Source organism: Vigna umbellata, chromosome 3 (genome assembly GCF_029865625.1).
Source record: "Vigna umbellata cultivar VRB3 chromosome 3, Vumbellata_1.0, whole genome shotgun sequence".
Classification (NCBI taxonomy): Eukaryota; Viridiplantae; Streptophyta; class Magnoliopsida; order Fabales; family Fabaceae; genus Vigna; species Vigna umbellata.
Window position 1 is genome coordinate 41,173,583 of NC_142167.1, and position 72,089 is coordinate 41,245,671.

The 72,089-nt window shown below is 33.5% G+C and overlaps 4 protein-coding genes and 1 non-coding gene across 6 annotated transcripts; 1 reads left to right on the plus strand and 4 right to left on the minus strand.

Annotated features, from left to right (window-relative positions):
- Window positions 1-11,773: 11,773 nt before the first annotated feature.
- LOC124827733 (Cyclophilin-like peptidyl-prolyl cis-trans isomerase family protein) lies at window positions 11,774-20,237 on the minus strand. Its single transcript, XM_047300855.2, has 12 exons — window positions 20,072-20,237; window positions 19,723-19,974; window positions 17,203-17,292; window positions 14,891-14,986; window positions 14,290-14,397; window positions 14,098-14,150; window positions 13,774-13,873; window positions 13,524-13,577; window positions 12,625-12,783; window positions 12,424-12,546; window positions 12,174-12,223; window positions 11,774-12,091 (listed from the first exon to the last, which is right to left on the minus strand). Exons 1-12 carry the CDS (start codon window positions 20,165-20,167, stop codon window positions 11,980-11,982), a joined length of 1,293 nt encoding a protein of 430 aa, XP_047156811.1. The 5' UTR covers window positions 20,168-20,237; the 3' UTR covers window positions 11,774-11,979.
- Window positions 20,238-20,281: 44 nt separating this feature from the next.
- On the minus strand, window positions 20,282-20,353 carry TRNAQ-CUG (transfer RNA glutamine (anticodon CUG)). The gene has a single exon. It is a non-coding gene; the product is annotated as a tRNA-Gln (tRNA).
- A 603-nt stretch (window positions 20,354-20,956) lies between these two features.
- On the plus strand, window positions 20,957-22,432 carry LOC124827732 (uncharacterized). The gene is made up of 2 exons (XM_047300854.2): window positions 20,957-21,246; window positions 21,346-22,432. Exon 2 carries the CDS (start codon window positions 21,355-21,357, stop codon window positions 22,237-22,239), a length of 885 nt encoding a protein of 294 aa, XP_047156810.1. The 5' UTR covers window positions 20,957-21,246; window positions 21,346-21,354; the 3' UTR covers window positions 22,240-22,432.
- Window positions 22,433-30,109: 7,677 nt separating this feature from the next.
- Window positions 30,110-42,776, minus strand: HL (HAL2-like protein). Of its 2 annotated transcripts, none has more exons than XM_088110258.1 (3): window positions 42,355-42,772; window positions 33,125-33,812; window positions 30,110-30,775 (listed from the first exon to the last, which is right to left on the minus strand). In XM_088110258.1, exons 1-3 carry the CDS (start codon window positions 42,506-42,508, stop codon window positions 30,472-30,474), a joined length of 1,146 nt encoding a protein of 381 aa, XP_087966384.1. In that variant the 5' UTR covers window positions 42,509-42,772; the 3' UTR covers window positions 30,110-30,471. The 2 variants fall into 2 exon arrangements, with proteins under 2 accessions (XP_087966384.1, XP_047156812.1); XM_047300856.2 differs by lacking the exon at window positions 30,110-30,775 and adding an exon at window positions 31,276-32,270 and having other exon boundaries at window positions 42,355-42,776.
- Window positions 42,777-64,848: 22,072 nt separating this feature from the next.
- Window positions 64,849-65,472, minus strand: LOC124827730 (uncharacterized). Its single transcript, XM_047300852.2, has one exon. It carries the CDS (start codon window positions 65,306-65,308, stop codon window positions 65,102-65,104), a length of 207 nt encoding a protein of 68 aa, XP_047156808.1. The 5' UTR covers window positions 65,309-65,472; the 3' UTR covers window positions 64,849-65,101.
- Between the last annotated feature and the right edge of the window lie 6,617 nt (window positions 65,473-72,089).

Sequence of the window (72,089 nt, forward strand, 5' to 3'; positions counted from 1 at the left end):
TTCATCGATCTTTATATTTAAATATTTCTTAAGTTAATTTACCTTGAATTAATTGAATTTTCTCAAGTGCAATTTATTCTGAGATAATTATGCCTTATGATATATGTATTTTGAATTAACATTTCTTTGACTTAAGTATTTCAAGGTCAACTATTTCGTTTTGATTTCTCAAGTTCCCTGATTTATTCCACACTTGCTATCTGTTTCTAATAAATATGTGATATATATACACAGATGAATTTCATTTAAATTCAATTGAAAACATGAGAATGTAACAGGAAAAGCGTAGCATAGCAGCTGCAACTGAAACTGATAGTTTCAGTGTTTATTGAGAGAAGATGATGATGGTGTAATGTTTGAGTCTCAGTTGTTACAGTAATATGTGCAGTAACAAGCTAAAACCCAGCAGGATCCTCCCTCGGCGTTCTCTTGCTCTTTGCACTGATTGTTGCATATGCTAGAGATTATACAAGGCCCTCTCCATGTTCCACTTGGCCTCCCACAGATTGCTGCACCAATACTAACCTCTGCAATACAAACCAAACATAATAAAACATAACTTGATTGAGAAAATCGTATGATAAAAAATATTTTTATATTGTTTTGATAAAAATTATCATATATAATAAATTTAAATTTTTAAATAACCATTTTAAAGGTTATATCTATGTACTATAAGTTTTTATCTGTTGACAGTATAAAATTTTACATTGAGACTGCAGAAAAATTAAACTGGTTTGATTTTTGTGTTGACAAGTCTAACTAAGAGGGAAGAATCTAACCTGGAACAGAAAAGAGAATAGCAAACCAAAAGAAGGCAAGGATAGTGAACCCACGAATGCAAATAGCCATGTCAATTAACTTGCTCATGTAAAGCATAGATTTCTCTTAGAAGTTAGAAATAGAGAGAAGAATATATCTAATATATATATATATATATATATATATATATATATATATATATATATATATATATATATATATATATATATATAGACAATAAGGGTGCTACGAACTAGAAAAAAATAAAATGAAGAACTGGCTGTAATCGCAAGGTTCGGATTTTTCAAGTGTTGTTCAATTTCTTTTTGTTTCTGGTTCTTGTTTTATTCGAGCAACGTCTACAATTGTAAATCAAACAAACGGCAAAAGAATTCTAAATTTGAAGTTAGTGCGTCTTTATGCAACGTACATATGGCAACTTTTCAAAACTTTTCGAAGCCATTCTATTAGTGAAGAAAAAAATTGACCATTGAAATACAAATTTATAATAAGTTTTCAGCTACTCGAATCAACATGTTAAGTCAAACTAATCAACAGATATGTTAAGTAAAACAGTCGAACAAGACTCGTTCAGTTCAGTTTTATTAACCTAAAGTGGTTAGAGCTTATTTTGAGATTTATACTTTTGTATAAATGTTCATATATTAACGACCAAATATTGGTAGTTAGTTTATATTGTAACATTCTTTAATATCATATATTTACAAAATATTTGATAAATTCGATAAGGTGTCACATTATTATTATTTCGTTAATTATCATGTACATGGTAAGTTATTATATTTTTTTATATTTGATGGAAGCTTCTCCAAACATTTAAAGGTTGACCAGAGCAAAGGATTTGGAAAGAATTATGTAACATATCATTAAGCTTAAAAGTGAGAAAATACAATGGTTGGGCTCTCCTATTTATAGGTGAAGAAGAGCTTCTATTCTGATCTATTTTTCCTCCAAAGATCAAATAAGAACCCGCTAGAAAGGCCAATTATAAAGAGTCACACATTACATGCTGAAACACATGAAAAATGCTTCAAAAATGTGCAACAAGTAGCTCCATTGGCGCTTGAGCGCCCTCTGGTTAGCCTCTAGGCACGACTGGACATAAAAGGCTATATGATGCATGGGGTTCGCCAGCGCTGAGTGTGTTAGCAAAAATCAAAGATGAAGTTTTGATGATGAACAGATTTGCACAAGTCAAGATCCACAAAGACAAATTGAAGATCTCTGTATTTTATAAAGCTTTTATAATAATCAAAGTTGATGTAATAGTGCTCAAATATGTATTAGGGTTGATTCTTGTAATTTATATTTGATTTATTTAGTTAATCGATTATTCTTGAGAATAATCAATTAACACTAGCCGTTGGGGGTTTCAGATTTGAAAAACTAGCCGTTGGGGGTTTCAGATTTGAAAAACTAGCCGTTGTACTCATTATTAATCGATTAATATTTATGTTAATCGATTAAATGCGTTAGATGGCCCGTTTTCGAAGAATGGAAGGGTATTAGGCTGAATCTATAAAATGGCTCACTCTTTATCTCAAAAATAACTCTTCCCTTGTGCTCCAGTACTCAGAAATCATTGAGACTTGTGTGCTCTTGCTCAGCTAAGGAAACTCTGTCTGTAGAGTTGGTGAAATACTGCTACGGTGATAGAGGAATAGCTGGTTCATCCTTGGTGTGTCTAAGGAGGTGTTCGGAAGAGAATCATCCTTCGTGAAGTATTCGGAGGAGGTGTTCATCCTTCGTGAAGTATTCGGAGGAGGTGTTCATCCTTTGTGAAGATTCAAAGGAGGTGTAAGTTCGTCTCTTGTGGTTTCAAGAGAGGTGGTAATTTCTAAACTGTTACAAATTGTTTTTCTGTGTGACTAATATTTGTAACTGTTTTGTGATAGTGAAAAAGGTTTATCTTGTTTGAGATAAGCGACTGGACGTAGGATCCTAGTGATCTGAACCAGGATAAAATCATCTGTGCAAATTTCTCTCAACCTTACTCTCCTTATTTGTCTTTATTATTTGCTTGGTAAGTTTAATTGAGTAGAAATTAAAAGGCACACGTTCGTATTAAAAACCCTCTTGGTTTGTTATTCCACGCTAACAATTCCGCTGCAGCGATTCTAACAATTGGCATCAGAGCTTGCTTTGATAGTCATTCAAATGGCAGGATCACATCAAACCTTTGCAGAGGGTGCTTCAATCAATAGACCCCCACTATTCACAGGTGAGAACTATGCATTCTGGAAGGTAAGAATGCAAATATTTATTGAATCTATTGATTGTGAAATTTGGGATGTTATTGCGTCTGGTTCTTCTGTTCCTACTAACAATATACAGGAACCAAAGCCCCGTGGTCAATGGACCATTGAAGAAATGAAAAGATTTCAGAATGACGTTAAAGCTCGGAATATTATTGCATCAGCATTGACTGTTGATGAGTTCTACAGGGTTTCTGTCTGCAAAACTGCTCAAGAAATGTGGGATGTGCTCAGAGTGACACATGAAGGAACAGATGACGTAAAGAGGGCAAGAAAGAATTCCCTGATTCAAGAGTATGAAATGTTCCGGATGAAGCAAGGAGAAACAATTTCCGACGTTCAAAAACGCTTCACCAACATTGTCAATCATCTCATTGGACTAGGTAAGTCATTTGATACTGATGAATTAAACATTAAAATCTTGAAGTCTTTAGACAGGTCGTGGCAACCTAAGGTGACTGCAATCTCGGAGTCACAAAATCTCAACACAATGACTATGGCGGCATTATTTGGAAAGTTAGAGAGCATGAACTTGACCTCGGAAGACTAGATGAAGAAGAAGCAAAAGCAAAAACTAAGAAAAAGAGTCTAGCCTTGAAATCTGAGGTGGAAAGGAGCAAGAGCAAAATGGAAGATGAAGATTCAGAAGATGAAGAAAATTTGAGACTCATGATAAAAAGGCTCAACAGGTTCATGAAATCAAAACAAAGGAAGATTAAAATTCGAAAAGAAAGAAAATCAAGGATCTTCCTCACACTATAAATGTTATGGTTGCGGAGAAATGGGGCACTTAAAAGCAGACTGCCCAAATCAAAAGAAGAATGAAGAAATAAAGGAAAAGAAAAACTTCAAGAAAAAGAAAGCCTACATCGCATGGGACGATGACAACGAAACAATTTCCGATTTGAGCGAATCTGATGAAGAAGCAAACATCTGTTTAGTGGTGAACGACGACGCTGGAAGCCAAGTAAGTACATCTAGCGATTCTGATAATTATAGTCAAATTAGTGAAGATGAATTGCATGAAACTTATGCTGCTTTAATAGTAGAATCTGAAAAATTAGATAAAGCTCATAAGAAATTGAAAAAGGATTTCAAAAATTTAAAATTAAATTTTGAAAATATTTCTGAAGAAAATAAAAATTTAAAATTAAATTTTGAAAATATTTGTGAAGAAAATAAAGATTTGAAAAATAAAGTTTTATTTTTTGAAAAGGGTAAATTTACAAGTAGTGATGAATGTGCTTCTTGTGAAAATTTTAAGAAACTACTAGAACACAAACAACCTTAGGAGAATGTAGCAAAAATAATGAAAATAAGGTTGTTAAAAATGAAGTATGTTCCTAAAATTAAAAAAACAAATAAAAAACCCGTAGAATTTGGGTAGAAAAAGGAACAACTCATAGGAACACAAACGTTGCATCATGCTTTTATTGTATGAAAAAGGGTCATACTTCAAATAAATGTAAAATTAAGCATTATGGTGTTCCAAGTGGTAGATATGTTTGGGTTGTAAAATGATTTCTTTTTTCTAAATCTAACCCAAAGAACCCATACAAGTAGTTGGGTACCTATTGTTTAATATTTAGAATTTCTTTAAAACAAAATTTAAGAAAATTTATTCCAAGGCCGATGAAACTATTTTTTTTTGGATATCTTCTAATATACAAGCATATATAGTTTCAATCAGAAAACATTTGAAATAGAAGAATGTGTGCATGTTGTCTTTGATGAAAATTGTAGACCTTGAGGCCAAAACTCTTGAGTCAGTTGAATTAGATGCAGGCAATGATGAAGATTTGTAGAAGACAACAAATGAAGCGAAGAAATGATGACAATCCTCAAGATGAAGATCTAAACAAAATGTGGAAACAACCTAGAGGATTATCATACGAAGTTGGAGGCATATCTAAAGGGGTAAAACATTAGAAGAGATCTAAGAATCTTTAGAAATATCTTAGGATTGAATTTTTAAATGCGTTCCAGTTTGCAATTTTGAAAAACTAGCCATATTTTGTATGCTTTAAAATTCCTATCTTATATAGTTTCATGTAGTTTAAACAATTTTATAAGTTCCTCATCCTAAAATTATTGCTTTAAATATCCTATTGTGTATGTTTGAATATCTTTAAATTTGAAAATTTTTAGCTCATATGCATACATGCTTTTATTAGAGGGAGTTTATCTTAGGGGGAGAACATCAAACACACCTTTTAATTATGATCAAAAAGGGGGAGAAAATGTTTAAAGCTTATTTAAGCTTATTTGCTTATTTGTTTATTCACTAATGCACTTTTCCATAAGTTGTGGTTTTATCCAGATTATTACTAAAAGCTTTAAATCAAAGTAGTTTTTGATCATCATCAAAAAGGGGGAGAATGTTAGCAAAAATCAAGATGAAGTTTTGATGATGAAACAGATTTGCACAAGTCAAGATCCACAAAGACAAATTGAAGATCTCTGTATTTATAAAGCTTTTATAATAATCAAAGTTGATGTAATAGTGCTCAAATATGTATTAGGGTTGATTCTTGTAATTTATATTTGATTTATTTAGTTAATCGATTATTCTTGAGAATAATCAATTAACACTAAGCCGGTTGGGGGTTTCAGATTGAAAAACTAGCCGTTGGGGGTTTCAAGATTTGAAAAACTAGCCGTTGTACTCATTATTAATCGATTAATATTTATGTTAATCGATTAAATGCGTTAGATGGCCCGTTTTCGAAGAATGGAAGGGTATTAGGCTGAATCTATAAAATGGCTCACTCTTTATCTCAAAAATAACTCTTCCCTTGTGCTCTAGTACTCAGAAATCATTGAGACTTGTGTGCTCTTGCTCAGCTAAGGAAACTCTGTCTGTAGAGTTGGTGAAATACTGCTACGGTGATAGAGGAATAGCTGGTTCATCCTTGGTGTGTCTAAGGAGGTGTTCGGAAGAGAATCATCCTTCGTGAAGTATTCGGAGGAGGTGTTCATCCTTCGTGAAGTATTCGGAGGAGGTGTTCATCCTTTGTGAAGATTCAAAGGAGGTGTAAGTTCGTCTCTTGTGGTTTCAAGAGAGGTGGTAATTTCTAAACTGTTACAAATTGTTTTTCTGTGTGACTAATATTTGTAACTGTTTTGTGATAGTGAAAAAGGTTTATCTTGTTTGAGATAAGCGACTGGACATAGGATCCTAGTGATCTGAACCAGGATAAAATCACCTGTGCAATTTTTCTCTTTCCCTTACTCTGTCATTTATATTTAATCATTCGCCCAGTAAGAAAAATTAAGAGAAAAATATTAAAAAGGCATAATAAAAGAATATAACAAATTCACCCCCCCTCTTGGTTTGTTACCACGCTAACAATTCCGCTGCAGCGATTCTAACAGAGTGCCCCTTGACTGGTGCTGAGCGCCCCTGACACTACCAAACTTGAAAATGCTCCAAAATTCTGGTTGGTTGGTCCAATAGTCCAAGGTCCTATTTGAATAGTCCTATTGCTTTGAATCCTACAAAATAAAGAAAGAAGAATTAGTAATTAATCTTCCATAGAAGCAGTGTTCTTTGTAATCCTTCTTCCTCTTGAATTCTTTTGGACAAAGCTCTTGTTAAAGGTCCTATATGAGTCCTAGATGGCCCTCTATTAGATCCTCCCTCTTGAAAAGGATATGTATTCAAATCTTCTTCATCTTATTGATCATCTCCTGCAAAAGGAATTTAAGTCGCATACGTTAAAAGTAGGACTGACACCATAATCATCAGGAAGGTCTAACCTATATGCTTTGTCATTTATTTTCTTGACCACCTTGAAAGGACCATCTCATCTTGGCCTAAGTTTGGACTTTCTATGAGATGGAAACCTTTCCTTTCTCAAGTGAATTCAAACTAAGTCTCCTTCTTTAAACACTATTTTTTTTCCCCTTGTTGTATTCAGAATATTTTTGAGTTTGCTTTTCAATTTGGTTTTTAACCTTTTCATGCAACTTCTTGATAAAATCTACTTTAGATACACCTTTCTTATATGTAAAAGAAGATGAATCTGGAAGAGGTAGTAAATCAAGAGGTGTCATAGAATTAAAACCATAAACAACCCGAAAGGAGAAAGGTTAGTAGTCTTGTGGACTACTCTATTATAAGAAAATTCGATGTAAAGAAGATGATCATCCCAATTCTTTTTATTTCCTCTAAGTATTACTCGTAATAAAGTAGATAGAGACCTATTTACCACCTCAGTTTGCCTATTAATTTGAGGGTGAAATGTGGTAGAAAACATTAGTTTAGTTCCTAGCTTTTCCTATAGAGTTTTCCAAAAATGGGTAAGGAACTTAACACCTTTATCAAACACTATAGTTTTGGGTAAGCCATGAAATCTAACTATCTCTTTAAAGAAGAGTCTTGAAATGTAGCTAGCATCATCTACTTTGTGGCAAGGTACCATTTTACTAAAACAATCCATCACCACAAATATAGAATCATACCCCTTTTAAGTCCTTGGTAATCTGACAAAATCCACACTTATGTCCTTCCATGAGGTACCAGCTATTGGAATAAGTGTATAGAGTCCATGAGGCATTACTTTTGACTTAGCTTGTAACAAGCTAGGCATATAGAATAATGCCTTTGAACTTCTATTCTCATGTGTGGGGTCAATAAAATTTTGTTTTCAAAATATTAAGAATTTTATCAACTCCATGATGGCCCATGAGTCCTCCTCCATGACTATCTTTTATAAGAAGCTTTCTAATGGATCATTGAGGTATACAAAGTCTTTATTAAAAAGATAACCATTAAAAAGATAGAATTTATCAAAAAGATTTTTTAGACATGATGCATAAGTGGATGCAAATGTTTCATCATTTTCATATAGCTCCTTTATATCATCAAATCCTAAAATTTGAGACCCTAGGGTTACTAATAATGCATGTCTCCTAGATAAAACATCTACAACAACATTAGTATTTCTCTTCTTGTGTTTGATGACATATGGAAATTGCTCTAGGTACTCCACCCACTTTGTATGCCTTTTATTCAATTTTCCTTACCCTTTCAAATACTTGACAGACTCATGGTCAATATGTATGATAAATTCCCGAGTCACCAAGTAATGCTCCCAAGTTTTTATAGCTCAAATAAGGATATATAATTTTTTGTCATAGGTAGGGTAGTTCAAAGTAGGTCCTATAAATTTTTCACAAAAGTAGGTTACTAGATTATCTCCTTCAATTAACACAGCTTATATCCCTACCTTAGATGCATCATATTCTAGTTCAAAAGCTTTGGAAAAATTACGTAGAACTAGAATAGATGCATGAGTTAATTTATTTTTCAAGGTCTCAAAAGACAAGGCTTGTTTTTCACCCCATACAAAAGGTACATCTTTCTTTACAAGCTCATTTAAAGGAACAACAATGGTGGAGAAGTTCTTTACAAATCTTCTATAGAAACTAGCCAAACCATGAAAACTCCTCACTTCTCCTATTGTCTTAGGGGTTGGCCACTCTTGTATTGCCTTGATCTTCTTAGGACCAACATGTACACCCTCTTTTCCAACTTTGAATCCAAGGAAGATGACATTTTCTTGACAAAAGGTGCATTTGTCAAAGTTGGCAAAAAGATTATTCTATCTAAGAAGAAGCAAGACTTGCATAATGTGGCTCAGATGCTCTTGAAGACCTTTATTATAAATTATTATATCATCAAAGTAGACTACTACAAACCTACCTATGCATTCCTTAAAGACATGGTTCATCAACCTCATAAAGGTTCTAGAAACATTGGTCAAGCCAAATGGCATGACTAACCATTCATACAGGCCAAACTTCGTCTTGAAAACAATTTTCCATTCATCTCCTTCTTTGATTCTTATTTGATGGTAACCACTTTTAAGGTCAATTTTGGTGAAGATGTTTGCTCCATGCAACTCATCTAGCATGTCATCCAATCTAGGAATAGGGTGTCTATATTTAATAGTTATGTTATTGATGGTCCTACAATCAATACACATTCTCCAAGATCCATCTTTCTTAGGGACCAACAACATTGGCACAATATAGGGACTTAGGCTCTTTTGTATCCATCCTTTATTCAATAAATCATTAACTTTCCTCTCTATCTCTTTTGTTTCATTGGGGTTGATCATATAGGTTGGCTTATTGGAAGACTTTCCCAAGCATTAAATTAATTTGATGTTCTATTCCCTTCAAAGGTGGAAAACCACTTAACACCTCTTTAGGAAATAAATCATCAAATTCCTTTAATAGTTTTTGCAACCCTTTGGGTAGAGAACCAAGTTTATAATTTACATAAACGAGTGCCTCTTTGAAATAGAGAAGGAAATGAGGTTGTCCAAGCAAAAGGTTTTTAGAATTGTTCAAGGCTTGTGGTTGAACAACTTCTTTGGTTGAGGCATTACCCACCAAACTCATAGTTTTCTATTTTTTCACTTTTCTATCCTTTTTTTCTCCATCCAACTTCTTTTTTAAAATTATATGGTCCTCTCTCACTTGTTGAGGTGTAAGAGGACACAAAACAATTTTCTTTCCCTTGTGTTGGATGGTTATTTTGTTAGCGACACCATCATGGAGAGCCTTCTTATCAAATTGCCAAGGTGTGCCAAGTAATATGTGTCAAGTTTCCATTGGTGCTACGTCACAAAAAATTTCATCATCATAATTACCAATGGAAATGGGTACACTCACTTGTTCTTTTACTATTATACCTTCATCCTCTTTGATCCGTTGAAATTTGTAAGGTTTGGATGAGGTGTAGCAGTTAGGCCTAGTTTTTCTACCATCCTTAAGCTGCAACAATTACATCAAGAGCCACGATCCACAATCATTGAACAAGTCTTTTCTAAACCTTTGCATCTTGTGTGGAATAGTTTTTCTCTTTGTGATTGTTCAAGTTCAGCGTGTTGACTCTCTAGAAGTCTCCTAACCATGAGTAAATCTCCCTCACAAGGTAAAGCTTCTTCTTCCTCGGAAGTGGATGCATTAGACCTAGTATAAGATGAACCCTCACTATCACTCTTATGTTCAAGGATATAAGTTGACCTTTTGTTTCGACACTCAGAAACATAGTGTCCTTTCTCCCAACAAAACTAAAGGGAAGAAAGGTATAGTCATTATGAAGAAGATCATTTGAGCCAGAAGTGAAGGGAAAAAATTAGAGGTAATGTACATATTTTATTTTTTGGTATATTAAATATGTTACTTTCCTAATTATTGTTCAATATGTACTTATTCATATTATTAGGTTTCATGGAATGCAAAAGGTCAACACATTGCAAAAGGTCAACCCATTGAACCCGGTGGCACAAACTTCACCAGTTATCTTGGATCCATTGTTCGATCAAATGTGCCTATAACTTGTGATAATTGGAAAGATTCAAGTTTGGATGCCTATAAAGAGATCATTTGGAATGATATACAAGTAATGTTTACTACTTAAATCTACTTATTTTAAAGTATGTGTTATGATTTCTAAACTTTTTTTTACTAATTTTATTTTGGACAACTAACTTTCAATGTAGATACATGTCGCAATACGTATGTATTAAGGGAGGCAGGGTTATTGCTTAGGAGTTTTAGAACTTCCTTGACCCATAAATATCTAATGGATGACAATGGAGATTATTTAGAGAATCTTCCTAATCAACCTCCTGCAAAGTATGCATCCATGATTAGTGAGGATATTTGGAGATAGTTTATTGCAAAACGTATGGATAAAAGTTTCAAGCTAATGTACACTATCTAAATACAATAATATTTATCCTTTAATTCTTGTGCATATGATTTGTTTATTATCTTTCTTTTTAATAAAAAAACATACAAAATAAGGAAAGAACATCAAACACCAGCATCAAGCTCCAATTACCCTTATAGGGGCTCACGTAAGGAGTATGCCCGCTTAGAACAAAATATGATAAGTCAGTTGGTCATTTTAGATTACATATTTGTTGTTTATACATTATGACTCATTTTGATTGTGTTGTTCTGTGGTTGTAAGTGATATTCTTGATTTTGTGATTCATAGCATAATTGATAATAATTGAATGATTGTATAAATGGAATTACTCAGATGAATATATGTGTATAGGTGTTATTAATTTTGTTTGGATTATGGTTAGTACTATATAATGATTTGAAAAAGGAAGTTGATGATATATGCTCTGTTTTAGGAATGAAATAATAGAATGTAGGTTAAACAACATTATGTGGGTGAATCTGCTATTGAATTAGATTATTAACAATGTTTTTGAAGGATCGGTAATGTCCATGCTTGTTTAATGTGTGTCCTGAGCATAATGCTAAACTTTAGATGTTTATATGCTCTGAATACTTGTTTGATATATATTACAATTTGGAATATACGAGTATGTAAACACTTGTTTAATTTTTATTGTGTTGAATATATACATAAATACTCTATTTATAATAAAAATATATATACTAAGTTCAAAATACATATCATAAATAATTACAAATAAATTAACTAAAGGTAAAATATAAAGATAATATATCTAATACACATTAGATACTAAATAATATTTGTCTCTATAAAAGTTTTTCAAACATGTTCAAGTATATTAGAATTTAGATCGTTATTCTATGCCTAAAATTCCTAATAGTTATTAAATGTTGAGCAGATCCATTAAACCGACTGGACTGCACACATAATATATAATTCTTTTAGTAAGAGGTCGATATAGAACCATAGATGATATGCTCCTTTACAAGAAACTAAAGGATAATAGTTAACCGAAAGGGATTCCTTTTCTGGAGAATGTATTTCACTGTTCCATGGGATTTTTATTAAATAGAAATTTCAACTCATTTTCTACATAATTTAGAACCCAACCTACACCAAGAAAATCAGGCTGATGCCATATGCCATCCACATATTAAAAAAGAATGAATATTTTTCCTACTTGGGTAACACCGCCGCCAAATATACTCAACTTTCCTTCGGTAATACAAGACGGTCTTGGCCTTCAATTAGTTTTGCAGAACGAATAATATCACCAGTTTTTATCTGGGGAAGAATATCTCTCCCGGTGGTTGTGTATCTGCATGGTTTAACGTCATAAAAAACATTGGAGAAAAAGTTGAAATTCAAAATTGATTAAGTGACAGGCTAAGATAACATACCCAAAAACTGAAAATTGTCCTTCATCAAATGATATTCCTCCCAAACCAGCCTACAAAAGAGGAAACGAATACCACTAGAGGTTACATCAATAGGAGGAAAAATGAATGGCTTAATCAACATGCAAGAGGAAGTTACTCCCAAGAATGAAAAGTTCTGCTTCCATGTTTCACTCATTTTGTTTAGCGAAATTCAGGCAAATCCTGTGAGCAGATAAAAATGCGACGGAGATAAGTGATAAATTGCACTTACACTTCGTTTATCGTAGAGATAGAAGAAGAACTGGTAAGGTGATGAATATTCTTCAGAGGCTTCGTTATGAGCCATAGCAACTGCCCCATAAACAGATAGAGGAAGAACTGGCAGTTCTCCATCCTTCCTCAACACAAAACATATATGAGAACAGTATCATAAATTCTGGTAATGCCTGCTGCCAATTTTTTATAAACATACCTGCACACTTAATGTTGTTTTGTAAAGGGGCTCAAATTGTCCAGAGGGCATTATTTCCAAGGGAACACTGTAACCACTGTTTTTATCACCTCCATTATCTGAGAGAATAGCTTGGTTGATAGAGTTGAGTTTTGCGCCATTATAGGCTCCATCCATCACCTGGAGGGTGGGAGTGTGTGAGGGTTGTTTCCACTAGGTCAGACAATCTAAAAATCTTGATGTTTAAAGAACCAACACTTAAAAACAGGAATTAAACTGCATAATACAAGTTCTCATGGACATGTACAATTGAAACTAACTATTCTAAGAATGGAAATATTCCAATATATCAACCAGTTCAGTCCATGAGAAATTCAATAACATTTGCATTCTTCCGCAGCTGAAACCCTTGAAGTTCTTAGTTTTCTTTTCCCTTTAGTAGTTTCAACACGTTTGTTCAAAGGCAGAGTTGTCTATTAGGCTATTACCATAGTTCTCAGGCTGTTTTAATTGCTGACTCTTTGACATCCTAAACAACTTTCTCAGTTTAGTGATGGATCCATTGCCGCATGCATTACAGCCTCAACAGATGTTTAAGTTTTCGGAAGCGAATCTTTCTTCTCTTTTCAAACTATCAAACCAAGAGGCAAAAATAAAGTTCTCAAAGAACTTAGTTTTTCACAAGAATACTAATTGACCTAATTATTTCCTGCGATAGTAATAGTATGAGAAGTTCAAGCAAATAGGACTTAGTAACTGAGATTAACCATTCAAATGGTGCTTTGGTTCACTCAAAAAACTTAGGAAATCTGAACGAAAGTGATTGAACCCTCAGAAGGAATTAAAATCAAGGATGGCCATTGGCAAAGAATAACCATATGGAAAATTCACAAGTCTGAAGTAACGTTCCACTACCTTACCAGTTTTGCAAAATTTCCTGCAGTTAATGGAGCAGAGTATCCGTCAATAACAACCTGAAAACAAAGGTCTAATAGTTAATCTTTAATAGTATAACTTATTAACAGTTTGTTTTATTCACGCTCCATCAATTTTTATTTAGTCTTTAAATTTAACCTGCTCTCAATGCTTATGGATCCTTAAGAGACGTGAACCCACCAAATCAATAACCAATGGCAAATTACAAAGGAAAACTTACGGGGTTAATTATACCTGAATAGTGGCTGTATTTTTCTGCTCTCCACCAACTGGGGAAAATGTTGAACCATCTCCTTTCTCAATGGTGAACTCGACAGTTCCTCTCCCAGAAAGCCTAAAAGCAATGGGAATATATTGATTTTCCCCAATGTTCTGAGTGTTTACTTTTCCTAAGGAATTGAGCTATGAATAATTTCAGTGAATATCTTTTATTATGTTAGACTCATGTCAAATGGCCACGGTATGTCCAACATTTAGAAAACTCAAATATCCATTACACGGATCTATGTAATTACATCAAGGTAGAGATTGACATGACTTTTAATTTGAGTCACTGACCGTGGATATTGTTGTGCATATTGCTCGGGCAACAAAAAAGATAATCCTGGCGCCTGTTGCAACAAAATTAAGTTCAGATTCTGGATATGATTATAATATTTTTGTTGGATAGATTCATTCAAGACTTTTTGGAGAATTGAAAATAACTACATTCATTTCAAGATTCTATCATATTATCTAGTTTACAGCTACCTGTAACAACTCTAGCTCTGCTACAGTGTCCAGTGTAGATGCAAGGTTCACAGATACTTTATCTGCATCCTGTTCCTTTATAGACTGAAGAAGAGTTTGCAAGCCCCCCTGCAAAATATTGACATCACTGATGTGACTTCTATAATGAACCATTACTACCAATTTCCATAATTCGTCAATTATAACTTTTAAGATATTCTAGTATATTCCATCCTACAGAAGACAGAACATAAAGATCAGAATATAAGCAAAACATGCCAAAATCCATATTCTGGTTTCTACATTTGAAACTTCTTTTCTTGCATTAAGTATTCCTTTGGAAACAGGTACCCGGTATATTAGTTTCATATCAGAAACATTGACAATAGAAAAATGTATTCATTTTGCAATGTAAGAACTATAATCATAAGTATAACCTCAGATATATTAACTGAGATCTTCGTACAAATAATCAATTGAAATGAAATGCAAATGACTACTCTTTTTTCCAAATAGAGGAGGGAGTTAGATCATGACTGCCAGCATGTATTATGACAATAATTATATCAGGATATACAAACTAAAGTTCATATATTCCAGAAGATACAGTTTTTGAGCAAACCTTTCCCTCTATCAGGGATGCATGTACCAAAGAGCCCTTTATCTTCAGTTCTGCTGGTATACTGGCCAATATAGAATCCTTTTCATCAACTGCTAACTGATATAAAGAAGAAAATTACAAGAATTAAATGTCCTCAAATGAACAGTACAACAAGTCCATATCAACAGACCAAACACGATGTTAAAGATGTAAGAAGATATTACTAAGGTGCAACAAATACTACAGTACTCTAAAGGAAAAATAAGTTCTAGAGTAGTTTCTTAGTTATATGCCTCAATTTTTTAATCAACAAAAAAGATATAGCAAGGTTTGTCAAAACCAAAGTAGGTTACTACAAAATTAAAATAAGACTTCAATTAATTCTTAAATACTTTCCAGGATTGCATGAATCTTTACAATATTCTAAATTACATCTAAATATTTTACATTAATTGCAAATTGATCATTAATTTTTTTTATTTGCAACATTCCAAGGTTTGGGCCCAGACCCAACCTACCCAAGCTCAAATCGACACAACTTGAGTTGAGCTCGACTCAGCTTGCCTGACCTTACATACCTTTCCTAACTTGGACCCAACTTAACCTTGGCCCAACACAACCAAGCCTAACTTGAGCTTGGTTCGACTCAACCAAGCTTAACTTGAGCTCAAGTAGTCTAGCTCATCCTGCATTAGGCTATGCTTGACCCAACCAAACACAGGCTTACTAGGCCCAACCCAAATTGACCAGGGCTCAACCCAGTTCAATCCCATCTTGACTCGGACTCTACCCACCAAAGTTGAACCTGACCTATTCCAAACCAACCAAGCCTAATTTGGACCCAACCTAACTTAGGTTGGGCCTGACCAAATCTTACATGATGTAAACCCAACATAACCTAATCTTTCTGGATTAGGGCCCTATCTAACATTGAACTAACCTAAATTAGTCTAACATGGGCCCGACCTGATCTAGATCCAACCAGACATTGCTCGACATGGGTTCAATCTCAAATGAGCTCGTCTTAGCCCAACCTATCATGGCTCGATTTGGACCCAAACAAACCTAGGTCTAACTCAACTTGGCCTGACTCAACTCAACAAGACATGTCCCAACTTTGCCTGACCTAGACCCAACCTAACTCAGCCTAACCTAGACCCAACCTAAATTGGCCTAACCTAGACCTGGCCAGACAAACTTAGCATGGTCTTGACCCAGCCTATTTTAACCTCGACCATACCCAACTTGGCTAGACATCAGTCTAACCTGACTTTGTGTGATCTAGATCCAACCTGACATTGCTCGACATGGGTTCAATCTCAAATGAGCTCGCATTAGCCCAATCCAACATGGCTCGTCTTAGCCCAATCCAACATGGCTCGATTTGGACCCAAACAAACATAGGTCCAACTCAACTTGGCCTGACTTGACTCAACACGACATGGACTCTCAACTCTGCCTGACCTAGACCCAACCTAACTCAGCCAAACCTAGACCCAACTTGAATTGGCCTAACCTAGACCGAGCTAGACAAACTTAACATGGTCCTGACCCAGCCTATTTTGACCTCGGCCACACACGAGTTGGCCTGACATCAAACCGAAGTCGAGCCCATCTTAACCTGACCAAACTTGGTTTGAACTAGACTCAGGCCTACCTAGACTCAGCATATCTTGGGCCGAACCAAACTCACCCTAACCCAGGTCCAACCTGAGTCAACACAACTTGGACTTGGCCTAACTTAGCTTGAGTTAGACATGACTCACCTCTACCTAACCCAGACCCGACCCAACTCAACCTAACCTAGGCCCAACTTTATATGGTCTTGGCCTAGCCTAACTTGATTTAAGCCTTAATGGAGCCTACCCTTGGCGACTTAAATTTGGATTTACATTGAGTAAATGTTTTTCTTGTCTATAAAGATATTTAAGTAATTGTTTTTCTTCATTTTCATAATAAATAAGATTTTGTAATTCAAAAGATGGTCCATAGATTCACCTTGAACCATAAAACTTGTAGTGGGCATATTGGTCCTTTAGGTATTTTTTGGTCTTATGTGGGGTTTTGGTCCTAAGGACCATTTTGGCCCTAGTCCACATAAGTCAAGGCCAAGCCCGGTTGGTTGGCCCAAATTGATAGGTCTAAAGCTCATACATGTTGTCATGTACGAAATTCAAAACATTGACCTATTTGTCAATCCATAGAATGAAAGGCAAATATTTCATGGATGCAACATCATTACATAACCTAATAATCAATATTTTGTTTCTCAAACAAATACAGCTAAGAACAAACGATGAAAGAAACAGGAAACAAAATAAATTATTGAATACCTTCAAAGCTTTCTTCACATTCCCCTCCATTGTTCCATAAGGTTTTCTCTGTGGAATCCTCAAAAGGTACGTAATATCTTCAAGAGTGTCCTGAAAAATACATTAAAAGAACATAATTCTGATCATTAAAAGGTTCAAAGAGCAAAAAAAAATCTAAAACACAATTCTCCTATTTCACAGTCAGAATGGATATATTATTTGGAAGAGATCTACAAATGGGCAGCTCCTGCCTTATATAAAAATTACTAATCAATGTAACATTCTAATCAACCAAATGAAAACGTATCATTTCCCAAAATCATCTCTAGAAAACTATAATAAATTATACAGCAAAATATTTACTTTCCAAATTCCAATATCTGTCAGTATCATCTATAACTAATTACAACATCTATCTACTTTCAGTACTCCTCCTCCTCCACTCTCTGAAGTCGGTGCATGAGGATCAACAAATGCCCAAAATGACCAGTGGAAATTGAAATTATTAAGTGAGAGCCTGGTTGAATATGTCTATCTGGTGGAACTAGAACTGATGGCATATGTCATCATCACAATATTTCCAACCTGGCATTGCTCCCTTGCACAGTAACAATTTATCTCGATATGGAAAACATGATTTTCTGCTATGATTATAGAATACTGATATCACAATACAACCTCATCATAGGTCATTTGAGACCTGTCCCCAAGGATGGTTTGACTTCAGGCAAATTAGCTCACTACTGGCTGCTTCAATCATGATTCTCTGCTTTTCTTAAAAAAATAGGATATAGTGCCCTAAGTTTTCGTCTTCCAATACACAGGTGATTCCCAAAATTGACAAAGTATCCATCACTGATCTCAGTGTGCCCGTAATAGATGTACTATCTCAAATCATTGTTGGTCGGTAATATCTCTTCTCAAGGGTTGACTTTGAGGTAAGGCACTACCAGCATTGCAATCTTTAAGTGGTCTTTTTGATGTGCTTGTGCAAAGTAGGACAACACATGCAGCGAAATAAAACAACTCGGGGTCAGTAATCATCATGTAAATACTCTGCCAACTAGATGTTGATAAACTGAGTAATACTTCATTTCCCAATGTCCTGCTAGCCCCAATTTTTGTCCCTCTTTCATGGAAGACTCAGCAGGTCTACGTGCACATGGTGATATTATGTTCAATGCATTTTTTTTTTGCGCAAAGTTTCACTGTTGTTACCTTGTTACCTCTATATTCCTCAGAAATACTTGAGCACCGCCAAATCCTTGATATGAAAATATTTTTCCAAATAACTCTTGAATTCCAAACAAGCCTCTAAACCATTTTCTGCTAGTAAGATGTAATCCACATATACTAACAACCCAATGAAGATTTTGCCTTTCAGATATGAAAATAGCAATTATTCAGCAAGGGACCCCAAAACTTCAACATAAGTGAACCCGTTTGCAACAAAGCTTGGACGTACAGCGCTCGACCATTAAAAAAGAATTGTACTTCTATCCTGTACACCCATTGCCGCTAGGCTCTCGATCTTCCAAGTGTCCTTACAGCTTCTAAGACTGCAATATCTTGTAACATTGTATCTTGCCATTGTGCATGTTCTGCTTCAGTCAGTATAGCTTCGAGGTCTACTGTCCATGTCTAGATTGCATCCATTTATATTAACTTTCCAACAGCTCTTCTAAACTTACTTCAAGGTTGACGGTGAGCTCTATCAAAATATGTATTTTGTTATGTTATTCTATTAAGCTTACATAAGCAAATAAACTGTTAATAGATAAGTAACAAAGAACAGGAAAAAACAAGCAGGGATAATGTGATTACATTGTGATCATATTACAATATGTCAAATATCTTAAGTTTGTGTGCTTTTATAATAACTATTATTTAAGTACATTCCTAATGAACTCTTAAATTAATTGGGGGTCCAATTTTGCTCTTACTGAAATATGTCTAGATTACAATAACGCGTACATTTCCTCTGAATTTAAATATATAAAAAAAATTCCACAATAAGTATCTTCAGTGTGTAAGCATTGAACTCTATCTATCCCATTTTACCCTTAATGAAATGCTTGCTTATATTAACAAACGACTCTTTTATTCTTTTAATAAATTAAAAAAATTAGTCCAGTTTGGTAAACTAATTTTTTTTTTAACCTATAGCTTAAGTAGTAATGACTAATCTCTCAGATATCTTGAACGACACAATTTGGCAACACCAGGATTATAAGGGACACAAGTCACTACCTTTTGGTGAATTAAAATATATGTAAATTCCAACTAACATAACCCCCTTTAATGTTCTTATTCCAAAAATACATTCAAATATGGAATGTTAAGGATTGTTTATTAAGAAACGTAGTGATTTTTTATATTATATGGAAAATTAAGATAAACATAAGTAGCATCTTAGTTAATAAATGTAAAATTTGGTGTTTTCATATTAATTTAAGAAAATAAAATAAAGCTATTACTGCTTCCTTTACAAAAAAAAAACGACAACAACATCAACCAAACACGCTTGCAAACCAAGCAGACCTGTATAGACTTCATATTAGCATTGGCAGGGATGGCTCTTCTGAGAGCAACCTCCCCGGTTCTCGGAACCTTCGTATCAGGCGAATACAAAACTGCTTCGGCAGCACCGGTTGACGCCGCGTAATCAATCAACGGCACCAAAGCGCTAATCTGAACGGACGCAATCACCATTGGAACCACACTCCTCAACCGTTTCATTATCCTCTCCACAACACTCGCAGACATGGCACGCGTCACGTCTCCTACCGCTTCCTGCACCATTCCCAAAACAGGTTCAGTAAAAACCCCGTCGTGACAGAAATGCTAAACGTGTCATTGCAGCGTAATGCGCGTGGTTGTGATGGAACACCTTTGCGATGACTTGGCGGCGGTGCTCCTTGGAGAAGCAGGTGATTCGGTTACGAGTTAGGGAAAGGTTAAAGGAGGGAGAGAGAGTGAACGCCATTGAAGCAGGGAAGAAAGGACACCTTGTGAGTGGGTGCCTTCCTAATCTGTTGTTGTGTGGGAGTGAATGGGTGAAGCAATTTTGTCCTCCAGCTGAAGCAAAAATTAATACAAAAGGTCCCACCGAGATTTGAACTCGGGTTACTGGATTCAGAGTCCAATGTCCTAACCACTAGACCATGGGACCACTTTGTTTTAACAAATAACTATAGACTTTATATTTATAATATTTGATTGCTGTAAACGAAATATTATTGACATGCTATAAGATTCATATATATTCTAGAAATCATATTAAGATTTTATATAAGTTGTCTACTTAATATTTGTAGAATATAAACTATGAAATTTATCCTTTCAATATTCATGGTTGTTTTTTAATAGTTTTTTTCTTAGAGTTTTAATAGTTTTCAGAAAGATTGTATCACAGGTTCACTTTACTATTTACAAATTATTGACTTGAGCAAAGACTGACACTTAAAGAAAAAACTCAAACAAAGAAGTCTGTTAACCAAACATCAACGAACAAAAACAAACAGAACAACAATAAAAAAACAAGTTTTTCACTCTCAAATCGCGCCTGGGAAGTAACCCTAACAATTACCCGCAACTAAGATACAACTGGTCGCTGGAAGGAATTTTTTGTAACCAATCTTCATGACCTAAGCTTTGCGAAAGAAGAATGAAAGTCGAAGCTTTCAAAACAGCACACGTACCTTCGATATATAAATTTTCATTTCCTCGTTAACACACAAAAAATTCAAAAATATTAAAAAATGAATCAATAAGTAAGTGACACCATGTCAAAATATCGTCAAATAAATGTGTACACGTATCGTTTTTTCCATATATATAATCAATGGTCTACTTAAAAGAAAAAAAAAAAAAACGTTTTTCTCTCTATAGTTCTCTCCCTCATTTCCACGCTTCCTTGTCTCTCTCACGTTGAAAACGGAAAACGAGGAATTGTTGTTTGTTTCAATCAAAATGACATCACACTATTTGATGCACCATCGCCATTAACGTCAAATAAACCTTCGAAGATCCAAACCTTCCACTTTGTACTACCAAACTGTAACTGTAAGCCACACACTCCTAGACTCCTGTCTCCTTCTTTTGGGTCAATTAAGGATATTTTATTTTCAATTTAATTTTCTAGGCATTTTCTGTGAATTGCAGAATCAAAGAATGGGAAAAACATCAAGCAAAGAATGGACGCGGATCTACCTCATCTACGGAATGGATCAGTGGCAAACCTTCGTCTTCCTTCTCTGTCAAGCCGTTCTCTTCTCGATTCTCTCAGTACTCTACCTTCACTACTTCAACCAAATCTCCACCCTTTTTGAGACCCTTCTCTCCATCGCCGCTGTACACCGCGGCGCCGCCCGCTTCGTGGCAGGGTTCACCGGCTCCGTCACGGCGCTCTCTGCCCTCTGCCTCTTCTACGCCGCGGCGAACTTTTTCTACTCCGCAGTGCCTCTTCATTCTGAGATGGCGCAGCGCATGGTGGACACCGTCGACGAGTGGTCCACGGTGCGCTTAGCGCTTGACCTTGGCTGCTGCGGACGCGGCATTTTGCTGAATGCATTAGCCGCCCGCCTTAAAAAGGAAGGAGGTTCGGGTCGGGTGATTGGATTCAGCGGTCCGAATAAGGCCAGGTTAGCGGCGACGCTTCGGGCCGCTAAGGTAGAGGGAGTGGAGGAGTATGTGACATGCCGCACAGGCGACCCGACCAAACTGCCGTTCTTGGACGGCAGCTTCCACGTTGTGGTGTCCGGGACGTTTTTGCACACGGCGGGAAGGGGGCACAGGGCGGAGGTGGCTGCTGCGGAGAGGGGAAGGGCGATGGCGGAGGTGGTGAGGGTGTTGAAGGAGGGTGGCGTTGGGGTGGTGTGGGACCTTGTGCACGTGCCGGAGTACGTGCGGCGGTTGCAAGACATGAAAATGGAAGACATAAGAGTGAGCGAGCGCGTGACTGCGTTCATGGTTAGCAGCCACGTCGTGTCGTTCAGAAAGCCCACTCAACACGTGGATGGCCCACCTGAGGTTAGGTTGGATTGGAGATTCTGCTGACGTGGATTTTCTCACATACACACTACTGTCTATGGAGAGTGATGTCCTATATACAAACAGAACAAAACCATTTTGTATTTTTGTCTCAGTTTTTCATTTTTTTTTCACTATAATTCTATGAAGGGGAAGAAAAATTTATATTATAGTTTATATACACTCAAACTTTAGTTTGTTGAGTGCAAACTAAATTTAGTTCACGAATAATAAGTTTCATATAATATTGGGTTAAATATGTTTTTAGTCCCTAAACTATTGACCGTTTCTGGTTTTCGTCCCTCTTCCAAAGTAAGGTACAATTTAATCCTCAATCTTTAAAAAACGTTCGTTTTAGTCGAAAAAACAAACGTTTTGAGGACTAAAACGAGGACTAAAAACAAAATTTTGAGGACTAAAACGAACGTTTTTTCTAAAGAATGAGGACCAAATTGTACCTTACTTTAGAAGAGGGACGAAAACCAGAAACGGCCAATAGTTTAGGGACTAAAAACATATTTAACCCTAGAATATTATATACTTAGATGTGTTTAAATTTAATTTTGAGTTTCAATTTCAGATTGTAACTTGAGAAGGAAAAAGAAAAAAAATCTGTTGGCATTAAACTGTGATTTAATTGCAAGTAAATGCATTATATACGTTTCCCATTTACTTTATAAAAATAATATCCCTTGAAAATCATATTTCTTGGAATGGTTTTATCAACTATTGTTTGTATATAAATATTCTCATGCAGATGTGAACAATCTAACTTTCACTAATTAAAATATAAAATTATAGAAAATGTCATATTATTCTTATTAAATCAATTATTGTAGTAAAAAGTAAAATTTTTAATAAAATATTACATTTATTTTTTAGAAATCTTTATGTAAGTAAGTATCTTTTACCAATAAAAAAAATCTTTAGTCATTCATACATAGGAATCGTAATTTACAAGAACATTAGAAAACATATTATAATATTTGCAAGAAATTAGAAGGAAAGGGATGACGTAGTGTTCTGTCCATGTGAGCTTGAAGTTATGATAAAGTTGAAAGGTAGTGCTAAGAATTGATGAAAAAGTAAAACAGTGGCATGTGTTTTGAAGACTCTGCTACGTGCAATTCAACTTTGTGGCAAGCTGCCCCTGAAGTGTTATTTATGATCACAGATTCAGGTTCGGGATTAATTGGTTAGGAGTTTACATCAAAGGTTGCTATCAAAATAGTTACAGGTTATGAAATTAACTAACTGTAATAAATCATTTTAAAACATTACGATTAAAGTTAATAATTAATGATAAGACTGATACATTTTTTAAATCAAAATATTCTTACTCTATCTTTTCTAATTATAACATTTCACATTCAAACATTCGTTCAAAACAAATGAATTACATCATTAACTTAGAACTATGAAAGGTGAAAAGTCTTGATCTTGTTCTTAAAAGTCCCAAATTTAACTTAATTGTGAAAATGCAATTTCAAAATTAACTATTTATATTGAAATTTAAAAATATAAAACTAATTCATTCATCAATATTTTTTATGCACACATTTTTCTTTTCTTTTTAAATTTAGATAACTTGTATACTTAATTGATCTGAAAACTTGTATAATTAATTTATCTTGAGTGTAAGATCCTACATACTCTCATTTTAAAATATTCATTTTAATTGTATACACATACATACATTTCGCACAAGTCCAAACAATGCAATACCGAACACTACAACATACCAAAACCGAATACAAACAAGCATATGCAAACCGAACACTATATTAAAGTTGAGTACTAAAACTAGGTTAAATATCAAGGCTAAACAAATACTAATGTAATACCGAGCGCTAACAGTAGCATAACTGCTAATGTAAGACCGAGCGCTAACACTAGTATAACATAAGACCGAACACTTGACCAAGACCGAACGACCAAAGGTGCACACTCTGCTTTCTGCATAATTCTGTAAAATTCTGCATAATTACGAAGAACACTAGAATTTACCCAAAACTAAATATTTTTCTTCTAATCCTCCAAACCTGATACTAATAGGTCACAATTCACTTATTCAAACTCCTCTCACTGCCCAAAAATCACTCCCAACCTCTTACTCTCATTTTCACCCTCTCACTTCCACAATTTGACACTAGCCGAACACTTTTTCTGCATAAAACTCCCAAGTCCAGTTCACAGAGTTCAGTCCTCACATTCAATCGAAAACAGAAATTCAACATGCATTTCAATCAATCATACAATCCAATACAAACATATAACATACAAGTTAAATTATTTAGCTTCCCTTGCCTTAGAAAATCTGAACAACTAAACCCCAAAATTTCCAACTTGAAGCTTGCACCGAAAGAAACTCTATGAACACCTATAGATCACCGTTTGGTGAGAAAAGACCAAACATAGGACCAAAATTGAAGTCAGAAACAAGAAAAGAAAGCTGATGAACACATGCAACTCAATACTTGGCTTGCATGTAACAACAACCAGAATTTTTGAGAAAAAAATTAACTTACCAACTCAAAGATTGCTTTTGATCGGTGAAGAATGAAGCTTTTGACACCAGAAAAGCTCAGGCACAGCCTGATTGATGATCAGATGAAGAAAAAGTGAGAATTTCTAGAGAGCATTTGTAAAGAAAAGGAGGAGAAAGGAAAAACTCAGAAGTTTGGAGAGAAGAAGTGCATGGAGAGAATGACACGAAATTTTGAAAAGTTCTTTTATATACTACCATCAAAACCGATCGATGCAGTAAGCAACATACACTTGTCTTCCAGTTTATCTGAATTTCTAAATCCTTACATATAGCACATCCACCAACAATGTACCCAACATGTAAAGAAAGCATGAACAATAGATAGGGCATATAGGGAATGGAATCAACAATCGAATAAGTGATGACTTGACTGATCTTGATGTACTCTTTTTCCAGCCTTAGCCTTGCTAGCACGCCCAAACACAGACCAAGACCGGTCAAAGTCTACCTTCACATGTCTACCCAGGGCATATAGGGGCGGGGTTTACTTAGAAATAGGAGAAGACTAAATAAGATGGAATTATTTATTTTATTAAATTATCATTTTTAAGCAACAAAATTTAATTCAATAAGTTTTAAGCATGTTAACAAATTAAGTTATTATTCAAATTAATTCAGTATATACAAAAAGAAGTATAATACAATTTATTTATGGTGACTTTCAGATCATTTAAACTAAATTTATGTAAAAGTGAGTTAATTTGAATTAAATCAAATTTAACTCAATTATAAATAAAATTTAATATAATCTACTTAGTCCGAGCTACAACATCAATAGTCCGAGCTAATGAACACTCTCTTATTAAACAATATATACAACCTTGGTAGTCAGATTTTATTTCTCCAACAAAAGAGAAAAAGGAAAACTATTGTATAGATCTCATGATCAAATTATTAATCTCCGCTAATTATGGAGACATGAGGTTAGAAAATTCAAAGTCATCGGATACATTAGCCCTTTGGAGTTGGGAGATGGAGATTAAACTACTAATCTTGTATCAATTGCACAATCTTTTTATTAAACTACTAAATCATTTAAGCTGAGATTTTATTTTCAACCTAATTTAACATCGGAATGTGTTGTTATTATATATTATCACAATTCATGTATTTCCTTCTTCAACAATTCTCAGCCTTCAACTTTTTAGTTTTGGAGTGTCTGTATGATTGATCTCGTCCTAGATAATAGCCTCTATTGCCATGAATGAATTACATTACTCCTTTCAGTTCGTAAGAGAATATATTTGTTGAATAAACTTAAATTTTAAGATATTTATTAGTAATCGTGTTTAAGTTTTATTTTCTGCCGTTGTGTAATTTTATTAATTTCTGTTTACAATGTTGTGTTTGTTTTTATTTATTAGTAAGCCGGTTCTGATTTTATAACAATATGGAAATAATTGGTTAAGTATTATTTCGTTTTTGATAAGATTGAGGCCAACCAAATATTAGGTCGGTCATTTTTTTATTTTATGCTGCACATCTTTCTGTTTAGATGTACCCAGCTAGTTCTTATTTCGTGGTAGTTGTTATTTTTCGTTTCATATACTCGGCCCAAGGTCCACTTGTACGACTATTTAAAGTCATCACAATTGCATGAAACTAACACACAATGAATTATTACAGACATCATTTTTGTGTGCAACGGTTTTAATAACCTTTTCGAAAAAGAATAAAAAAAGAGTGAAAGAGTAAGTGTGTTTCAGTGTTTAGAACAAAGATAACGAGAGAGATGACAAGATGTTAATAGAATGATTGTGTCACAATTCACAAAGAAAATCAATTATAATAAATTGTGTCTATAGATGAAGGTGCTACTAAGATCCCAAGATGTTTGGGATATGTTGGAAGATGAATACAATGAACCCAAGGAAGGCAAACACCTGGCAGCAGCATAGGTCAACAATGTGTTGAAAAAAACACAAATGAAAGATGGGTCAATGGTGTACTTTCTATATAGTATAATGGATGAGTTGGAGTTCGGAAAAATAGTGAATGCGACGTTAACAAAGGAAGCTTGAGAGATTCTGGAGGTTGCATATAAAGGTGATGCGTTAGACAAGTCTGGATATAAGCTTTCAAAGGATAGTTTGAACATCTAAAAATGGAACAAAAAGAACAGGCAACCGAGTACGTAACTTGGGTGGAGAAGGTGGCCAACCAACTCGGAAGGAATGAAGAACAAATGTAGCCTAGTCGAGTTGTACGATCTTGAGATCACTCATAAAAGATTTTGAGAGTATTATGTGCGCCATCAAAGAGTCGAATGACTTGTCAATTCTCACAAGTGATGAACTTGCTGAATCATTAGAAGCCCACAAATAAAGGAAAGGGAATTGGAATGAATATAATGAATATCTCGACCAAGCATTACAGGTACAACTGGATGTGAACGAAACTTGGAACACTCATGATTGAGGTTCTAGAGGCAAAGGACGCAGAGGCTGAGGATGACGTGGATGTGGTCGTAGCTAAGAAAGTGGTCAAAGAGGTTGGTCTAAGTCATAAGTAGAATGTTTCAAGTGTAGCAAACAAGACCATTATGCACATTAGTGGAGAACGAGCAAATGTTACAATTGTGGTAAGGTCAGTCACATAGTTAAGTTTTGTCAAGCTGAAAAAAGGAGAAAAATATTTGTACGAGGAGATAGGGGTCTTGTTGATGACAAGAAGCCTGGATGATGTGCCGCCGAGTTGTGGAGACCCCTAGGTCGAGAGTAGTGAGCTTAGGCTAGGTAAGGCTGAGTTGCTTAATTTCGGGTTGTTTAAGAGCCCAACAATGAAGGTTAAGAGCTCGACAATGAGAAAGGAGAGCTCGACGATGACTATGAAGAGCTTAACGAGGCTGATGAGTATTAGGGAGAGCTCGGTATGTTTTCCGAATGGAAAGTTGAACTTGGCAAGATTGCCTAGTAGTGTAGTGTGTAATGTCTCAAATTTCAGGGTGTCACGACTTATTACAAAAACCGGTAATTTTCAAAACTTTCTTATAGCGTAGAAACGTATTTTTAAAATCCTAAGCATTTAAACTTGCATCGCATAATAGTTCCAAAATACTTTTTCAATTGCATTATTAAAATAAAACCAAATAATGAAGGAAATAAAATAACTCCAATTACATTGTCTTAAAAACTCAATTGCAATAGCTTTAAATAAAATCCCAAGTCTGTCCCCCATCATATCACGAATTTATCATGCTTCATCTTCATCTGTAACATCATCTGCTCTCATATAACATCACACACCAAAAACAGAGAAGAGTAGGAGCCTCCCTCGCCCCTGCTCCTTGCTCCACCAACTTTCAGAGAAGAAATCAGGAACCCAAGAACAGATGTCCGAAAAACCCCAAATTTGAAATAAAAAAACGCAAAAATTACAAGCCCCAAAAACCTCAATCGAAACCCTTGTCGCGACGTTGTCGGAGTGAGAAACCCTTGTGTTGCGGAGATGCTACTGTCGTGACCACTGCGTCGCAAGGAGGTCACACCTGCGCTACCTAAGCATACCTCTCCTCCCTGTGAAAACAACCAGACCGAAAGGGGGGAACGAAACCCTCCTAGCCACTGTTCATGCACGACAAATAACCCCCCACACGAATCGCGATGTCGCAAAACCGTCGTCTTCTTCATGCAATTGGGAATCGTGAGTTCTCCACGCCATGAATCGCAAGTCCAGAGCCTCATCATCACCAAGCCATGAACACAGAAACCCTTCCCCCTCAATTTGGGTTTTCGATTAAGAGAAAGAAGATTAACGTTTGAGGATCAAATTAAGGTTTGTCATATTCAATTGTAATGACAGAGGAATTTAGAATTAATCAGAAATTGAATTTTAGAAGTAATTAACAAAAGAAATCCTAACTCTTAATTTATTTCTAATTATAATTAAAAGAAAAATTTCAACCCTAATTTGTTTATAATTATAATTAGGACATCCACTTATGAGTTCTCCTTTGTAACCATAATACATTTAAATATCGATAAACCTTAAAAAATTATGTTTACCACGTTAGCATACTCTTTTTCCACTTCAATAAACAGTAAACTCTGTTTTTGCAAAAATAACATAATAGATTTGATTGATGTGAATTATATCAAGTTTGAACGAAACTTTTTCAAAACCAAATCAAATTCACACGTTGCAGCAAAACTAGGAAAAGTAAACCATTAAACCTTTTGAGTTTTCACTATTGGCAGGAAAAAAAGAATAAAAAGTTCAAATAACAAATTGGAGGGTGCTAATAATAATGTCTGCAAAGTATAGACAAAATCATTGTCACCTCCCTCATTTCCAAATTATCATTTTTCCATTCTTTTCTTTCATACGGTATTACGTAAACCCCACACTGTAATACTAAAAATGTAAAAATGGGATACAAGCATTCTGAATATACTACTCCAGGAAACATTTATGTTTTATATCATTTTTATTTTTATTTATTCTAAAACAATTATTCTGAAAGGTTTTTTCACATCTGAAAATACATTTCGGACTAAGAAATACATTCCGAAACATAAGTTTTGGAAGTCATTATTAGATCTAGAAATTCATTTTAGAATACCAATTTCAAATATTTTTCTTTTATTTCAGATGAGATTTTCCAGAAAGTATTTTTGATCTTCCAAAACAACCATTCCAAAATAAAAAATAAAATTTGAAACGATCATTCTGAAATAGATTTTCAAATTTGAAAATGACTTTCAAACACTTAGTTTCAAACTTTTTCGTGTATTCTGGATTCATTTCATTGTTTCGGAATCGAAACAAGTATTTCGAAAAGTATTCCTAAATTCAATAATATATGAAAAATTTCTATATATTTCAAATTGAATATTCGAAAAGGTATTTTTCAGATCTAGAAATATCTTCTTAAACATCTATTTTGGAAAATATTGAAAATAAAGAAATGTAGAAATTTTTATTATATTTGTAATCCATGATAGTTTGCGGAGTTCCACTTTTATTGGAGTGGAAGAAGAAAAACAAAAAATAACTTCTAAATTATACATTCCGGAAGCTTAATTACTTCCAAGTAATATAATCTAAAAATAATTTATTGGAAAAAGAAAAAACTTTTGAATTACACAGTTCAAAAATTATTTTTAACTTCTGAGTTCTGTAACTAAAAGTAATTTTAAAAATAACAATCAAATTCAAGAATGTAGAAGTCAGTTTTTATTTTCGAATTACACTATCCGAAAAGCTTTCTAGTTACAATTAAAATTTTAAAAATTAAATTTAAAATTCACATTCAAAGTATAGACAAGTAACAATGGCATTTAACATACTGTAGAACATATAAGTGATTTTTTCATTATTCACCATAAAATGTAAAAGCCGAAATCAAAGTGAAAACAATGCAACATTATAACTAACAGAAAAAAAAAGTTTTTGTCAAATCAAACACTCCTTTGAGTGTTCAATCCATGGTTATAGTTACACTTTTATCACTAATCAATGATTATAGTTACACTTTCATCCTTTTGAAGTATACTCCTGCCTTTGAGAGAAGAGCTAAATTCAAAGAATAAATATGTCATCAGCTTAATATAATATGCTATATCAGTGGAAACTTAGCCAGCTACTGTGTCTACTAACATGCATCACAATGTTTTGGAGTGAAAAACAGAGGAAAAAAAGGATTGAAAAAAAAAGACATGTTGCAGTTTGCCTCTACCAAAATTTGCCTCATTGATAGAAGAAAGGAAGGATCATAAATTTGAGGAGTCCCAGCTTGCATAAACAGCACCTATAAATTTTTCATGCAGTGTTACACCAGAGCATGCAATTATACCTCTGTCAAGACCTTCTAAGTACATTCCCTTGGAAAAGTCCAGAGGGCGCCCTCCAGCATCAGTTACCACACCACCAGCCTCTTCAACAATCACAACACCAGCAGCATGATCCCATATCTTCTCCTTGTAGCCACACTTGGCAAATTTCATGAATATCTCTGCATCGCCCCGTGCTATTGCTGCATATTTTACCATGCTGTGCACACGCAAGGGCTGTTTTCTACAACAGAGGAGAGTGATTCAATCCCAGCAATGGTGTTTGAAACAGAAAAATTCAAATGAACATAAAAAAATGTCATTTTCATATATTCAGGTCCAGCTCTGAAAGAAACTGAAAACAAGGAATTTTGGAGAATAACCTTTTACCTTGAATCCATGAAATGATAGGACTAAATCAGGCTAAAAGTAAAGTTCTTGGTTCTGAATTCCTTTCTAGAAAAAACATTAAAGTTCAAGTTCAAAAATAAGAGTTTAAAAAAGCTTTCAAACTGAAATTTTTGTTTCTTATTCACAAAGTAGTTCTAGTCTAGATGGGAGGGATGGAGGCTAAACTGTGCACTTTATCTTTAAAAGTTACCTCAGATTCTCTCCTTTATATATATATATATATATATATATATATATATATATATATATATATATATATATATATATGTTGTTTTACCCTATTTTCTTTTATAAAAAATAAACTTCACTTTAATAAGAATTTTTACCAAAATGTGTTTGGCCTAATATCTCCTTTTAAGGGAAAGTAAAGCTGATAAATTTAAGCCATGCACTACCTATGCTATCTTAGGATAATCATCAGTTTAATAATTCATTTATAACTTTTCAATGTTTGCAGTAAAAAAATTATATATAAAAGACAAACCAATTCTACGATTGTTATCAACAAACTTTTCTGCTTATTATGATTTCTATTGAAGTCCAAGAATTACAAAGCTTGGTTTTTCTTTATATTCTTTTCACTACTTGCAATACTACATTTATAACTAACTAATTTCTACATGTACTTACCCAATTGTTATTACAGAAATGGTTTCTGCCATGACAGTTAAATCTTTGGTTTAAACCCTTATTTGGTCCTCATATTTGTGTGTCAATCTCAAGTGGGTCATCGTGTTTTTTTGGGTCTCAATCGGGTCCTTAAACTTGTTAAAATGAGCCAATTAAGTCCTCTCCGTTAATTTATCAGTAACGCCGTTTGCATGTGATTACGTGGTGGACACATAATGAGCTCAGTTTAAATTATTTAAATACGTGGATAATAGTTTTATGAAAAAAACTATATACGTGACAGAGAATGAGGGAAGTAGTGATTTTGATTGTTTTTTTTTTTTAAGTTAAACAGAAAAACTGAAATGGGAATTAGGGATTTCATGAGTTAGGGATTTTGTTGTGGTGAGTGAGTGTGAGAATTAAGGCTGGGAAGAGTTTGCGAAGACGAAGACAATCACGTGGTGGTGGAGGAATGAAATTGAAAGTGTTCTGTCATTGGAGCCACCAATTGGGTTGATAACTACAATATCCCTCTATTGTCTTATGATATTAATGCTGTTCGGAGAATTGCCAAACGGGTCAGTGGAAGAGGTGGTGGACTTCCCTTTGTACAGGCCATGGCACTTGCACGTGGTGAAGGTGTCATTGAGGTAGCCTGTAATTTGTTGGATCCAAATAAAGTTGGTGGCGAAAGAGTACAAGAAGAAGTTGAGAGCCTAGCAAGAGAAGAAGGTATTTTAGTGGAAAGGAGATACTACACAAACTTCTCAGAGGATCAAATAATTTCAAGTTACTTCAAGTTGTTTCAAAACAGAATATGAGGTCATTCAATCCTGGTTTTTTGGCATATAAAATTACTCTCACACCAGGAAAACTTGGTTTTTGATTGTCAGTTTTGAGATATTGTGTGGTTTATGTCCATAAAAGAAGAAGAAAAATGTTATGTATAAAGAACCTAAAAAAGATAGGTGAGCCTTACCTCACTGATACCTTTTATCTAGTTGAGTACTGGAAATACTCTTTATAATATTAGTTTGGAATCTTGAAGTTTTCTTTGTTGCGAAATTGTATGAGAGGTTGAAGGAGAAGACGGATTCCAAGGGACACTGCATAAAGGCCATTTTTTCCACCACCTCCATTTTTTCCAGAACTCTTCCTAACGAAAACGGAGATTTTAAACACTTTTGAAATCAGGGTTCTCTAAATATTAAGTTTTAGGGCTAACAACATCACACGTGGCAATCTATTCACACAACACAACACCAATCAAATTTAATAAACAATGTCTCGTCAACTAAAACAAATTACAGCTCAGCACAGACAAACGACGTTATTGATAAATTAACGGAGAGGGCTTAATTGGCTCATTTTAACAAGTTTAAGGACCCGATTGAGACCGAAAAAAACACGATAACACACTTGAGATTGACACACAAATATGAGGACCAAATGAAGGTTTAAACCTAAATCTTTAAACCTTTTAACACCATGTTCTAATGCGCTTATGTAGGAGTTAATTTCAGTTCAGTGAATTAGTTAATTTGAATGAAACAAGGGAAAATATACACACCTAAGTCCCACACTGTGAGCAAGTCCAGCTGTGAATGAATGGTTTGAGTTTGCCCTTTCCACTGGTTCACAGAGAGTTGCCAATGCCGGATCATCAATTGAAGAAACACGAATAAGTCTAGCACGATTTGGCCATTCCAGCATTTTCTCTCCATCAATCAATGACTGCAACCAAGCCTCACCACTGCCGCTTTTTGCGTACAATACGCATCCTTTTCCTCCAGTATCAGGAGTTGTTAGAGACGATTGCGCCATTGTTTGGTGATGCCGAGAATGATAATTAAGCAATTCTGTCTTTACTGGGTAGTTAGGACAACCAAGAACTCCAAGAACAACTTTTCCATCCTCAATCAGAGCTAGAGCAACAGCATACTGATCCCCACGTACAAATCCTAATGTGCCATCAACAGGATCAAGTACCCAATGTCTTCCACTGGGGCCTCCAGTTGAGTTGCAACGGGAAATGGCCTCAAGAATTTCAGTTGATCCTAGAGTTGTCTCTGGACTTTGAAGACCATACTTGGATGCAAAAGCTAAAGACTCATTCACAGTGTTCACAACATTATCCAGCAAGCTTGCTGATTCATCCTTTGAGATGGTTTGTATGTCTTCTTCGGCCACAATTGATACGTTTTGAACTCCAAATATTTCTGATAATAACCAACTAATGGTTGCTTGAACACTAAAGTCTTCTCGTGCCGAGATATGAAATGAAATAACCAGTCAATTAACAACAGTAAGCAATATTTGCGCCAGAAACAAAATATGAGCATCATGAATGAATTTGCAATTTGTAAGGATAAAATATATACTACGTAAAATATCCCAATTTCGAATATGGCAGATTTGTTTTAGTGCTATAGGAATATAAACAAGCTAGCTTGGTTTCACCACAAAAAATTGTGATTTATGATGCATGGACACAGGCACGGAAACGGCAATACCTATAATCGCCAAAAAGTAGGATATGACCAGTCAAATATATATATATGTATGTATATATGTTGAATATTTATATATTCAAAATCATATATAAAATAGTCAAATTTTATAGTTTGAACATATTGTTGCCTAATAAAAAAGGATCAAATTTATCCATCTAAAATCAACTAATAATAATAATATTAAATAGATAAAATGAAGTCCCCACCACCATCATGTTACACAGGATGAGGGTCAAAAATAGAAACAAACATGAATAGAGAAAACTAGTTCTATGACTCTCATAAAAGATAAAAAAAAGTTACTTTTATGAAATTTCATAAACCCCATTACCGGATGAAACTAAAAACAGTAAGAAAGGGAATTTCAAATTGATTTTTAATTCGAAATAATAAAGGAAACATCAAAATTCATGTTATTCAAAAAAATACTTTATACCAAAACTTTAGTGATAGGTTTCACGTTCACAAAAACTGAGAAGCATGAAATGGTGGGGAAGTGCAAATGAGACTAACAGGGCATAGGAGGGTAATTTATTTATAGAGGGGAGAAACTCAAAAGTTACAAAAAGAGAACGTGTAAATGGAAAGTAGACGGTTTGTTTGTTTGTTTAAAGAGGAAACATAAACTTACGCAGTAAGTTTCTACCTTCCCAACTTAAAAAAAATACTGTCTCCACACTCATTACCACTGTGTTTGACTGTGTTGGACCTGCAATGATTTTTTAATTTGAAACTTCAGTAGAGTGTTTAACACATGTCGGACACAAGGCCATGCCATTGAAAAGTTGGGTTCATGCCTAATAGATTGTGATAACTAATAATATCTAGAGAATAAAAAAGAAAGAGAACAATGGTATTAGCTCCACATTTTGCAGGAGAAAATTGTGTAATACATTGAAGCTTGGATCTTTGGACTAATAACAAAAGGTAAAAACAAGTTCCCATCCTTATGAAGTGCTGCAATGCAGGTTTAAAAGACAAGTTGGAGCTTAGGTAGTCACTATTACAATAGTTTATAAAGTTTTGTGTTGCATTTATCTGTAACCTAGAATCATAGGGTTAAACTCCATTATGTTTTTCTTTCTGTTTCCTTAAGCTTATATATTCTTAGTAAGTGGATTTATGCCTCACTTAACCTCACAAAACTGACAATGAGGTTTATCCTCACTTATATCCTGTAAATTGACCTTATCTTTAGTATAAGTTGGCCTCCAATATACACTCTTTCAAGTTAAGATCTCCCAAACTCTTTGTCTCATATATACACTCTTTCAAGTTGGTATCAAAATGGGTTGATCCCACTTTGCTTATATTTTCTTGCAAGAAAATGTCTTCTCCCACTGTCCACTATCTTTGGCCACCATCCCACAATAGCTGAACTCCACCTTTTTCTCCAACAACAACCGGAACTGAAGTGTCTCTACAAGCCATGCACAATTTGACTGGTTGTTGAAGGCTAGTTCTCTCTCACTTCATCAAGTGCCACTTATCTTTGTGACTCAGTGAGGTGCATTTAGCCTGCATGCCACTTTCTTGTCACTACAACACCGTCACGACACCACCAGCATTTTCGTTGGCTACTTTTGTCCCAGTTCCAACTCCTATACTTACCTTTTTGAAACCATTCACGCATAGGTTATCTTGAAACCTAGGCAACTTCTCTTTTTTTTCTGCTTTTGTTTTTTTATGTCTGCTAGAGTTGTGGAACATTATCTACTAGACCTGCCTTTTAATTTTTCGGGACTCAAAACAATTACTTTGAAAAATCTTAATGGTGAAAATTATTTATCTTGATATGCATTTGTTGAACTTTAGCTTCTCGGTCAAGGTTTTCATGATCACTTTGAAAAAGATAATTAAATATCATCAAATGTTGAACACTGTTAGATGTGGACTTCCCACTCAGTGCTCTATTGTGGCAATTTGTGGAACCTAATATATTGGGTACTCTCAGAACATTCAGAACATGTAATTCCCTTTGGAAGAAGGCTCAAAGCATCTTTGCAAATGATATTTAGACTTTATGACTCTGCCCATTAAGTAACATCTCTCAAACAAATAAGTCATTACTTGAGATCTTTTATGGCTAAAGGTCAATAAATGTTGAGAAGTTAAAGATGTTCTTAAAAGCTGACTTGGGGAAAAACCATTCAGAAATTGCACAAGTTATATATGGTAGTGATTCTTCATGCCATAAATCTAAATTTTGATAATATAGTAGATCAAATCTTCACCAGTCAAGAAGTCCCATCAATAAGCCTAACAACACCACTACTCTATGTTACAACTCTTATCCACGAATGTACTGAAGCTTTTGCCATGTATCTACTCGTGGAAGGGAGGTCATGGCAAGAGAGGAGGACATGGTACTCGAAATGCTTTTATTTAAAAGAATGAGTCATACTGAAGAAAATTGTTACTCTATGCATGGCTTTCTTGAAAAGACAACAAATATCTCCAAATCAAAAACAACTAAAACAAGGTTTTATGGGGAAAAATATTTGAGGTTAAAATCCACAAGACGAACATAATCTTTCACATATCCCAGTTTGTCAATAATCTATATCTCACAATAAGTGGAAAGTCAAAGTTGGTAGATAACTAACTAAAGTGCTTTTTATCGTGGTAATCTCTCCTTGTTCTCTTCTATTTCTTCTCTTAAATTTCCTTATCTCAACTACGGTCAATTTATCCAAAACTGCTTCTAACAAAGTTGGTCATGTTTCCCTTTCTCTTTAAATATTAAAGGGTTAAATATATTTTTTGTCCCTAAATTATAAGGCAGTTTTGGTTTTTGTCTATATCCAAAACTTTGTTTTTGTTATGTCTTCATACTTAAAAAGTGGATGGATATAATCTTCCTTACCCAATGGCGTTAAGGTTTTTTTTTTACATGACAAAGGCGAGCCACGCTTGCCCTTTTAGTGTATACACATGGCCTTTAAATTATTGACATGTGGTCTTTAAATTATTGACATGTGTGACCTTCCATGGCTGCTCCTCCCCCACCCCTACCCTCCCTCCAAGGTGTTGGCTTCCCTCTGCCCACCCTCCCTCCATAGTCTTCGCCTCACTCTCCCTACCCACCCTCCACATTCTTTGCCTCCCTCTCCTTCTTGCCTTATCTCTATTCAAGCTATGTTCTTTCCTTTTGCTCACTCATAGGATGGAGGACACCATGTCTTTTTTTCTTTTTCTTCACTCAAAATGGAGGACACCATGAGTACATGTCTCTATGGTTGCCTCTTCTTTTTTTGATTCCTATTTATCAAGATTTATTTTTTTCATTCTTTCCAATTTTTTGTTGATTTTAGTGGGTATTTTTTTCTTTGTCTAGGATTTGCTCTAAACTCCCTACATACCACTCACTGCCCTTTCACTTTTCTCATAAATTGTTCTTTTTTATTTGGGTTTGCTTTGAGGGGAGCATTTGTTTCTGCTATAGAACCATCGAGTGATAATGAAGGTAAAGCATACTTTATAGATTATTTCGTGGTTGGGTGTTTGGCTCTAGTTGATCTATCAGGTTAAGCACTCACCATGAGTAGTGGAGAAGGGAAGGTGTGTGTGAACAGTGGAGTCTATCTTCTAGGTGGGACCATGCCCCATCATTATAGAACCATGAAGGAGGGTGGGGAGAGGGAGGCTCAGATGAGTACAATGGTCCCTGTATCGAAAGTCTTCCTGGCACGAAAGTAAGCGTGTTCAATTAAGATGAACAACGATACGAAAAGGGGTACTCAAATGCTTCGCTAGAGGAGAAGTGTACCAATGTGTAAGGGAGTCACCCTTGAAAGGGAGACTGCTAGAATTCCAAGTGTGAGTCCAAGTCCCACATTGCGTAAAAAAGAGAAAGTAGAACACCATATAAAGGTGAAGACCCATTAACCCATTGCCTTAAGGTTTTGGGTAGAGAGTGATGTCAATTCCTTATATGGTTGGACTCAAGTCTCATTGGTGTTGTATCTCCCCAGTGAACCCCCTTCCTTGATAAACCTAACAGTGCTACAGGGTATGAGAGAGTACAAAAACAGAGAACAGAGATTTGGGCAAGAAACTGGTTAGGCATTTTCCTTGGGGATAGAGGTTGCGTCTCGCAACTCTGGTTGTCAACTTTTCCGCATTGCTATGTTATGTTTTTCCTAGTTTCTTTTGGAAGTAGAAGTTACACTACTGGAGTTATTCTCCTAGAATATCATCTATTTCCCTTTATATACTACAACTTTCTATCACAATATATTTTTTCCTCCTGCATTAAAAATGTTAGAGTGCATATTGCAATAGGTAAGTGAGTAATTACACCAAAAATGCTTAAACTAGGCCAAAATGCTAGAGTCAATTTACTAATAACTTGTATTTCAATAATTTATGGTTATAAATCTGAGATCAAGGAATCTAAACCTGCAACAACCATCATATAGATTTAGTGTAAACTTAAAAATTTCACATAATTTCAACCACCAACTAATAGGATCCTAAGGGTCTATGTTACGAAAAAGGGACAAAAACCATGACATAAACGGTTAGAGGGTAGAGAAAGGTTGTTGGTCAGGTGGGAGGGTGTTAGTTTGTTTGGTTTGTTGTTAGTTGTTTTTGGGGGACACATTTTTTGTCTGTAAAAGAGGGTAGACATGATCATTACATCCCAGGGAGGAAGGATTGCTTCCTTGGTTGTTTTCGTGTGAGTGTTTTCCAGCAATAAAGAAACCTTTGTAGTTTACGTGTGTTGTGTGTGTGATCTTTTTGTGTGGACCAATCCAATGGATAATTTGGGCTTTGTATCACCAAGAACCCTATCATTTGGTCCGACCTGCCAGATCCAAAAAAGAGAAACGAATGGAAGGAAGAATCAACACAGTAGAAAAGACGATAAAGGAACTAAAAGAGGGTCATCAAGAGCTCAAAGAGATGTTTAGAAATTTTATAAAAGATCCAAAGAATTCCGACAAGAATTCGAGGGCAATTAGGGGTTGCTGAATAAGAAGGGGAAGAAAGGTCAAGGCAGAGGAGGAAATAGAAGAAGACAAGGGTGAAATACAAAAAGATTGGATGAAAAGGGTAGAGTTGCCTACATTTGAGGGGATTGATCCGGAGGGATGGATATCCAGAGCAGAGAAATTTTTCGAGATTCAAAACGTGGCAGCAAGGGAAAAATTAAGATTGGCCTACATTAGCTTGGAGGGAGGGGCCAACCACTGGTTCCAATTCTGGAGAAAAAAGAAAACCAAGAATCCATCTTGGGAAGAACTATTTGAATCTTTAATCAGAAGATTTGGGGGAAAGGATAGGGGTATGGTGTTTGAGAAACTTCCAACGTTAAGGCAAAAAGGGATTATGGAGGAGTATATTCAGGATTTTGAAAGGTTAGTAGAGCAAGCATTTGAGTTGATAGAGGAACAGCTACTGGGCTATTTCTTTGCTGGTTAGCAGGGAGATATAAGGAGCCAGATTAGGCTCCACAACTCCAGAGATTTCTTGAGGGCAATGGAGATCGCCAAGGACATTGAAGAGGTCACCAAATATTCAATTATGAATAGGGGGCAGCCAACAGGAGCAGTCAATCGACTGGAAGATATCAGTAAGGATATGAGGTTGTTTCAAGCACAAAAATGTTCAAAGGAGCCAAAAGTGGACAAAGTACGTGAGTAACCTTTGTATACAAGAAAAGAAGGAGCTAGTACCACTAGAGGGTCCACGATTGGCAATAACGATGTGGGAAATAACAGAAATAGGGGGGGTAAGAAACCTTCCTTATCAGTGAGGATATGGGGTTGTTTCAAGCACAAAAATGTTCAAAGGAGCCAAAAGTGGACAGAGTACGTGAGTAACCTTTGTATAGCAAGAAAAGAAGGAGCTAGTATCACTGGAGGGTCCACGATTGGCAATAATGATGTGGGAAATAACAGAAATAGGGGGGTAAGAAACCTTCCTTATCCAGAGTATATACGGAGGAGGGAAGAAGGGAGATTTTTTCACTGTGGAGGGCCTTACAACCCTAGTCATAGGTGTCCCGAAAGGAGTATCAAAGTTTTGATTATGGCGGAGGACGAGGAAGTAGGAGAAAGGGAAGTGGTTGAGGAAATGGAGTAGAAACAAATGGAAATGTTGGCGTTCTCAACTGGAGGTCTGATGCCAACCAACACAATGAAGTTACAACTAGAGGACTAATGCCAACCAACACAGTGAAGTTACAGGGTGAGGTAAAGGGAAGATGTGTGTTGGTATTGATTGATAGTGGCACCAACCACAACTTTATCTTAGCCAAACTGGTAAAAGAACTTAGTTTGGGGGTAGAAGAAACTTCTCCCTATGAAGTGTGCTTGGGAGATGGCCACAGTGGATGTTGTAGGGATATTTTAGTTGTGTTGGAAGGGATGGAAGTAAGGGAGAATTTTTATTTGTTTGAATTAGGTGGAGTAGACCTGATATTGGGGGTAACATGGGTAGCATCTCTCGGGGAAGTCAAAACGGATTGGAGGAATCTAACAATGAGTTTTGGGAAAGGAAATAGGGAGGTGATGATTAAAGGTGACCCTACTCTGGGCAAGAAAATGGTGACTCTTGAAGCATTATTGAAAGAAACAGGAATTGAGGTGCTAACTCTGGTTTGGATCCTAGAAAAAACTGAGATGGAAAGAAGAGAAAGGGGGATGGAACAACTAACTCCAAACCAATCCCTAGAACTGGAAGAGATCTTGAGGAGGTATGGGGAACTGTTCAGGGAGTCAGGTGGCAAAGATGCTAGAAACTGGTATAATAAGGCCAAGCAACAGCCTGTACTCTAAACGGGTATAATTTACGTGTGTTGTGTGTGCGATCTTTCTGTGTGGACCAATGCAGTGGATAATCTGGGTTTCTTGTAACCAAGAACCCTATCACTAACCTAAATTTATACTAGTGTGCCTCTGCACACATTGTACATTTATATCTCAATACAAATTATGCCACAACTTAAAAATCTGGTATAAAATAGCTTATTGATATAAAAACATCTACGACTATTAACCTATTAAACTCTTGGAAAGAGAAAAACATTGAGCTGAGACAATGTATTTCTCAGACAACATGGGTGCTTCATTTATATTGAGAAAAAAGAATTTATACAATAAGTAGAGGAGATATGATACTAGAATAAACAAAAAATGTTCCTAATAATACATATATGATATAGATATTCTTGATTATAGGATTAGTTCCTTATTTCAATAATCATAGCACAACGTAACAAAATTTGTTGATAACTAGTTCATGAAGTAGGATCATAGCCTCTATCATGCAGTTAGAGTTTGATACTTGTTCTCTTCATTCTTCAAAATGAAACTTAAATTATGAGGTTAAGGTAGGTGGGCTTATGCACTGTCAAGACTCAACAAAACATGAGCTTTGATCTAACAGCTTAAGCTTTAGACACAGCTGAAGCTTCTCGACAACTTCAATGGAAAAGTTCACTAACACTTTGAGATAAAGAAAAAAATAGTTAACGACCAATGAACAATATACTTCTCTCTAAAAGTTGTTTTACATTTTATGGTTCCTTACCATGACCATAACCATCTACTCAGTTTTATAGAATATATCAAGTTAGATGAATAAGCCAGTGCACAGTAGACGTCAGAAATCATACGATGCAATTATGATGCCACCATTAACAGAGGATTACAATAGATGAAAAATTATTTAACGATGCAAAGATTAAATGAATGTATCAAGTTATGACCATAGATAAATGCAATATTGGATAATCTACTTAGGAATTAACCTAACACTTCACTGTCAAGCTATAGCTCAAAATACCCAAGAAGAACAGAATTCATAAACAAAGAATAAAGAATGAAAATCTTCATGTAAGCTAAATTATCCTCCAAAGACTCAAATTCACCATAAAAATATAATATTTCACTGGATTAATGTCGAAAAAACTGGTCCATCACAACGCACTTGAATACTTTACAAAGCCAAGAGAAAAATTTCTCAATCTCACATAAATCCTCAAGCTGCATTACATATTGAAAATTACGATTTGACAAAATTTGATCAAAACTGGGTCATCCATTACTTTACCATAGTGATAAAACAAAGTTTCTGACAACCCCATTTGATCTCACACCAAAACACCAATCTTACCACAACTATCAAACAATAATTCAAATGCACACCTCCCCAAAGCCAAAAACCAAAAAAGATCATACCCGACATCAATAACTAAATTCGCAACGATCCTATTTTATGAAAACAACAAAAAAAAACGGAACTTGTCTTCACTAAAATTAAAATTAAACACAAATACCTGCAACAGTAACAGGAGAATCATCATCCTTGGACACAACGTGATCATTGCTGGTCTCAAGGAGCCTCTCCTGTACTCTCCCGCACAGAGCACACGCCACGTGGACCACCCTCACGGCCACCTCCAATTCCTTGGCGTACTTGTCTTCCTCCATAGCCAAAATAAGTCAGAAACTGGGGTTGAGAATCAAAGGATTCTGACGTGCCCACCTGGTGAAAAGGGGAAAAGGGAAAGCGAGGGTCGAGTAGTCTCCTACATGATGAGTTTTGCCGGACACAATGGCATCATTTCCCAAAGCGAAAAGTGAAAGTGAAACGTGGGGTGGCCCTTTCTCGGAGAAAAAGATGAAACCAAACACGTCCAAAGTGGAGTTTCTGGGATTTGGTTTCTCGGAATTGCACCCTCTCTCCATGATAAAATATAGCAAAAATTTTAAGCACCTCATGAACTTAATATCTTTTCTTTATTTTGTCTCGTGTGTATGATCCACCTTTAAACCTTTAATCTACTTAGCACACTCTCTGCTAATTAATAAAAAAAGTTTCTCTTCATTATTTTAAATGATCCCTCAATACATATGTTTTAGCTAAGTTTTAACAGTTTCAAATGAAATTATAATGACTAAGAATACGTTTATATTTTATGTAGGGAAAAAGTGTATTTAGTTTATTCATTTTTTTTTGTTAAACTTGTTTAATTTTTTTTTATTTTAAATTAATGAATCAGTCATTCCACTTTTGAAAAATATATTAATTTAATTTTTTATTAAATTTATTATTCAATGACAATTGTAACGGTTGTAAAATTTAAAAATACCATGTTTACACATTTTCCATAATTAATTCATCATATTAAAGTAAGAAAATTTAATAATTAAAAACATTTTTTTTACATTGTTGATTCTAAACTCTTCGTCAAAAGAAAAAGCATACTCTAGTTACGAAAACAACTGAAATTATAAAGTTTTGTTGTTGATATTATTAGATAAAATAATTGCATGTTTTTGTTTTGTTATGTTTTCATCATAAACAACCTTACCCGTTTGAAAGATTACTTACATAATAATTTGTTTCATCAATTATTATATATATATATATATATATATATATATATATATATAATTATATATATATATATATATATATATATATAATAAATGTAAATATTGTATAAATGCTAAATAAATAAAATTATGCTAAATAATTTTATTAAATAATATTAAATAAATAAAATTATGTAATAAATGTAATAATATTAAATAAATAAATGTTTCCTATTTTTTCATTCAATCTAAATAATAATAAATAAATAAAATTCATTTCCTACTTTTTCATTCAATTAAAAAATAATATTAAATAAATAAAATTATGCTAAACACTTTTATAACATCTTACAAAATATAATAAATGTAAATATTGTATAAATGTAATGCTTTATTGTATGTAATATTCACACATCCTCTCATCTATTTCTTCACATTTAATGTGTTTTTTTTGTTGAGTTTTGATTGTCAAATAATATTCTACATATCAATTTTCCTATCATCTCGCTAGACTGAATCTCTCCATGTTACATTAGAGTAGTATTATTAAGTTAAAATTGGTCCTTGAGAGACCACTACGTGTTCGATCAAATGATTGAACCAAATGTTGGTCCTTGAGAGACCACTTAGGAGTCACTTCCTAGTATACTGCATTTCTAATTGCTCATTAATTTGATTCGGCTACGACCTCGATCAGTAAGAAGGTGTCTCGTAGACCACGATCTCTAACAATACCGTTGAAGATATTTCTCGTGCTCTCGAGTAGATGATGCGCGCATTGTAGGGACAACAGGCAAGACATGTCCCTAGGTACCATGCTAGTATGAATAACTACCTACATCATAATCCATTGAAGTTCAATGGGAAGACTACTCCTGATGAGGCAGATGATTGGATATGCAAGAATAAAAAGATGTTTGGAGTGATAGACTACACTGAGGAGGAGAAGTTAATGTTCTCTAGTTGGGGAGGCATAGTATTGGTGCAGGAGTACAAAGCTTTTGATTATTGCTCAGGGAGAGGAGATCAGTTGAATGACTAAATATGAAAGGGAATTAGAGTTTCTGACGCTACATTAAGGAAGCAAGACTGTGCAGGAATATGTGGCACGTTTTGTGTACATCTCTAGATTCTATACTCAGACTATAAGAGAGGATTGGAAGTGCAGAAAGTTTGAGAGGGACTTGCGTCCTAGTCTGATGAGATTCATAGTGCATTTGAAGATCGAAACTTTTACTGAAATGATGGAACAGTCCAAGATGACAGAGTTGATGGAAGAGAGTCAGAGCTGTGTGGTGAGGACTCAAAAGGGTGGTTTCTCTAAAGACAAAAATAAGAAGTCATATGCTAGACCACAGTAGGGACATTCTAGAAGCTTGAAGTTATATGAATGTGGGGGTCCTCATACTAAGAGGTATTGTCTGAAGTTGTCTAATGTGAAGACTGAGGAGAGGAAGTGTTATGTCTATCAAAAGCCTAAACATCTTGTTGTTGCATATCTAGAGAAGAAGAGCCTAAGGAGTGAGACACATACTCAAAATTCCTTTGGAGGGAAGCCAAAAGCAGCGGGACGAGTCTTCGCCCTAACAAGGGCTAAAGCATCTGAATTAGGTAACTTAATCTTGGATATTTTCTATTTGAATGATAAATGTGTGAATGTTTTGTTTAATTTTAGTGTAACACATTCATTTATTTATCTTGAATGTTTGGAGAAACTTGGGTTACTTGTGGTTGATTTGGGATGCGAGTTAGTAGTTTATACACCAACATCAGGGCAAGTCTCTACCAGTTCATTTTGTGTTGGGGGTCGTTGGAGGTAGTAGAGCAAAAATTCAAGGCTAATCTGGTGTGTCTACCGCTTGAGGGGTTAGACTTAATTTTGGGAATGGATTGGCTAACGACCAATGGAGTTCTCATTGATTGTGGTAAGTAGAAGGTTGTCTTTCTAGAGAAGGAACAAATACAAATGGTTTCGTCTCGTAAAGTTTTGCACGATATTCGAGAACGAACTACATGTTTTGTTGTGATAGAACACAAAAAGAAAAAGATAGTGGGTATCTTATGATGAAGGAGTTTGCTTATGTGTTTCCAGATGAAGTTCCCGTTTTTCCACCCTAGTTAAGAAGTTGACTTTGCTATAGACTTGGTGCCAGGAGAGGAACCCGTGTTTATGGCACCTTACAGGATGACTCTAGTTGAGTTGGTAGAATTGAAGAAACAGATAGAGGATTTGCTGGAAAAGAAGTTTATCCAACCTTGTGTATCGTCGTAGAGAACTCCAATGTTGCTTGTAAAGAAGAAGGACAAAAGCTCAAGGCTATGTGTTGATTGCAGATAGTTGAATATTATAAAGAAAGAGTACCATTTGCCAAGGATCGACGATTTAATTGATCGGTTGAGGGTTCTGATGTGTTCTCGAAGATTGATTTGAGGTGTGGCTATGATTAAATTTTAGTCAAACCGGAGAATATGCAAAAGACAGATTTCAAGTCACGTTATGGACATTATTAGTATGTGGTGCTACCGTTTGATGTGACTAAGGCTCCATCAATTTTCATGGACTACATGAATTGAATATTTTGATCCTGTCTCGATAAGTTTGTTGTCGTGTTCATTGAAGATATTCTCATATATTCCAAGAATCAGAAAGAGCATGTTGAACATCTAAGAATGGCATTGGAAATCTTGAGAGGGCATCAATTATATGGAAAATTGCCTAAATGTGAATTTTGGCTGGAGGAAGTCAGTTCTTAGGGCATGAAATAATAACTGCTCATGGAATCTCAATGGATCCAGTCAAGGTTGAGAATGTGTTGAAATGGGAACGGGAAACGACAATGACCGAAGTGAGAAGCTTCGTGGGGCTGACAAGTTATTATCGAAGGTTTGTGGAAGGGTTTTCCAAGATAGTGGGACCTTTAACACAGTTAACTAGTAAGGATACCCCGTTTGTTAGGACGGACAAATGTGCGACGAGTTTTGAAGAGATAAAGAAGTTGACATTTGTTCTAGTCTTGGTGATTCCAAACACCAAGAGAGTTTTTTTAGGTGTATTGTGATGATGTTTTGGGCCAGATTTGAGAATGGTATGAGGATATTTTGGAACTATTTTTTAGGTTAAGCATGAAGGATATAATAGATAAATCAACTGTAATGTAGTTGCGAGGCATCCCCAGTTTTCTTTAAATCCACCTAGAGCATTGTGTAAAAGTGGAAGAGCAAATCTCCCTCCCTAGTACAAGTCGGTGAGCATCGTACAAGTGAGGATAGAGGGCTTGGAAACCAACTAATGGCAATGCTCTAGTTAGGATAAGGCAAATCTAGAAGACACCAAGCCAACAAGAACAAGATGCTCAAGGTTTTAGATGGAATGTAGAATGATGATGGTATAAAGTGAAGGTTATCACGATTTTAGGTGTTTGAATGGTGATGGAAGGTGATTACATGACGGAGAGAACCTCTATTTATAAGCTAAGGTTTCTCAAAATGGGCTAAAACTTTAACCTAAAAGAGTCACCTTGGTTGGCTTAGAGAGCAAGAAGAAATCCATCTCCAATAGGAGGGAGACAAATGGCAAAAATCCTCTCAAATGAGAGAGTGACAAGTGGCTACTACCTATGAAAAAACTCTCCATTCCTAGAGTGACACATGGCAACTAACTAAGAGGAAAACTCTCCAATGGGAAGCTTCCACATGTCTAGGAAGAAATTCTTCTCCCTTGTTCTCCAAGCTTAGCCAAATGTTGACTCCTTGGTCAACACACGTATTTTGGATGTCCAAGCATAGTCAACTTTGGGCCTTGGCCCTTTGTTGACTTGTTTGGTCAAAATCCTATTCTACTTGACCTAAAATACAAGGTCCAATTGAAATCCTACACTACTAGGCCCATCATACAAGGCCTAAATAAAATCTAGACTACTTGGCCTAAAATACAAAACTCAAATAAAATCTAGACTACTTGGCCCAAAATACAAGGTCCAAAATTATTCTTACTCTACTAAATCTTCATGATGACTTAAGATGGCCCAAAAGAAAGAGTCTAGGCCCATCTTCCATAGATTCCTCCAACTCTTCATGAATGTGCTAGGTCATGAAAAGGGGTATGCCATCATCCCCTCCCTCTTGAAAAGGATTTGCCCTCAAATCTTTAACATGGGCTAAAGGCAACTTCCTTTTCTTCATAATCTTCAATTTTTCCTTATTTTTCCACCAGGGTCAAATACTCATTTTATAACACAAGTTACAACAAGTGTTATAATAATGAGTATGTGAAGGATATAGCTCCCAATAAGGATACACCTTAAATCAAATGAATGATTAAGGTCTTGGAAAGTAGGAGCATTTTTCTTGAAAATTTTATTTCCCACACAAGGATGCTTTGGGTCTTTTCTTGCCATGCTTATAGAGGAAGATTACACTTTTACACAAGCTTTTGGCCCTTAACATCATAATTTTCTTGTTGGGGCATTCTTTGGACTAGTGCATCATTCTTTGACACTTAGAACAAAAGGTGTCTTTTATTTGTTTTTACCTTCTTTTTCTCTTTATTTTTCTATTTTCTTTCTCATTTATGCTTGATCCTCTTCCACTCGAGAAGGTGTGAGAGGATGAAGTACAAACTTTCTTTTATTTTGAGTGATGGTTATCTCATTGGTGTGGCCATTATGTAGAGATTCTTTATCAAAAAGCCAAGGCCTTCCCAACAAAATGTGACAAGCATTCATAGGTACTATATCACATAGCACACTATCTTCATAATTTCCTATGAAGATTATAAGATTGAGGATGAGGAAAAATAGTTAATCCAAGCTTGTTAACCAACCTAATGCTATAACAATTTGAACATGAGTCACTATCCACAACAAGGGAACCTGTTTTGTCTAAGATTTTACATCTAGTATGGAAGATGTTATCTTTTTGTGTGTGCTCTTGTGAACTAGGTTGATTATGGAGAACCCTTTTTATCATAATAAGTTCTTCCTCACAAGGATGGGCATCCTCACTTGGGCTTTCTTCTTGTTTCTTTGCACCACTTCTCTCACTCTTACTCTCACTTTCCTCATCTTGGCTACAATACAAATCAATACCCCTTAAGATCATGGTCTTTTTGGTGGGGCATTGTGATGCAATATGACCTCTACCAAGACACTTGAAACACTTAATTTCACTATGTGTGAGTGTGAGATGATGTTCCCATTCTTGGCTTCTCTTTTTCTTTCTCTTATCTCTTCTCCCTCCCTAGATTCCTAGAGGGTTCTTCTTCTATCACTTGCTTACCCTCCCTCTTGTAGTCTTTCTTAACACTATAGTTAGAGTGGAAAGCTTTCAAACCTTTTCTTAAGAGTTATTGCTTTACCTTAATGTAAATTTGTACCAAGTCATTTAAGTCTTCGTAGGGAAACAATTCCACTCTATCTCTAATCTCAAGATTAAGACCACTTAGAAACCTAGAGATGATGGTCTCTTCTTCCTTCCTAATTCCCGGCCTCAACATGTAGAGCTTCATCTTTTGCCTATATCTCTCATTGCTCATGTCTCTTTGTTGGAGCCTTTGGAGTTTGTCCATTAGCTCCCTATGATAGTATAGTTGTTGTAGAAATAGAAGAAGGGAGGAATTGTGAGTAAAGGTGGTGTGAGTGAGGAAAGGTGAAGTTAAGAAGGTGTGTGAGTGCTGGAAAGTTAAGAAGAAGGGTGGGTTTTGTTTAGTAAAAAAAGGAGAAGAGGGAGATGAAGAGGATGAAAGCCTAATAGTGGTATTGTTTTCGGGTTTGCTCTGTGGAAAAGGTCTTTATGCATGAAATTTTTATATCCTTGTATTAGAGTAAAGCACTAAAGTTTTGGTTTTTGCATGGGAAAGGATACTTCTAAAGGCTTGGAAGGGAGAATGGAGAATCTCTTTAAGAAATAGGGACTCGCGTGGCTCCCACTGCGTTTTCTAAGTTTTAGTACTCCTTTTTCATGTGAGTGGTGCATGTTTTTGTTGAGGTAGAGAAGAAGTTTTTTTTTCTTTTGTTTGAGGTTTTTGTTTTAAAAAGAATTCGGTAGTTGGTGGGGCTGGGTCCTACTACGAAAAGAAAAAAAGAGAGGGTGTATTTCCTTGGGTTTTACGTGAAATTAGTATATTAGAGGCAAAAGCCTTATTTTGGGTAGTCAAGGGTCCTTGGTAGAAATTGTTAAGGGCGGGGGTGGCCCTCTTTGTTTAAAAGAAAGAGAAGAAAACTGTTTGTGAGGAGATGGTATTATGAAGATAAAATAGTAGGTGTTGTTGGGCTTCTACGTGAGGTGGAACAAAACAAGAGGGCTTGTATAACAATTTTTATTTTTCTATGTCCGCGTGTTGAAGGGTAATATGCCCTTGTGAATCAGCGTGGGTTTCATTCTTAGGTTTGCGTAATTTAATTAAAAAATTTAGCTTTATGTAGAACCTTGTGTTTGGTGAACTAATGCTTATGGGTGCAGCTATGTATGAAATGAATTGTGAATGATGTTATAAACCTTATGTTAAGTTGAGTAATGCATGTTATTGAGAATATGTATTGAATTTTGATGAGAACATAAAACCATGTTATTTCCTTGTAATGTTGTCAATGGTAAGACCTTTTCGTATTGTGATATGTTAAGCAGTTTGAGTCTCGCATGGAGACAGAGATTCGAGTGTCACCCTTGCTCCTACTTGAGGATACAAAAGGGTTGGATGTCTCACCCAAAGGCTTCGGCTCGTGCTGAGTATAATGCACCAGTGCACGTAATATCAATATTTTTACTCATTAGTCCTTGAGGAGTCAGGGAGATAGGTCTGAAGTTGCGATAGAAGACAACTTAAATCTCCATTTTAATGAGAACATGTTGTGACGACAAAATGCAAGGAAACAACATTATTTTATGAATGATTTGATTGTGATATTATTTGTTGTGTTAAGATATTATGTTATGGCTTCTTATAGGCTATGTTTAATGTGATTATATTGTGTTATATAGTAGGATATTTATAGTTACTCACCCTTGCATGTTTGTGGATGTGGTTTCCACCTACGATAATCATACTTGTACATGAGTAGATGATATGACAGATGAGGCTTGTAGGCGTAGTTGTCGAAATAAGAGAAATTTTAATTTTGGGATTTGTTATAATTATATTTCTTTGAAATTTTTAAACTTGGTTTAATTTGTAAAAATTATATTTTTAGGTAAGTAAATAAATTTTTTAATAAATCGTTTATATTTGTGTTTTTGCTTTTACGTTATAAGTAAATAAATTTTTTAATAAATCAACGAATGTTGAGAAATCTTTTACATACGTGGCATCCCACTAGGGGTGTTACACTATCCTCTTGATTCTTTATCTGAATGATCTTCTATTTAAAGGCTCTTGGATAAGTATACATTAGACTAATCTCTTGACCTTGATTCTTATGTCTTCTCTTTCTTTGTGTATAACAATCGTTGGTTAAAGTCAACTTGTTAGAGTAGGCATGCTTTTTCAGTACTTTTCTTGATGTAGGTTGTACTTTCTTTTAGACACCGTTGAATAAAGACTTCATTGTTGGACAAAGTAATAATTTAGCTCATGGTACCATTTAGACTAATGTAAACAATTTTTGTGATTTTGCCTTTTTAGAGTAGCAGCGTTTATCATTATTGTGTTTTCTTGGTGTTTTAAGTGTTAGTCTTTTGGAGTGTTTTTGTCAACGACATTGTCTTGACATCGTTTCATTTTTTCGAGAGTTAAATTGAATATCCCTTGGGTATAAACTTTGTGTTTAGCTTCAACTCTCTTAGACGCTTTTGACTTAACAGTCATTTAACATTATGTTTAGGTGTTTTGACTTAATTGTTTTTCTGTTTCCTAAAATACTAAGAGTTGTCCTAAGGTTTTTCTATGTTGGGGATTTTGGACCTAAGTCTTATGTTTCTTTCTATGGTATTCTCATATTATTATTTTGTTTAATATTATTTGGTTAAACTTTAAAACATAAATGATTATCTTAACCTTTGAAATGTTTCTAATAGTAAAAATGGTTAATCCAATGTTGATTGTCGCAAGTTGGGTTACTAATTTAATTGATTTATGTTATAAGTTCCTTTACTTTCTTTAGTAATTTATTTATGTTATAAGTTCCTTTAATTTTTTTAGGAATTTATTTTCTACAATATACTTTAGTGTTATAGTATTTTAATATAGCTTCTTGCACCATCACATCTACCATTCCAAGTTTCAATCTCCATATTCATCAAAAAGTTCAAAATAACCAAATTTTTATGTATGAGATTCTTGTCAAAATTCAAATATATCAAATTCATTGAACATATGGGTGAGATTGGTTCACGAAATTAATGACCTTTACATCAAAATAATCCTTTGGATAGATACTGAAGTTTGAAAACATCCTAATTAAGATTGAAAAACTAATATTTGTTAACTCTGTATATAAGAACTCACATCAAAGCGATTTCATTGTAACAAATAGTAAGAAAATGATTGAGACTAAATTTGAAACACATGTACATATACTTGACAAATACATTCACAATTATGAAAGAAATCTTTTATTTAACGGAGATAGTAAGAGGTTGGTTGCTACCGATATCTACTCTATGACATCAACAAATAAAGTTCTCTAATACAAAGAAAGTAGTTAAAACATAATATTGAAAAAATATATTATTTTTGTATGAATATGTATGCGCTCATTTATTTTTTGTTCTCACTTCAAGTTAAAAGGATTGAACGACACACGATTTAATAGCTTAACTTTTAAGTCTATTAAAATAATATTATTAAGGTTAATAATTTTATGCAATGTATTTTAAAATATAAATTTTTTAAAACTTTTTGTCTTTGAAAAATATCTCAAAAGAATAAAATAAAAAGAAGTATTCAAATTATTTTTTACTATAACACCGAAATTGTATAGGGTGTACCGGAATAATTTTTATTTCAACATGCCACATGTATAAAATGGTCTTATTTTTCAAGTGTACACACATAAGGAAAAGTAGTACCAGAAAATTGAAAATTGTTGTATTTTAACCACTTATTTGCTCTATTGCAATACTTTTCTACGCCATTAATTATATCATTTGACCATGAGGGCAAGGGAAGGAGTAAAGTCAACTTGAAAAAAAAAATATATATATATATATATATATATATATATATATATATATATATATATATATATATATATATATATATATATATATATATAGGGGTTTGCTAACGCGCCTGTTTTTCAGTTGGTACATTTTAGCAATGTGTACCGGGTTTTAGTAGACAAAAATATTCTAATATATCATCGATTCTAAGTTTTAAGCTTAAGGGTATTTTAATAATTTTCATTCTCAAAACTTAAGAAAAAAAAAAAAAAAAGAAACCCCCAAGCCCTTGTTCACCTCTCTCATTCCTCTCAATCATTTCTCTTTCATCTCTCTCACTCTAACCTTTTCTCTGTCATCCCTATTGTAGTCCCAATTGAAAAAATCAGAAACACCCTCCTGTCTCTGTCATCCCTACTGGAGTCTCAATTGAAAAAATCAGAAACACCCTACTGTAGCCCCAATTGAAAAAATCAGAAACACTTGCCGTTAAACAATCTTACAAAAAAATGATTTTATAATGAGTTTTGATCTTATAATTTTTGTCTCATCTAATTTTATCCAATTTTCACAAGCATGAAGGAATTGGTAATTGACCTAGAAAAAATCAGAAATACTTGTTAAACAATTTCTTACAAAAAATGATTTTATAATGAGTTTTTATTTTATAATTTTTGTCTTATCTAATTTTATCTAGAATTGGTAATTGGCCTGGAAAAAATCAGAAACGCTCGTTGTTAAACAATTTCTTACAAAAAATGACTTTATAATGAGTTTTCATTTTATAATTTTTGTCGTATATAATTTTATCTAATTTTCACAAGCATAATTGACATCCGAAAGAATTGGTAATTGGCCTGGAGGGTTTTTTTTAGAGATGATGATTCAACATATGCAGATGATGAAATTAGAGAAATTAGTGAAGATGGTGAAATTGAAGAGATCTTGAATGAACCTTTGCCTGAAGGTGAATATGTCAATGACTCAACTCTTTACAAAAGCAAATTGTTTAAAGGCAAGTGTTTATGATATTTTCAATTGGGACTACAGTAGGGATAACAGAGAAAAGGTTGGAGTGAGAGAGATGAAAGAGAAAGGATTGAGAGGAATGAGAGAGGTGAGCAAGGGTTTAGGGGTTTCTTTCTTTTTTTTTTAAGTTTTGAGAATGAAAATTATTAAAATACCCTTAACCTTAAAACTTAGAATCCATGATATATAAGGGTATTTTTGTCTACTAAAATCCGGTACACATTGCTAAAATGTACCAACTGAAAAACAGGCGTACGCACGTTAGCAAACCCCATATATATATATATATATATATATATATATATATATATATATATATATATATATATATATTATTCATGCACATAAGAATGAATAAAGGCAAACATTTGCAACCGTCAACATGGCAACTTAAGTGTCTTGTCTAGGTGTATTTGAGAAGATGCTTTTAGATAGGAAGAGGATAATCAAATTTTACTCTTAATAATTATGTTAACCAGGCCAAAAAATAATTAAGATTTCATTATATTTAAGTAATATTGTATAAATACACAAACATATAATTTTACTAAATATCTTCTATTTTATTACATAAACAAATAATATGATTTCCATAAATTTCAAAAAATATATTAAAAGTTATTTATGGTCTATTATTTAGTTGTATATCCAAAAATAGGAAAGGCATCTTAAGCATATCACAAGTCGAACATTTATGTTCACTTTTTTTTTAGCTCATACAGGCGAGACGTTTACGTATGGAACTTCGTTTGATTTTATCATATTTGAATAAATTTACGTGAAATTTGTCACAGACTTTTGTACAATTTTAATTTACTTTATATATATATATATATATATATATATATATATATATATATATATATATATATATGTGTGTGTGTGTGTGTATTTATAATAAAATAATAATTTTATGTCTATGATTTAGTTGTCCCTCAAATAAAATGTCTATCACTACAAACTTTTATTTTTTATGTTTATCATTATTTTTATTATCAATAAAATATCATTTTATAAATAAAATTGCATATAATGCAGTTCTTTATTAATATACATCTCTTTATTTTTTTATCTTTTAGTAAAATTATATTCAACTTAAATTTATCATAATAGTTGATACTTTGTATCTTATAATAAAGTAAAAGTATATTCAATAAATATATATATATATATATATATATATATATATATATATATATTTATACGTAAAGACTTAGAAAATAATATTTTAGAAGTGGTAGAGTAAAATTTATTTATTATGTATTCATATGTAAAGACTTAGAAAATGGTATTTTAGAAGTAGTAATAGTTTAAAAATAGTAATACTCGATTATTTTAATATTTAATTATTTTAATATAAATAGTTTCGTTAGAAACGAGTTTCATTATTTAAAACACACTATCTCTCTAGAAACTACTTTTTTAGAGCTTTTTTACTTATGTCTAGAAGTTCTTCTTCTGCGTTCATTTGTTTAAAGAACAGAGACCGTATGATTGATCACAACGGTGAGATTTTCAAGTCTACCCGATCAGTTTCTCCAAAAGAGTAAGTTAGTTTCTAGTCTTTTTCTTTGGTTTTTCGATTTCCTTTGTAGTGAGTCGTAGTGTTTTTGCATGTGTCATTTGAGTCTTTTAAAAGACTATATGCTTATCAGTGGTTCTAACGGTATACTCTAATAATGTCACTAGTAAAAAATAATGATTTTAACTCGCCTATTTGACATCGGTTACGTCGTAGAAGCATAAAATGACGTGGTAGCACTTTTGTAATTATCGCAAACGTATATGTTTTGGCTAAAAAAGAACTGAGGCCAAAAGGGGTCTACAACCTCAGTTGTTTAGAGAACTGAGACATAAAATAACTGAATTTTTTTATAGACTTTAGGCAGCAGTTCTTTATAGAACTGAGGAGGTAGAGGCTTATTGCCTCGGTTAAAAAAATAACTAAGGTAATAACATAACTGAATATTTTTTTTGATAGACTTTAGGCAGCAGTTCTTTATAGAACCGAGGCAATAGAGACTTATTTCCTTGGGTAAAAAAATAACTAAGGTAATAACATGCGTTTAGGTTTAAATTTCGCGAACAGAGAAATTTTTAGACAGAAGCAATCTTCTGCGTTGCTGCTCTCTCTTGCCTTTGATTTCGCGACCACCATCTTCAAGATTTCTTCCAATTTTTCTTTCATTTTTCATTGATTAAATGCTTAGGAATGATTTTATTTCATTTTGATCGATTGATTTTGTGCATAGTCTGGACCGCTTCAAAAATAAAAACAACAATAAAAAAAAAGTTAATAGCGCTTGATTTGTAAAGTAATGTTTAAACCAAACGTTCAGGGATAAAATGTTTTTCAAGAGATTTAGCAAGGCTGCTACAACATTTTAAGAAAAGCAACTCTTAAGAAAATTAGTGTTGAGTAACAATAGCTTTTATATGTGATTACGTTAATAAAAAACTACAAATTTTATAAGTAAAATGTTTTTAGAGGCTGAAGTAATAAGCACACAATTATTTTATACTAATTAATTCAATAGAGCTACGTCTAATTCTCCTCTAAGACCTCTTAGAGGGTTCCACTATAACCAACAAGATTACAACTAAGTATTTGCTCCTTAATTGTTCATCCCTCCTTCTTTTAATTTCTCTTTTTTTCTTTTCACTCCAGAGCTTTTTCAAAGAACCCATATACACTTTTTAGAAAAGTTTTTCCTTTTTTAATGAGACCTCTCATCTGACATATTTTCTCTTGTTTTATCACAAAGGAAGAAGGAACAATTTTCTTGTCATGCATGCTCTTAAGTCACACCAATCTGTAATTGGAGATTTTCTACCTTTCTCAACCTTAGATTATCTTTGATTCCATCATTCACTTGCATGTCCTACAAGCCTATGCATAAACTAAGTATATGATACTGACCCTGCCTAACGAAGAATGGATGAAGCTCTTCTATTCTTTTCTCCCATGATAGGTATGATAATACACTAGTATTCTCACTAAAGAATGGAAGATCACTGCTAACTTTAAAATGTAGCTCATCCTCACCATGACTTAAATGCAAGCTACTAAAAAAACTCATTTGTTTTAAAAGAATTTTGAAAACAAAATTCATAAATAATCCTAGACATTTTTGAGATTTTAGGAAATGACTTATTCAAACAAACTTAATAATTCAAATAAAATTTCTTAAGAGACTTAAGGAGACAAGGAAGCTTAAGTCCACTTCTAGGAAAGAGAGGTCAATCACAATGGATTGCTTAGAAACCAAGCCTTTCCTAGTCAAAGCTTACCTCAAGTTCTCCTATACCAAACTTCTTAAAGGGATTTAAACTTGAAATACAAGTTGACACACTAGCCTATCAAAATTAAAGAAAGCAATTAAAGCTAATCTATGCGCCCTAATGGTGAAGTTAGAAGGAACTTTGGTTCCCTCCCATTTACGACCTACAAAACACAATTAATTAAAGTCCAAAATTCTTGTTAGGACACCCTCCTAACAAGGCCAAATATTAAAAGTCCAAAACAAAGGCAAAGAAAATTTCTCAAGGCAAAGAAATACAATCAAATTACTCTTCCTCACCAAGTAATTACTCTCTCTTGTATTCTTGTCCTCAAGCAAGACCTCAAGCTTATCACAAGGCCTTCTTCACCTAAGATACTACCTCCAAGATGTTGGCTCACTACAAGATCCCAAACTTACACCAAAAGAGGTTAACACCATCAAACATCGCAATATTGCCAAGGAATAAGGCAAGAAAATGTCAAAATTAACAAGGCTCTTTCAAACAAAATTTTTAGGTGAAAAAACCATGATTAACAAGGAGACAAGCAAGTAATTAAATGGTTATGAATAAAGGTGCAACAGAACAAAAGAAATCACTAAAGAAATGCTCTAGAATATATTACAAAAAACCAAAAATGACTAGAGAAGAAAAGGTGTTTTTTGTCCTTTAGCCAATTTTTGATCACATGTGGCACTAGACCAACTTTGTAGCATCAAATGACCTGGAAGAGCTTCTGGAATCAGAGGTTTAGACGTGAATTTACAGAGGAAAACTTATTGGCTCTTGTACTTCCCTCTTAGCTCGAGCTTTTTTTAATCTAACAAATAATTTTTTCATATATTCTTAGATCTCCACAACAAGCAAATATATCTTGAATATAATGGATTATTTAGAAGATAATTGGAGGATATGACATTATGTAAAGAAGATTACAACAACAGAAAAGCATGAAACAAAGCACAATCCAATTTCTATATTAAAAGACTTAGGGAAGCACATTAGTGGAGCTTAGAAACCGTTTGGGGGATTCAAATTTCGACCTCCCTATCTTCTCTCATGTTCTCCACCCTCTCTTCTTCTATTTTCATGTTATTTCTACATTCCATAGAGTGTTAAGTCTCTAGAGTTAATTCTGTTGTAATATCTTAATTAGATTCTGAGGTTAGATGAATAAATATCTTTGTTCTTTTTTATTCTTATTGTGATATATTTTTATCCATGTCTTTTTCTTCTTAATCAAGTAAAAGTAATTATTTTCAAATTATAGCAAGTTAGCATGTTGTTAAATCTACATAACATATCAATCATGTGAGTCCAAGGGTTTTTATTTTTAATTGAGAATTTACTTTTATTAAAGTTAGAAATTTTCACGTGATTGAATGAATTTTTGCCAATAATTGATAAAGTACTTGGATTAGTGGTAAAAAAATTTACAAGAATTAATCAAGAATCACTAGTGAAAAAATAGTGTATAACGTCACGCGTTCAACGTCGAACCACTCAATAGCCAACGCTAAAACTGACCGATGGCATTTTTGTAAATAAATGCAATTATTAAACGTCATTTAGAATTGTGATTCGACGTAAAAGGATATAAAACGTCGAATGCCCCAGCGTTAGACGTCAAAAGGTTAGTGACTTCAATAAAAATTTGAGCGGGAGATTGAAAATTCATTCACTTTATCTTAGCGCGCGAGACCCTCTCCTATGCTCAAACTTTTCTCGAACGAAGTTTGACAACCATCACATGTAATCTTTCTTTCATTTGATACAAATGCATGTTAATTTACTACTTTAGGTATGATTTTCGTTTGTTTTGACCGATTATTTTCGTGTTCTTGTCCTTCATAGGTGCATTCTGCTTTATCTCTCACTTATGGCAACACTTTATTCCGATAAACCAAGGTTAGTTTTCGTTTTCGTTTTCGTTTTGAAAAACTTATTTGTTGAACTTGTTTGCTGGTATTTTTTGTTGAACTTGTTTGTTGTTGTTGTTTGGTTGAACTTGTTTGTTGTTGTTGTTTGATTGAACTTGTTTGATTGAACTTGTTTATTGTTTGTCATTGTTGTTTGTTGTTGATACTATAATACACGTTCATAGTTCATGCTTTACAAAATACCAAAAACTGAAATTTTTGTTTTTATGCTTTTCAAGTGTCGTATAGTTGTAAAAAAGGATCACAATTAATTAAAAAAAATTGATTAACGTCGTTTATTGATAAAATTCGACGTTAAATTTAACGTCGAATAAAACTTCGACGTCAATTTAACGTCTCTCAATATGACGTCGTTCTCGAATTCGACGTGAAATACCCAAAATATTCGACGTTGTACGCTATTTTTGTACTAGTGAATGTACTTTGGTTAATTAGCTTTTTACTTGATATAAGAGGTAAAAGAATAGACATGATTAGGCATAGTAATATTTAATTTAGAATGTACTTTGGTTAAATTTACTATGATTAATCTACAAAGTTCTTACTTTTTAATGAGAATGTACTTTCGTTAATAGTGAGAACGCCAACAAATTAATTGAGAATTTACATTGATTAATTTAAAAATATAAGACATTAGTTAACTAAACATTAATCTTTAAATAACCAATGATGAATCCTATTTTGAAAAACCAGTGAAATCAACATTTTTTCTTTATCATTATTTTTTTTATCTTTTTAAATCTATTTATAAATTTCTTTTTTTCTATCTTTTGTTACTTCATTCTTTAGTTTTTCCTTTAACTTTATCTTCTTTATTATTTTACTAACCCTTTTGTATAGTTCTTATAAGAACTAATTTGTTAAGAATAAATTTTCTGTTCATTGAGAGACGTCTTAGGGTTGAATTCACCCTTTCTATTTTGTTAGCTACTATCTTAACAAATACTGAACTTCTATAGTTTCATAGTATTAATTTGACCGTGTCAACGACAACATTGAATGCTTGTCCTCAGTTCACCATTCGTCCTAGTTGTCCGTTTAGTGAAACTTGGAGGTTACCTACAAAAGTTATAAGTGCTTATTTTTGCCCATATTTGGCTTTTAATAATGGATTTTTAATTGGATTTTGTAGTTTGATAGAATATTTTAAATAGGATTTTCTATAACTAGATTTATTTAGCATTAGATACAAAAACATGTTGAAAATGGCTTTTTAGTTGCGTAAATGTTCTTTGGATATTTTGAGTTGTGTTAGTGGAGTTATATCTAAGTTGAGCTCATTGAGGTGTAGAAATAAATTGGTTAAAGATCATGAGACCTTAAAAATAAATCCAAGAATAGCAAATAATCAAAACCAAAAGAAGTCAATCCAAGCATACCATGAAAATGTAAAGAAATTTGGCTAAGCCAAGAAGAGGAAACAGGCAACAAAAATTGGATCTTGTGATTTTGTCTATTTTTTCTACTGAAAAGGGCTTTGATAATTGATAAATGTTTATGGTTAAATATAATTTGGAGAAAATGTACCTTAAGATATTTTATTTTATATTGTTAAATAATTACCTTATTTAACTACATCAATAAATATCAAAAGAAAATATTTTCCAAAATTTTTTTAATCTAGTAAATATCTTCTCAAATATTTTTAGATCTCTATAACAATCAAATATATCTTGAAGATATTGTATTTTTTGAAGATAATTGGCAAAGATTACATTATCATAAAGAACATTACAAAAACAGAAAAGTTTGAAACAAAGTTCAATCCAACTTCTATATAGAGAGACTTACGGAAAGACATTATGTGAGGTTAGGAACGCTTTTGAGGGTTCAAATTTCGTCCTTTCTCTCCCTTCTCTCATGCTCTCTGCCCTCTCTTCTTCAATTTTCATATTATTTCTACATTCCATGGAGTGTTAAGCCTCTAGGTTTGATTCTGTTGTAATTTCTTAACTAGATTCTAAGGTTAGTTGAATAAGTATTTTTGCACTTTTGATTCTTGTTGTGATTTATTTTTATCTATTGTTTTTGTTTCTTAATCCATTAAAAGTAATAATTTTTACATTATAGCAAGTTAACATGGTGTTAAATTTACATAACATATCATTCATATGAGTTGAAAAACTTTTATTTTTAATTGAGAATTTACTTTGATTAAAGTTAGAAACTTTCATTTGATTGAATGGGTTTTTTCCAATAATTAAGAATGTACTTTTATTAGTGGTAAAATTTTTAACAAGAATTAATCAATAATGAACTTTGGTTAATTAACTTTTTACTTGATATAAGACGTAAAAGAATAAACATGATTAGGCATAATATATAAAGTTATTACTTTGGTTAAACTCACTATGATTAATCTATAAAGTTATTAATTGAGAATGTACTTTGGTTAAACTCACTATGATTAATCTATAAAGTTATTACTTTTAATTGAGAATGTACTATGATTAAGAGTGAGAACGCCAACAAATTAATTGAGAATTTACATCGATTAATTTGAAAATATAAGACAATAATTAATTAAATAATAATCTTTAGATAACTAATGATGAATCTTATTTTGAAAAAGTAGTGAAGTTAACCTATTTTCTTTATCATTATTTTTATCTTCTGAGATCTTTTTATAAATTTATTTCTTTCTATCTTTTGTTATTTTGTTCTTTAATCTTTTATTAATCTTTATCTTCTTTATTGTTTTTGTTTTACTAACCCTTTTGTATAATTTTTAAAAGAATTAATTTGTTAGAAATCAATTTCGTGTTCGTTGGGATATGACTTAGAGTTGAATTTATCTTTTCTGTTTTGTTGACAACTATCTTACAAATACTAAAGTTGTTATAGTTTAATAGTTTTAATTTGATCCCTATAGAAATAACATGAAAACTGAAGGAGAGAGGTTATAGAGAATATAAGAGAAGAGAGCGATGAGGAAATTTGAACCCCCCAAGGGTTCTTAAGCTCACATAATGTGTTTCTGTAAGTCTCTTTATATAGAAATTGGATTGTAATATTTTTTTATGATAATGTAATCTCCTTCAATTATCTTGAGATTAGTACAATATCTTCAAGATATATTTGATTGTTGTGGATATCTAAAAATATTTGAGAAGATGGTTGCTAGATTAAAAAAGATTTGGTAAATCATATCTTTTGACATTTATTGATATAGTTAAATAAGGTAATTATTCAATAATATCAAATAAAATAACTTAAGATACATTTTCCTCAAATTATATTTAATCATAAACATTTATCAATTATCAAAGCCCTTTTAGTAGAAAAAATAAAGAAAACCACAAGATCCAATTTTTATTGCATGTTCCCTCTTCTTGGCTTAGCCAAATTTCTTCACGTTTTCATGCTATGTTTGGATTGACTTCTTGTGGCCTTCACTATTTGCTATTCTTGGATTTGTCTTTAAGGTGTCATGAAATTTTAACTAATTTATTTCTACACCTCAATGAGCTCAACTTAGCTGTAGCGGCACTAACACACCTTAAAATATCCAAAGAACATTTACTTAAGTAAAAAAATTATTTTAAACATGTTTTTGTATCTCATGCTAAATAAATCCAATTATAACAAATTCTAATTAAAATATTCTATCAAAGTACAAAAACCACTTAATAATCCAATATTAAAGGCAGGGTATAAAAATACACTCGTCAAGAATGCACTTCGATGCCAAAGTCAATAAATATTTGGTTGTTCTAGAAATTAATGCTTATTGAATGTCATCATATTCATCTTTACCTCAAACATGTATTTATTGATTTCAGAAGGAGCTTTGTATTAATAATTGCTTAATTATGGTACAATTGATAATAATAATAATACTTTGTCATAAGTTAATCAGTATTAGATGTAATTATTTTATAGAGTGATCATTCGATTTGTGGGTCATAATCGTTTGGTTTCAATATGACCATTATGGTTGTTCTTATGGCATGCCTAGTTGTCTTAATCGTCTTGTCTAATGTTGACCAGACGATCATACAATACAAAAGATAATATAAGTAAAATATTATAAATAAATTTCTTTCTTTAAAATTTAAATTACTTAATGGTAGGAACTTAAAACTTATATTTATTTTATGCATGGTATATTTGTCTTAAAATATTATTTTTCACAAAAATTTCACATTTTTTTTTAAATTTAGATCTATCTTCTTGCTTCCCTTCTTTCTTCCTAATAAACTACATATGATGAATAAACTAGTTTATATAAATATATAATATTGGTCTCAATTTTAATAAGAATGTTAATGTTGATGGAGGTTTGATAAAGGTGATGTTCAATATTTAGGTAGGAGGATATATGAGTATGTAAATAATTGCTTTCATAGTTTAATATTTGTTGTTGTTATGTGACTTAACGTTGTTTTAAATTAAAAAAATATTCATAATTTGTTAAGTAATCTAGAAAATTTTCATTTCATTCTCTTTTGTAATCTTCTTTTAATTATTCGATTTATTCAAAATTCACAAAATTTAATGGTATCTGTTCTTTTTCTCAATCATAATTTTGATTACATATCTTTTTTATATAAGTTTTGTTCAAATTATGTATTGTAAAAATATAATCCTCAATTTTATTGAATCTAATAATTTCCAAAATACACATTAGATTATTTTTCTTTTATTATATTTTTATTTATGATTTATTTTCCATATCCGTATATAACGACTAATTTATCTACTAATCCAAATTCATATATAAGGATCTATAGATAAATTTCTTTGTTGTATTGTATATGTTCTTTAAATTAAGTTTGTCCTTGTTGATAAAAGAAATTGCACATGTAGTATTTTAGTACACAACATGACTTATAAAAGCCTAGGTAAGATGTCTTTTATGTATTTTTTAGTAAAAGCTTAGAGCATAAACTACAAATGGTATATGTAAAGGTGACACATAGGCTTTTTAAAGAAGTCTTAATGAATGATAGCTTCAACACATGCTTAATATATTTTTTATATTGGTGTTTTTGGGAGATCTTAAAGATGATGAGACAAAAAAAAATAACATTTCTTTTACAAAAACATATTATATTATAGATGATATGCAATGTCAAATACTAAATTAATAAAAATAAAAATTTATATAAAAAATATAATTTATGTAATACACTAAACCTAAAATCATCTTAAACTTATTATTTATCCTTTAATTTATAGATATATATTTGTACATACTTTTGTCCAAACAGAGTGTTTATATCTATAAGATAAGTTTATCGTATGAAGAATAAATATCAAATGTAGATGGGTCGAAGATTTTATACAAGTACCTCTGCTAAGTTTACAACCGTTTTCGAACATTAATAAATTCGCATTAAACTTCTTATACAGCTGGTGTGCCAGGACATTTTCAAAGCTATTCTCTCTTAAAACATGGGACCAGAGTATGACTTTACTTAGGTTTAAAAATAATTAAGAATGTATGGAACATAATTAGTAAGAAATAGCCATTGAATTATCTTCAAATGGCAAAATATATTTATTTGGTTATTTGTTTCTTTATATGAAAAACAAACAAAAACAAAACAAAAAAACAAAATCTGATACTCTCCAAGACGAAGACTCTGAATTAAAAATTAGACAATTTTATAACAAAAATTATATAAATATTAAAAGTGACTCGACCTTACGACCTTACATCCAAAACAATAATAAAAAAAATAAAATAATCCTATCCAAAACAATAATAAAAAAAATAAAATAATCCTATCCAAAACAATAATAAAAAAAAGGCTTAATACCTTATTTTGTCTCCAGTTTCGTTCGAAAATGTCAAATTAGTCCATCCTTTAAAAAATGCGTCAATTACGTCCTCACTTAATAAAATTTGCATCAATGAAATCCCTTCCGTTAAATCCGTACAAACGGCGTTAATTATTTTTCTCTTTCTTCTACCTCCTCAATTAACGCTGTTTGTACGGATTTAACGGAAGGGATTTCATTGATGCAAATTTTATTAAGTGAGGACGTAATTGACGCATTTTTTAAAGGATGGACTAATTTGACATTTTTGAGTGAAACTGAGGACAAAATAGGGTATTAAGCCTAAAAAAAATAAAGTAATCCTGTCCAAAACAATAATAAAAAAAAATAAAGTAGTCCTCTCAATATTTTGTGTTCAAAATTCACATTTCCACGATACAAGAATACCTTAATTTTAACTAGAACTCTACAATAGTATAGTATACAATAAAAGATCTTTATAAATGATATTTGGTGAATATTCCACTACCAATATTTGCCTGTTGAAATGGCAAGATTCTTGGCATGTATGTAACCTTAACGATGTGAGTGTGGCTACGATTTTAAAACTTTGCTGGAAAATAATATAGGATCATGTGTAAGACTTGAGCATGGCTCCACAGAAAGTGCACATGATAGCCTTCCAAGATTTGCAATAGAAAGGAACATAGCAAAATCTGGTTTGAGTAATCATGTCTGCCACACTGGCACCTCCGCCGCACCGCGAGCAGGACCCGGCCACCGGCTTGCTCCGCTTCACTTTCTTTGTCTGATCCACCAGAAAACAAAAGCAAACCATGCCTGGTTCTTGTCCAACGTTGTTGTCGTGTTGCAACTGAATCTTTGGTTTGTGATTATGAAAGAAAGGCTTTTGGGTATTTTCTGAACCCTCTCTTACGTTGTTTGGTTGCTCTATAAGGAATTTATGGTGTCTTTGGTGTTTTATCTGGGGAATTGGGTGCTGTGATGGTTTTATAGAGGGAACAGCCAACTCATAAAGTGCGGTTCGTTAAAAGGTCAACTGGTATGGGCCGTCAGATGTGTGAAGCGTGTCATGTGGAATTGAATGGGTTGGACAGGTGTTGGGATCATAATGGGTGTGCCAATGATTGTGATCATCTAATTGGCATGGGAGACCTACTCGTTTCTTGATCAATACCACGTGGTCGGTTAAGATGAGATCATGGGCACAGAAAGAAGTGTGGAAAGTTTCAGCAAAGCGCGGAAAATATTCACTGAACTGTGTAGTACGGGTTGGTTGGCAAGGGGAGGCTCCGTGTTTCGTTATCCTTATTTTTAGTTTTAAAATAAAAATTAAAAATTCACCTTTATGTTTAATATGTATAAAATTTTTGTTATATTTTTATTTTTATCGAGGGGATATTCGTGTTTATATTTGTATTTGTCTTATTATTATTTTCGATATTAATTACATATTGTTTGTAAAATAAAAATAAAATTATATAAAGAAAGTTAATATTATGAATGACTCAATAAAAAATATACATATTTTTTATTGTAAATATTCAAAAACTATAATTATAAAAATATAAAATAGGTATATTACATAATAAATGAATGAATATCAAATAATCATAGAACATAATAAAAATATCAGACATATTGATTTCATGAAATTAGGAATTGTATTATGTAATATATTATTTAAACAAAATCACACAAAAGAAAATGTTATAATAAAAGGAAAAAACTAATTTAAATATTTGAGTGGATATCAAATAAGTCAAACCGTCACGATAGAATGAAATTCTTTTAAGTGAAAATAATATTTTTCAAATGGAACCTGAAGACAAAATGAAAATGAGAACATGAGTTTTTTTATAAGGACTTATGTGTTGAAATGCTTGAAATTGAAAATCATATATAGTTTTGTGAAAAAATAAGTCATAAATAAAAATATAAAAAAAAGAAAAATAATCTAATGTGTATTTTAGAAATGATTAGATTCAATCAAATTGAGGATTATATTTTTACAATACATAATTTGAACAAAACTTATATAAAAAAAAATATGTAATCAAAATTATGATTGAGAAAAAGAACAGATACCATTAAATTTTGTGAATTTTGAATAAATCGAATAATTAAAAGAAGATTAAAAAATTGTATAACAAAAGAAAAGAGAAAAAAGATTATAAACCAAGCACCAAAGAGAACATGAAATGTAAATATTCTAGATTACTTAACAAATTATGATTATTTTTTAATTTAAAACAACATTAAATCACATAACAAGAACAGATATTAAAATATGAAAGCAATTATTTACATACTCATATATCCTCCTACCTAAATATTGAATATCACCTTTATCAAACCTCCATCAACATGAAACATTCTTATTAAAATTGAGACCAATATGAATAATATCTATATAAACTAGTTTATTCATCATATAGTACTACAGTAGTTTATTAGGAAGGAAGCCGGGAAGCAAGATAGATCTAAATTTAAAAAAATGTGAAATTTTGTGACAAAATATATATTTTAGGATTAATAGTCTATTTTGTCTTCAGTTTTGTTGAATAATACCAATTCAGTCCCTCATTTTGAAAATGATTGAAATTGGTCCTCACTTATTAAATTTTGTATAAAAACTGTCTCTTCCGTTAAATAGAAACAAATGGAGTTAAGTGATTGATTATCTGACAGAATGCAGTGGTAGCATGTCATTTTTATATTGTATGCGTGGTGACGTGTTAAGTTGTTGATGTGGAGTTGGATATTAAAGATAAGGTTTTTTAATTGGGGAAAAATTGATTTAGGGCATTTTGCATTTGTTCGAGAGAAGAAAGAATCGTTATTATCTGGTGCGGGAGGAGGTGGCACTAGTAAAAAAATCGCGAACATCGTCGAATATTTTGGGTTTTAACGGCGAATTCGCGAACGGCGAATTCGCAAACGGCGTTATACCAAGAGACGTTAAATTGACGTCGAATTTAGAAAATTCGATGTTAAATTAACGTCGAGTTTTGTCAATATACGACGTTAACTTAACGTCGAATTTTGTCAATATACAACGTTAAACAATTTTTTTTGTTTTTTTAATTAATTGTGATTCTTTTTTACAACTCTAGGAGACCTGAAAAGTAGAAAAACAATAAATTTCAATTTTTGGTATTTTATAAAGCAAGAACTATGAACGTGTAGTGTAGTATCAACAACAAACAACAATAACCAACAACAAACAAGTTCAATCAAATAACAACAACAAACAAGTTCAACCAAACAACAACAAACAAGTTCAACCAAACAACAACAAATAAGTTTTTCAAAACGAAAACGAAAACTAACCTTCAAAAGGTGGGTTCGTCGGAATAAAGTGTTGTCACCGGTGACAGAGAAAGTAGAATGCGCCTATGAAGGACAAAAGCACGAAAATAATCGGTCAAAACAAACGAAAATCATACATAAAATAATTAATTAACATGCATTTGTATCAAATGAAAGAAATATTACATGTGATGGTCGTCAAACTTCGTTCGAGAAAAGTTTGAGAAGAGAAGAGGGTCTTGTGCGCTAAGATAAAGTGAATGAATTTTCAATCTCCCGCTCAAATTTTTATTGAATTCACTAACCTTTTAACGTCTAACGTTGGGGCATTCAACGTTTTATATCCTTTTACATTGAATTACAATTCTAAACGATGTTTAATAATTACATTTATTTACAAAAATGTCACCGGTCATTTTTAATGTTGGTTATTCAGTGGTTGGACGTTGAACGCGTGACGTTATACGCTGTTTTTGTACTAGTGTGGAGGACGGAGGGCGGTTGGGATTAGTGGGGGAAGATGGGGACGGTGTTGATTCCACCTGTCCTCAATGGGCCACACGTGTCCCGCGAACACCAGAAGAAATGGAGGTAGAGAACCCAGTTCGTAAATCTGGTCGCTCTTCTAGATCTCCATCCACCTCTCTATCCTTCTACTGTAACCGAGTTTCTGCTATCGCACCAGATTTATCACCATCACACCCGTGTTTCGCAATGTCATCTACAATAACTAGATCTGAATCTAGATATATAACATTTCCCCCACGCAGCTCTCGAGAATCAAGGTATTCTCGAGAATGGAGGTTCGATTGGAGGCGCATTTGTCGGCAATGCGGAATGGGGCGGAAAGGCAAAAGGAGAGAGGCGATGTCTGGAGCGGGAGGCGGAGGACGACGTCAAGGTGGGAGGAGCAGATGGCTTCGGTTGGGTGGAAGGATTGGAGGAAGGGGGAGAGGAGAATGAGGGGCATTGCAACGGAGAAAAAGCTCGAGAATCTCATTAGCCACAACATCTCCTTGGGTGTGAAGGGAGAAGATAGAACTTAGGGTTGGGTTTATGTGAGGCAAAGTGGGGATGGGAATGGGAATCGATGCCTTTCTCAATTGGAGAGTGGATGATGTCGTGGGGTCGAAGTGAGCGAGGAGAGAGAAGACGACGGAGAGGAATCCATGCTAAGGTGCGCAGTGTTTCCTCTTCCTCCATTCTTATGCTTCTTTTTCCTCCCTCCCCTTATTATCCATGAAATGTGTGTGCTATTGGTGATTGTGGATGGTTCAAGAAGATAGGTGAAGAGATTTTTGTCTGTGGAATTGCGCAATCTGCAGCTTTCCCGTCTAAATCCAAACCTAGAAAAAATTGTCTTTGATTGTTGGTTGTGGAGGTGCTGTGTGGGTTTGGGGTTTGGGATTTGGGTGAATGGAGGTGATGAAGTATTTGTGTGCTATTGGGGAGCATGGATGGTTTAGGAAGTGAGGAGAAGGGATTTTTGTGTGTGGAATTGTGCAGTGTGCGTGGAGTGATGAACGGGTGTTGGAATTTGTGTAGGTGGGGGGAGACGTGTATGATCAGCAGAAATGAAAATGCGCTAAATCGGTTTTTCCCCAATTTCAAATACCCAATCTTTAATATCCAGCTTAACTTCTAACATGTCATCATGCATACAATATAAAAATAACACATTACCATTGCATTCTGCCACATAATCAACCCCTTAACTCCGTTTGTTTCTATTTAACGGAAGAGACGATTTTGACGCAAAATTTAATAAGTGAGGACCAATTTTAAACATTTTTAAAACGAGGGACTGAATTAACATTATTCAACAAAACTAGGACAAAATAAGCTATTAAACCTATATTTTAAGACAAATATACCATGCATAAAATAACTATAAGTTTTAAGTTCCTACTATTAAGTAATTTAAATATTTAAAGAAAGAAATTTGTTTATAATATTTTACTTATATTATCTTTTGTATTCCACGATCGTCAACATTAGACAAGACGGTTCAGACAACTAGGCATGCCATAAGAACAACCACAGTGGTCATCTTGAAACCAAACGATTATGACTCACAAACCGAACGGTCACCCTATAGAATAATTTCATCTAATACATATTAACTTACTGATTAACTTATAACAAATTATTATTATTATCAATTGGACCGTAATTAGGCAATCATTAATACAAAGCTCATTCTGAAATCAATAAATACATGTTTGTGGTAAAGATGTACGTGATGACATTCAATATGCATTAATTTCTAGAACAACCAAATATTTATTGACTTTGGCATTAAAGTGCCTTCTTGACGAGTGCATATTTATGCCCTCATTTGGCCTTTAATATTGGATTATTAAGTGTTTTTTGTACTTTGATTAAACATTTTAATTAGAATTTGTTATAATTGGATTTATTTAGCATGAGATACAAAAACATGTTAAAAATGACTTTCTAGTTGCACAAATGTTCTTTGGATATTTTGATGTGTGTTAGTGCAATTGTAGCTAAGTTGAGCTCATTGAGGTGTAGAAATAAATTGGTTAAAGTTTCATGACACCTTAAAGATAAATCCAAGAATAGTAAATAATCAAGGCCAGAAGAAGTCAATCCAAGCATATCATGAAAAGGTGAAGAGATTTGGCTAAGCCAAGAAGATGGAACTAGCAACAAAAATTGGATCTTGCAATTTTCTCTACTTTTTTACTAAAAGGGCTTTGATAATTGATAAATATTTATGATTAAAGATAATTTGGGAAAAATGTATCTTAAGATATTTTATTTGAGATTGTTAAATAATTACCTTATCTAATTATATCAATAAATTGCCAAATCTTTTTTATAATCTAGCAAAGATTTTCTCAAATATTTTTAAATATCCACAATAATGAAATATATCTTAAAAGTATTATATTATTTAGAAGATAATTGGAGGAGATTGCAGAGTTAGTCTTGTATGTGTTTGTCTTTTTCTCTTTCTGCATTCTTTGCCTCTAGCTTTTGTTTCTGAAAATTTTAAAATTTGTAAATTGTGGTTCTTCTCCATGTTGTTCTTCTAAGTTTTGTATAATTCTTTTCTTGAAGTATAGTCCAGGTTGAGAACACGATCTGCACACGAATTGAGGAGATGACCAATTCTCAAGACTAGATATACAAGCTGATCAAAAGGATGCCCAAGTTCCATGGGTTGGCACATGAAGACCCATAGAAGCACATCAAGGAGTTTAGCTGGATGTGCTCCTCCATGAAATTTGTTGGGGTTTCAAAGGAATAAGTGCTGATAAGAGCTTTCCCACTCTCCGTACAAGGTGTAGTTAGAGAATGGATGACCTACCCAGCAACAACCCTTTGGTAGCTGGGAAAAGATGCAACAAAGATTCCTCAACAAGTTCTTCCTAGCAGCAAAAGCAATTAGTATTAGAAGGGAGATTACTACCATTGTGCAGTTTCAAGAGGAAAGCTTGGTTGAGTACTAAGAAATGTTCAACAGGCTTTGGACAACCTATCCAAATCATAAGATTTTGGAATCATTGCTCCTTGTCTACTTTTATGCGGGCTTGCTTTACAAGGAGAGGATGTTTGTTGATGTAGTAGTTGGAGGCTCTCTTCTGGACAAGACCCTAACAGAGGCAAGGAAGTTGTTGTGCAAGCTGGCTGAAAATGATCATGTTGACGTAGGAAATGAAGAACATGAGTAGGTTTATTTTGAACATAGCCTTCCAATTCAGTTTTCTGAGGTTAAAGTAATTATTAATGCTTTTAAATTTTTAAAAATTGAACCCATTAAGCCTACTTTGGATTCTATTACTGTTATGCCTGCACACACTTACATTTTGGATTCATCATTTTTTGTAGAACACATTGACATACATGTGGTTGTTCATAGTTCTTGCACTAATCTCAATTTCTATGATAGATTTGATAATGCAGTTGTTGATTTGGTGGAGGTTGGTGAGGTTATTTTTAAGGAGCCAATACAGGTTGATTTTAAACTTGAACTTCCTAATGGTTTGGCTGAGGGGAAAATTAGTGTTGATGATCTTTTGCATGCCGATTTTGAGAAACCTTTGCTTGATATTTTGGTTGTTATACCTGGTTATTATGAAATTTTGAATGAAACTTTTGTTATAGATCAGAATGAAAAACATGATAGTAGTTGTTCTAATGTGAATGCATTTTTCATTAGTGAATTACTTGATGATTTCCTAGATGATTCTGATTTCTCTTTTGACAATTCTGTAATGTTTAATGATTCATATGTGCATATTGACTTATATTTTGAT

Bases quoted from the DNA above. Each gene is read 5' to 3' on its own strand.
- LOC124827733 (XM_047300855.2), bottom strand. From the start codon at position 20,167: ATGGCGTTCACTCTCTCTCCCTCCTTTAACCTTTCCCTAACTCGTAAC. The intron at 17,293-19,722 runs GTCTGCTTGGTT...TGTATTTTTCAG, and splicing joins CTAATATGAAGTCTATACAG to GACACTCTTGAAGATATTAC. The intron at 13,874-14,097 runs GTCAGTGACTCA...CATTGCTTTTAG, and splicing joins TATGCACAACAATATCCACG to GCTTTCTGGGAGAGGAACTG.
- LOC124827732 (XM_047300854.2), top strand. From the start codon at position 21,355: ATGGGAAAAACATCAAGCAAAGAATGGACGCGGATCTACCTCATCTAC.
- HL (XM_088110258.1), bottom strand. From the start codon at position 42,508: ATGGAGGAAGACAAGTACGCCAAGGAATTGGAGGTGGCCGTGAGGGTG. The intron at 33,813-42,354 runs GTATTTGTGTTT...CGGCACGAGAAG, and splicing joins TTCTCCTGTTACTGTTGCAG to ACTTTAGTGTTCAAGCAACC. The intron at 30,776-33,124 runs GTGTGTATATTT...CCTCTGTTGTAG, and splicing joins GCTCACAGTGTGGGACTTAG to AAAACAGCCCTTGCGTGTGC.
- LOC124827730 (XM_047300852.2), bottom strand. From the start codon at position 65,308: ATGGTTTGCTTTTGTTTTCTGGTGGATCAGACAAAGAAAGTGAAGCGG.